Raw genomic sequence first — 72,089 nt, forward strand, 5'->3', positions numbered from 1 at the left:
CCATATTGAATGGAAATTGATTTTCTTTAATTAATGATTTTTTTTTAAATAATCATAAAATGCAGTATTTAGTGCAGTAATGCAGTATTATAAAATTGTAATGTAAACTTAGCTGGTGCATTGTACGCATTAATAATCAGTACAGTAAAAAAAATTAAGACACGCAAAATCAAGTTTAGAATATAACATTAAAAAAGCACCAATGATTAATTTCGTTGTTGTAAGCATATTAAATATGGCTACCATTACATCATTGACTAGACGAAAAATTCTCTAATTTTAGGGGCAAAATTGTTGAAAATATTTAAATTTGTAAAGAATGTAAGAGTTACAACTTATTTTGAAAAAATAAAAAAGTAAAATAACAGATATATTTCCAATTATCTGTAGTTTAAACAAATTGATTTCAATGTTGCCTCTAAAATAGCTGAAAACCATCGAAAAAACCTATAAGAGAATAATATTATAACGTTGTCTTATAAAAGGGGCTTCATCCTTACAGCGAGCCCGGCAGGATTCCAAGCTATATTCATTGTATAAAAATGGCTAAGTACAGCTATTGTTATAAATACGATAAACTTTTTCAATCTATAAGAATATTTTCATTGGAATAACTATTGCTTATGATTTCTTCGGAGGCAATTTAGTTACGATAAACTTATGATCAATACACGAACTATATTGCTAGCAGATTCTATGTACAAATATATGTCATAAACTGATGTATTTATTAATAAATTTATCATATTTTAAACTAAATTATACAGAATGAAGGTTTGATGACATTTTTTCCTCTTTTTTATTGTTTTATTTCAGACACCATTGTAACACACATTATTTTATAAAATTTAGTTTAAAATAATTATATAATTTAAAGAATAAATGTAAAGGTAACATGAAAAACGAAAAAAACCCTAACACATTGTACATAAAGGCACAAATAATTTAAGTACCTAATTTTATTCAAAAACTTACATCTAAACTAAATTAGACAAATGTAACGTTAATCGTATATTAAAATATATGTAAGTTACATTTAAGTAATTGCTCTTATATTTTCACAATGCGTACATTTGAAACAATTCTGAATCGTTTCAATGTCAATTTAAATGAAAATCTTTAATTACATGTATATCTTACAGTACACCGGACCCTTCGAAAGCATGCTAACATTTTTGGCACCCTACAAAATAGCTAAATTCGTCTGAACTATACTAATTCATTTCATATTAAAATCTTAGCTACATTTAATTATGTACATAGGAACGACTGTACTAACATGTGTACTAAGGATATGTACATTTATAAAGTGATTTTTAATGTGTAATTATTGTATTATTACATCAATAAGTAATAACACGTAGGCAGATAAAAAAATTACAAAGTAAATACTTTATATTAGATATAGTTCTGAGGTAACACACACTTTAAAAAAAAACAAAAAAAATACAATCGAGTTGAGAAGGAGGAGGTTCCTTTTTTTGAAATCGTTTGAAAATACTTTTAGTCAAATAATACACCAATAATACTACTAATATTTTATTAGGTTTCGATTTATAACATAATTTTAGTACACTCTGTAATGATAACAGATATACCTTATTACAGATATGACCTTAAAAGATAAAAAAAAAATTCACAGACTGTCGTGATGCTGACGAGATTAAAACTGTGGCCAACTGAAAATCGACTTAATGTTAGCCCTATTGAAACTTCCTTCTAGTGGTGTAATAGAACAAAAACTTAATGTTTTGGTGATAGATAAGAAATCTTTTGTCAAATTAAAGGAAATATAACATTACAAACCAACCATTTTTGGTTTGTTCTGGAATTTCCAGATTCGTCTATGGATAATCACCTAGCTGGGGATTTCCTCACCTATAAACCACAAACATTGAATATTGACAATGATTCTATGTTATCAGACAACGTTAAACATTCCTCTTTGTATACCAGTCTAGGGATCTTCTATACGTACACCACAAAACTTAAATGAATCGACCAACAACGATTCAAAGCATGCAAATGTCATATTCCTTTAACCAAATAATTTAATCTGAGAGCCTTAAAAATTATTTCTCGATGTGACCAAGTTAGGTCTTTTAAGCATTTTGTCCAACATCGAAGACCAATATTGGTTTGGTTTTGGTAACCGATGTGACCATAAAAGCAAAGTTAGGCAGTACAATCAACATTAACATTAAATGCCTTGATTTGACCAAATTAGATATTTTATGCATTGGGTCCAACATCACAGACCAGTGCCGTACGATCAATACTAGCATATTCTTTTCCAGAGCGAGGACGGGTAATGTGACGATCAGAGACGTCGTATGAACTGAAGGATGAGACAGAGAGAGACTCCATGTAGTCCGATGTGTCCGAGGCTCCCGACGACGTGCTCTTGTTGGTTAGTTGGCTGTGACGGGCTGTAGAGTCTGTGTCACCTGGAAAATTAATGTCTGATTATTATATAAAGAGTGTTATAGATTTTTGTGCCTAATTACCACGAAAGTAAAAAGTTCTGTAAAGTAGGCTAAGCTCCTAACCTTCTTCTACTCGAAAAAGGAAGCCTATGTCCAGCAGTGAAATGTTACAAACTGAATTAATCAATCGATCAATCAAGTTAATGTATGGGTAGTTTGATGACTTCTAGTACAAAATGACACCTGTAGGTGTTTTGGTCAATGAGTTGAAGACACTATGATTTTAAGCCATTATGATTGGTAGAGTCTATCTTGATTGATTTTTAGATATGCTTTGGGATTTAATGTAACCGCAAACCCGTAACAACGGTTTAATAAAGTTGACTTAATCTTTTCAGACTACTTTATTTATTTTTAATGGCAATATTATTGAATACAAACCTACAGTATTGATTAATTTCAATGCCACATAAGTACACAGTATATTTAATGGAGAAATCTGCAATATCGATAATGTGGATACGTTTTTTGTAATTCCATAACGTTATCAGCGATAGCGAATTTACGTCCTTGATTTGATAAAATTAATATTTCTAATCGAAAATCTATACTAACATGTAAATCGGAAGTTTTGGTTGAGGACGCTAATCTTAGAAACTATTGACACGTTTTGATTTTTGTTTACTTTTGGATAGCCCGATATATTGAGGAGGGCTATATAAAAATTACGACCATTAGCAACAAAACATCGTTAAAACCGTTAGCATTACAGACATACAAACATAGTATTTAATAAAATGTAACTCACCGATTCTTTTCTTTCTTCTTGTCAGAGTGTCCACTTCGCATGAATTGGACTTTGTCAATGTCGCGACTTCTTCGAATTGGAATGTTAAGTTTTTGAGAGGATCCGAAGAGTTTGACTTCAAAAAGGACGCGTGGACTGGTGTCAACGTATTTCTGAAGGATTTGTTCTTATGCTTCTTACAAGACTTGGAATTTGTGATCGGCAATTCGAATTCATTGAAATCACCCTTGTGATGTTTTAAAGATCCCGTCGAAACACCCGAATCGTTTGAACTTGAAGAATCACGATTCTTGTCCGATTTACTCGGAACGCTTGATGATCTTCTAATTTTGACGGCGTCCCGAAATCTCGCGACTAGAATATTCTCTGTCTTTGGTTCTGGCGATTTGAAAACTTTGTCCTTTTGGTTGCTACGGTCGCTTATCACTGGTACGCCCTCATTTATGCAATCAGTTTTACAAGTTCTTCGAATAACGGTTGGAGTGAAACACAACCGAGCATTTATACTGATGTCATCTTCGTGTCTCTTGGTGAAGTCTGCAGAACTGGAACGTCTCGTACTTATCGTGTTATCCGTGTCTGAATGTTGGGTCGGATCTGATAGGTGACTGATTCTGCTTATATTATCAGATAAGTTTTTACTATTACTAGAACTGCTATTTTCTAGAGGTTCCATATGCATGTAATTTAGGTGGTCGTTGCAACAATCGGTCGAAGGATGAACTGTGTTTGTTGTTGCCGTGGAAATATCGTCTTCGTGTTCTGGTATATCTTCTAGAGCGTCTAATTCTTCTTGACTAAAACCGGCGCTTCTGAGAATCTGTAATGAGCTCTCAAATTCGTCTAACGTCGCTCGGTCTATATTCTCACAGTTCGTTAGTTCTATCGGTTTGATAGACGTGGGCGTAACGTTGACATAATTTGAATGTGATTCGATATTGTTGATAGCGCTATTATCACATGTGTTGTTGTCGTGTGTTTGGTTCTCATCGTTTTTGGTTTCGTTGTGTGCGCAGTCGCACGACTGCATTAGACATTTCAATTTCTTTGGTGTGTCATACAAACTCGCAGCGTCGGATACTACGTCCACTGGATGCTCCTGATAAAAGAAAAAAAAATGATATAAAATAATACGCCTTTCTTCAGAATTCTATCAAAATCGAGATTCAATAATTGTTCCATTACTTCTATCAACAAAAAATACTACTTTAAATATATTATCGTAATTTTTACAGAAACAAACTTTTCGACTTTATCATTTTTTACGTAGTAAGTATCAATGGAGCAAATAATAACCTGTATTAAAGGCATTGGCGTCTTTGGCACGTCATAGTTTTCGTAGGGTCCATTGAAGGTTTTCTTCTTGCAACAGCAAGGCTTCGGTTGTTGCCAGCATTGGCAAGTGTTGCCAGTCTTCACTGGCACGGTTGGCGTACAACAACCGACGGGACTTGATCTCTTGGACTCGAAACTTTTGTCAAGAAGGCAGGCGCTGCGAGGTACTGAGTACTCAGACGCACTGCCGCTTGATCTCGAGTAGATTGACGCTCGGTCGGAGTCAGACCGCTTTTCCATGATATTGTCCATCGTCCACACTGGGGACATGATCGATCCAGGTGTGTTCATTGTCGACGACCTGGAATTATTGTAATACTTATATAAATATACTTAAAAATGAAGTAGCTATGTTGTTAATATAATAAATATTATTATATTATTATTATAATATACTGTATTTAAAAACAGCGGTGTATTAAAGTTGTATTAGGTTAATTTGAAAATTGAACTGTAAATAGATTTTAAGGATTTTTTTAAGAGTGATTTGATGCTGCAGTAAAAATCAATTTAATTAGTTAAGTAGTAATAATTGTGTTTGCTCACAAAGAAAAAAACCGACTTTAATTACATCGTCAAGTAATTAAAAATTATCAAACGCACTAGTCGTCACTACGATTTTCGAGGGTTTCACTCGATTTATCTGGGATTCCATCATCAGATCCTGGTTTCCTTATCATGGTACCACACTTGGGATATTTCCTTTCCAACAAAAAAAGATTTATCAAAATCGGTTCATAAACGGCGAAGTTATCCCCGAACATACATTTTATATATACGGTCGAATTGAGTGACCTCCTCCTTTTTTTGAAGTCGATTAAAAATATAATCAAAAATAATTTATCAAGGATCGTCAACAAGAATCTTTTTTATTGCATCTACGAGTACATAATACGAGTACAATGATTAACATTTTAATTATAAATAAATAATTTCTTTGCTTATTTACTTCTAATTTTTTTTGTACTAACCTTGTCAAATGACTGATCTTTCCGATGCAGCTGGAGCAGCGCGGCAGGGAGGTCGGCCGTCTGAATTTATCTTCATTGCTGTCCAGGCTGGTATCAAGGTCCGACAAGCAGTGCATGGTCTGGCTTCCAGGAGCCGCCCACGAGGGAGATACAGACCGCATCGATTGATTGAAACAGTCGTCCATGCACGAACTAGTATCTGAGTACCGCTTCTCTAAAACTATAAAATCACATTCCTGTAATCTTCAGTAATTATCGCCGCAGATAACGTATTTCATAACAGTTGTATGGGTTGGTACTATTGGTTACTTTTGTTTTGGAAATTTTTTTTGATAAAATTATGTTTATTTAATAGTTGCTACGCTATTATCGAATGGGATCGTTGAGTTTATGAGACAATAAAAATATTTGATTGATGAATCAGACAAAAGGCAATATTACATATATTGAGAGTCGTACATAAAAAAGGGTATCAATTATTTCTAATATATAAAATTCTCGTGTCACAGTTTTCGTTGCCATACTCCTCCGAAACGGCTTGACCGATTTTGATGAAATTTTTTGTGCTTATCCGGTATTCATGAGAATCGGCCAACATCTATTTTTCATCCCCCTAAGTTATAACGGTGGGGGGGGGGGGCTTAAGATGGTTAATAAAATATGAAATTTTGTGTGCATATCGGGTAGGTCTGAGAATCGGTCAACATCTATTTTCATTCCCCTGAGTTATAAGAGGGGGGGGGGGATTGAGAAGGTTTATAAAATATATGGCAAAACAACGTTTGCGGGGTCAACTAGTTAATATATAATAACGAATAATTTCAAATCGATTGCAATGTCATAGATAAAAAAAAAAAATCGTACAAAAATAATTACTTATGTTAAAAAAATATTAAATCAAGTTTCGTTAAATCAACAGATTAATTGTCAAGTATCTGTGTTTGTTTTTTGTTTTTTTTACATTTACTGTATTGTAGAGTATGTCTATTGTAATATACTATAAATACAGGATATATATTATACATGTTAATGCTTCTTAGTCGACCTAAATTTCCTTATTATATTAATTTTGCTCGTGAATTATCATATCAAAAAGAGGACGAACTCACCGGAACCACTCCTCGACACCACACTGAGACGAGAATGGGCCTCGTGGCTGTATATGTTGAGGAGTTCCGTCAGCTCCCTGCCACCCTCTGCCGCAAACACGAACAGCCCTTCGCCCTTCCCGCACCTCGAACCGCCTTCCACGCAGAACCTCTTGTCTACCATACCAAATCTCCTGTTGAAATAAAATGTTTTATTTTAATGTCGATAAAAATAAAGTTCTTTTAAAGTAACACTTCGCGCAAAACGCTTGACTTGGGGAGTAAGCTGGTGAATGCGTGACGAGATCGTTACGAAAAGTGTGATCGGGCGAGGCGAACGGAAGTTGAGAGGGAGATAAGTTAGTGAAGATAGAAAGGGAGAGAGTTACATTTCGTACATTACTGTAGGGGCAACTAAAAAAAGTTTTACTTCAGTCGTGTGATCAAGAGCACACTCGTTTTTTTAAAGATTGCTTTTAGTTTTGTTTCGCGACTTGGTTTAAGTTTTATTTCAAAATTCTAATAATTTATACCATCCTAAGAAATATTTGACGGATGAGTACATCATAATATCATTTTCTAAGAATCAACCTTTCTTATTGCAAATGTAAACTTTAAAATCGATCCACAACCCGTGTTAACATTGTTTTAAATTTTCTTAGTAAATCTTACGTGCCATCAATAATACATTTTATATTTAGTTAGACGTCTCATGCGGTTTCACACGGGTGTTATTGCTAGTAAAATTATATATAGCTTTAATTTGACTCGGTTAATATTCTGAAATAACTTCTAAATGTTCTATTACCGGGCAAAACTTTTTTAAACGAACTGTCATATGGGGCGTTGCGGAACAGGGTCGAATGTAGTCTACGTGATGACTGTTATTATTATTGCAGTTTGCTATTATTATTATATCATTCGATAATTATTATATACTTTTATAAATCATTGTAAACGAAATAAAGGTGTTAAGATAATTTTGTAGAGTAGTTTCTTTGATTTTTATCGATAAAAAAATCATAATAAAAATGTATACGCGAATAATATAATAATCGTTACACCAAAAATAAAAATTGTACGGACTATGATTACAACCGAGACCGATAATTACCTTTTAAAGCACAATAAGGAAATTTACGTACGCTAGAAATAAAATTTCGCATAAATTCAAACATCTTCTTCACTATACAAAAAATTTCATCGAAGTAAACGTATTTAACTAATACTGACATTAATTTAAAGTGTATGAAATGCTTAAATCACAGATAATACTACTAATGGACTAAGACAAAACATAAGGTTTACTGTGTACATGAAAGTAATTCCAAAATTAAGCCCATTAGGAGAATTAAAATTTATTTTCTGAACAGCGTCGACAGCGAGGGCCACCCGTATGACGGTAATTAATTTAGAAACTGCAGTTACATTATTTAAATGTTCGTTTAATGGCGTTGTCTATGACTGATGTTTGTTGATGATAAGGATTTTATTGATGTTTTTTAAAGCTATTTTGTAACTTTGTGTTGAGTGATCTGGTAATGATGCTTTCTCGTATTTAGTATGTAATACGATTGTAACTAGTCAATGTCGCCTTGTAAGAGATTTTTAGAAAATTGTAAAGTTTTGGGGAAATAGAATATTTTTATTAAATTAGAATAATTATTTACACGATTTTGGCGTGTTAGAAATAATATATATAAGTACACACGTCGTCAATCTGTTGGTTTGTTTATATTTAATATTTGTAAAAATTCCGTTAAAATTACTAATAGTATGCAAAACATTAAAATATAAGATCACTAGCTGTGCCCGCGGCTTCGCCCGCGTTGAAATCAGTGTTTCACAAAGTTTTACCAGCAAAATTCCAGTGAAACTTTCATCAAAATCCTCTTAGTCATTCCGTAAACCTTCCTCTTGAAGCACTCTCTCCATTGGTGAAACCGCATGAAAATCCGTTCAGTAGATTTTGAGGGAATCGACCACATACGCTTTTGGGGGCTTTGTTTTATAATACACTAACTGTTGCCCGCGACTACGTCCGCGTGGTTATGAAGATACGCATTACTATTAAGATGTTTAACGCAAACTTTTTTTTATTTCAGTCATTTGAAATGCTTATCACAACGAGTAACATTTTAAAAGGCACAATTTAGTATAATTTAATAGTTACTTTTATAAAACCTCTCTATACACCACATTTTTAGCTTTATTTTCAGGCTGCAGTATAAATAACCTATCAGGCGAACTTATAGCTGCTGTTTACAACTACAACAAACTATAATCCCCAATTAAACCCTCTTAGCGGTGGAATATCGCAAAATCCGTTCTTAGCGGACGTCTACTAACTATAATCTACCTCCCTGCTAAATTTCATCTTTGTCCATCCTGGATGGATTAAAAACCACTGGATGGTCCCAGCGGTTTTTGAGTTCTCGTGATGAATGAGTCAGTGACCTTTCTCTTTTATATATATAGATTACGATACATTATTTGGACACCTCCTCACCATCTATAGAGCATACATTTTAAATTTCAAGTCTCTTACTCAAAAACATAGGACTTTCATATAAACTTCCAACCCCCGTTTTATCCCCTTATGGGTCAAGTTTCGTAAAAGCCGGTCTTAGCAGGTGTCTACGCCCTATAAGGAACCTACCTGCCAAATTTTAAGTTTATAGCTGTTATAAACTGGTCATCAAAAAAATCGGCCCACCTGCGTTTTTACCGATAATCACGTTTTTTTTAAACAAATCACAACAAAACTTTTTAGTACTGAATAATGTTTTATTGAACTTGTTTATTTACAACAATTTAATCACAATTAAAACATCAAAATTTTTTTTTTTTAAGATTTTGATTTAAAAATCAGAATCTTTAATTTTACACGATTTTTTGATTAATTTTTAATACGCTCTAGTTTTTTAGTCTTAAATGGTATGCATACAATTGTTGCAATTTAATATTGCGTATTCCCTCCTCTTGCTCGAATGACGGCCTGCATCCGCCGTTTTAATGACCTTATCAAGATTTTAATGGTCTCTTGAGGGATTCGGTTCCATTCTTCCCTAATGGCGGTTTCCAGGTCTCCTAATGTTGTAGGGACTGGATTACGGGCTCTAACCTTTTGTTTTAGGGTGTCCCACATATGCTCTATAGGATTGAGATCGGGGCTTCTTGCTGGCCAGGACATTACCCGAATGCCAACCTCTTGAAGGTAATCGGTGGTGATGCGCGCTACGTGTGGTCGTGCAATTATCATGCATTAATTCAAAGTTTTCTCCAATATAGCCGGCATAAGGCATCACATGGTCTTCTAAGATCTCTGTGATATAGCGTGCAGCAGTTAAAGCACCTCTTCGTATGAAAATCAGCTCCGTCCGTCCAGTCAAAGATATTCCACCCCAAAACATTACAGAGCCCCCACCATAACTGACAGTTTCCCTTATGCAACACTGGGTATAACGTTCACCTGGCCGTCGCATGACATTACGGCGTCCATCAGAACCGTGTAAAGTCATTCGACTCTCATCACTAAAAAGAACTGACTCCCATTGGCCTATGGTCCAGTTGATATGATTACGTGCGAATTGAAGTCTGGCTTGTCGATGAGCTGTGGTCAATTGTGGTCCTGTTGCTGGCTTATGTGGTCTTAAATTCTGCTCACGAAGTCTCCTTCTTACAGTACTGTCACTTATAGCCACCCCCCGATCTTCGCGTAAGCGTCGCTGGAGATCAACACCAGATAGGTGTCGATTCCGTAGAGCTGATAACACTATAAAGCGGTCATCTCTTTGAGTTGTCACTCTATGTCTTCCAGATCCAGACCTTCTTCGATACTGCCCAGTCTCCAGAAACCTTTGGTAAACTCGCCGAACTGCAGAACGGCTCAGATTTAACCTCTTGGCCACGATACGTTGACTTATGCCTTGCTGCAGCAAAGCCACAACTTGGGCCGCCTCAGCTTCTGTAGTGTTCATTATTTTTAGTCAAAATGAATCAAAATACAGCCACAGTAAATAAACTTAACGTTATTAACAAGTAATCCCTACAAAGGGCTCTTCCGGACTCAAAGAACGATTCGAATTTGTTACGATGTAAAACCATCAAATCAGTACTCAACAGTGTTTCTGTATAAGAAATGGTTAAGTACCTTCAAGTTCAATAAGATTTACGACAAATAAGATGCCAAACATCGTAACCGACCCTCAAAATAAAAAACAAACGTGTGAAACAGCTTATCTGTGAAACAATCGATAAATATTAAACAAAAAGTGGGTGGGTCGATTTTTTTGATGACCTGTGTAGTTTTGGAGATTTCGTGATAAGTAAGTCAACCTACCATCCCCCGTTTTAACCCCGAAAGGGAGTTAATTTCTAAAGATACATTATTCGAACACCTTCTCATCATCTATAGAGCGTACATTTTAAATTTCAAGTCTCTTACTTCAAAAACATAGGACTTTCATACAAACTTCCAACCCCCGTTTTACTCCCTTAGGGATTGAGTTTCGTAAAATCCGTTCTTAGCGGATGTCTATATCCTTTAAGGAGCCTACCTACCAAATTTCAAGTTTGTAGGTGTTATAGTTTTGTAGATTGCGTGATGAGTGACCTTTCGCTTTTATATATATTATAGATTATAAATACAAACGCAGATAAGCAGGTAATAATTATGTAAACATAACGAATAAAACGTAGCAGTAACAAAATTTCGACATCTAGAAGGGGAGAAATACAATGAAATATGTACATATTATTATTTTTTATAAAAAAAACGTTGTATGAAATATACAGCGAAACCGTGCACCACGTAAAACCTGCCGACACCGAATAATTAACTTTATCTGTACGAAATATAGAATAGCCGTAAAAATACAACGGTTCCCGAAACATTTTGTCTCGAAAGATAAATTTAATTTCCTCGACGGCCACGTAAACTCGAAGATAAGGAAAATTGTTTGACCGCGACGGAATTTCATTTCCTGCGATATCACTGAGCGAGAGAATGTCTAGGATGCCTGATGTGCCCTGCGTTCGTCTTGATAGCATTTATACACTGGATGTGCTATGTTAAGATAATTTGAATTATAATAGTCAGCTGTTGTTTAAAATATGTATAACGTAGCACGAACTGTATTAGAATATATGTTATTTATGTAATTATTAACAAAAATCAAAATTCAAAAGATAACTGTTTGATATTTATTGACATTATTGACACACAGTGATTGCAATAAATAATTTTATATTTGTAACTTTTATTCCTATTGTATTCTGTTCTTTTTTTTATGTCACTAGGTCGGCAAACAAGCGTACGGCTCACCTGATGGTAAGCGATTACCGTAGCTTATAGACGCCTGCAACACCAGAAGCCTCGCAAGCGCGTTACCGACCCAATCCCCAATCCCCCCAGGAGCTCTGGTCACCTTACTCACCAACAGGAACACAATACTGCTTGAAAACAGTATTATTTTGCTGTGATCTTCTGTAAGGTCGAGGTACTACCCCAGTCGGGCTGCTCCATATTTTGAGCAGGAAATACCTGCTGTGCCCTACCTCAGTTAAAGTTCGTAATTATATATGTATATATTTATGTACTGTATACTTTTTTATGTTTTGACTGTTTTTAATTAAAAAAATAATCGATATTGCTAGATACATATCTTAATATTATCAAATTTAAGAAATAAAAAATGAACAGTAAAAAAAATAAACATATTGTAAAAGAAAAATTTCGTCAGCGTCGGACTACGTCCTAGCTTTTCTAGGCAGTCACGGGACTGTCGATCTGTAGTTTGAATAATATAAATCGTCTGCAGGGTAAGCGTGATTATAATGCATGGTGCTTAACAAAAGGCAAAAAATAAGAAATGACAACTAGATTTAACAGGACAAGTAGACATAAGAAAATATATAACATTTTAAATAGAAAGTAATAGAAACTTTTCGTACCACATCCAGTAAACCCTATGAGCGGTAGACGCCCTAGACATGATGAATTTACTGAAAGTCGAATCAGACGTTCTTCATTTTGTACTTTCATGTCACAGACAAAAATGTTTGTGAATATGTCGTTCTTATCTAGTATTATTTGATTTACGTACTAACTGTAATGTTTGTGAATATGTCGTTCTTATCTAGTATTATTTGATTTACGTACTAACTGTATTCTGCGGTTTTACCTGCGGTTGTATCTTAAATTGTTGAGTTTTTATTACTTTTGGTTTATAGAGTAAGAACTTATTTCTGGATGATGTATCTTGTTACAATTTATTATAATTAAACCTATGGTTACAACTGTAAAGAGCGCAATTTGAAATTGTAAATATTGCGTGATATAGTAGCAAATATACAGATTATTTATTTATTTATTTAAATATCATATAAAGAAAAGGTATGTTAAGATTCACAATTACAACGCTTCAGCCTGTAATATCCCACTGTTGGGCGTAGGCCTCTTTTCCCATGTAGGAGAAGAATTACCTAATAGAGCCTAATCCACCACGCTGCTCCAATGCGGGTTGGCTATTGGATATATTCTCTACTATGAGTAACGATCGCTATCAGGTGTACGTGATAACAACCGGGACCGACGGCTTAACGTGCTCTCCGAGGCACGGTGGGGAGACCCACAAGGACAGCACAAGCACAAAGACCACGGCAAACATCTGTATGACCAATACAAATGTTTGTCATGTGCGGGGATCGAACCCGCAAACGCCAGCGCAACAGCCACAAACCAGTGCTGTGACCGTTGCGCTAACGCGGCGCACAATTACAAGCAGCAAAATAAATCCACAAATGTTTGTACAATGATACAAAAAAAAAAACTCGTACAGTTTACATTTCAGAAAGGTAAAAAACGTGGTACTCGTAGGTAAAAAAACAATGTCAATAATATTGTTTTCTAATGTTTACGCGAATTTTACTCATTTAATGAAACAACTTTTTTCGGATTTTATCGCGGTTTATTATTATCTTTTGATTCCCGACGTTTCGGATACTTTACAGCAACCATGGTCCCCCCAGTCCCCCCGTGACCATGGTTGCTGTAAAGTATCCGAAACGTCGGGAATCAAAAGATAATAATAAACCGCGATAAAATCCGAAAAAAGTTGTTTCATTAAATGTCAATAATAGTTTAAATTGGTACAACAATCAATATACAACTTATATATTTTGATATTTTTATGGCTTTTATCAATTTCTATTCTACATATGTATATAGAAGTATCTACTCGGAGCAGAATCTAGCCCTCAACCGCCGGAGTTTAATAAGACTAGGCTGTAGTGATGCATTTTTTATCAAAAAACATTGTATCGAAATTAAATTGTCCACATATACGTACATTGTTAACGAATTTTAAAATGTTCCTTTAACATTTGTATTGTTATTCCACAATCGTCAAATGCACATTTCAGTGCAGGCTAATGTTGTTAAAGCGCAATAAAATCTTTTTATAGTTCCGATAGGATCTAAAACGAACGGACAGTTCCGCTCGTAAAACGTATCCGTGTTACGGTATTTCTCCTAAAATGAAAACTTTCAGCTATAATGCCACGATGGTTTTAACATAGTAATACGTTTTTTATATACTCGTATACAAGTTAAGTATTAAATGTCTCTATTGAAGGGGGATTTAATCGCACCAGACGTCTATAATATTAGGTAGGTGATGGAATACCTAAGCCTGGATTTTTTTTTAGTAAAATTCAAAAACCTTAGAAGAAAACTACGAATATTAAGGACTTCTCTGTCTTGTCTTTGTGGTGACATTATAAAGAGCTTGTTTCAAAGGAAGCTGATGAAAGCCTATCAGTGATTTATTGGAATCCGTGATGTAGGCCTATTCTATGTATACGTCAGTTAAGAAACAAGGTTCATTTAATTGAATGTGAAAAATATTATTATTTATGAATGATTGAGTAGATTTACTGACTTATCCCTGTCTTGGGTGTGCACTTAGTAATGACGAAAATAACTTATTAAAAATCCTTAATCATTAAAACAAAGTGGATTTTTCTGGAGAAAACACATCATAACTGGATATTTCCGCTTATAGCCAATTAACCGTGAAACGTTTCGTTGGACCGAACGTAACAATAAAAAATAGGTGAATTGACGATAATTGCTTTTTTTACTTTAACAAAGAGATTTTTGTTTTCCTTTGGTTTTAAGTAATTAGTATTAGGCGCCATTTTAATCGTAATAATTGGTCTTTTGGTGCAGTGGACAGAGAACGTGGTCGCTATTAGGTGTCTATCATAACAAACAGGACTAACAGCTCGACGTGACCCACGAGGACGATCACTACACACACACAGTTTCAAACTAATTCCTAATGGAATTTAAAACCTATGACTCATACTGTTCACTAGTGACAGGACCGGTGCATTTTTTATGCAGAATATCGAACTGCTATTTCATTGGGATATGCTGGGAATATTGTTGCCATCATTCCACAGTCATGATTGTCACTACTATCATTGTTATTAATTTTAAAGTTTCGCATTATAAATACGTAAAATATTGTGGACTAGCTGGTATGCTATTCTTCGTCATGTCGACATGTCAATAAATCAATGACGATATCGAACATAACAACAAAAGATTATCCAAATTGTTGCACTCTTTGTCCAGTTATGCGCGTATATCCTTTCGCGTGATTATTATACAAAAAAAGTGTGTGTCAGTTCCGAGGCACGACTGGAGTTAACTCCTTCAGATCGACTGTCTAAATAGGCACAAAAAAGGCTTACTAGTCTAAGAAAAAGATGAATACCATATCAAATGGTAAATAAATGAATCAAATAACCCAATATGGTTCCGATAGATGGCGTTAACAAAAACGTAACGAGGTCATTCGTTCAGTAGATATTACTCCTCGTGTTTTTTTATACAGGGGGACTAATATGAAAATCCTTTTTTAAGGAGTAAACTAAAGATTAATATATTTTATATCCCAAGTTTAGCGCAGTAGAAATGACTCAACTAGAGATATCTATCACGCATACAAATTGTACGTAAATATATTTTACGAATGTATATCTCGTAAATAACTTGTCAAACGTCTCACGTATTTTATTAAGGGTCCTCTATGAATAAAGGGATTTAATCGCTATTGTATTGGGTCCTTGGATATGTATGTTTTTGTATGACAAATTAATACAAAGAATTTAATTAAGATTGTAAATTGTGTTTTTGCTTGCATTTGACCACTATTTAACCTGATGATAAGTGAAAATGCGGTCTAGGATGGAGCACATTTACCTAGAAGTAACCTATTTAATTTTAGCAATGTTATTCTGCTAGTAAAGGTCTACTACGTCAGAAGCTTTTATGCTGTTGGTTTTACAGATTACAAATAAGAGTATCTCATAGATAATGCATGTTACAGAAGTGATTCAAAAAGTAGTCTTCAGAGGCACTTTTGATTAGTTATCCACAAATTAAGTTTTATAGTTTATGTGAAGCTACAACCGATTTCGAATGTAGATTATGTAGAGAAGTATCAGCAAGAAACTCCGCAAACTCCTTTTAAATTGAGTCATTGTTTACATGAAATAATGCAATTAATTGTAGGAATTACAACATAATTGGGGCCTTGGTAGCTCGACTGGAGTAGTACCTCAACTTTACAGAAGATCACAGCTACATAATACTGCTTTCAAGGAATGTTATGTCCCTGTTGGTGAGTAAGGTGACAAGAGCTCCTGGGGAAATTGGAGGTAGAGTAGGCAACACGCTTACGATGCTACTGGTGCTGCAGACGTCTATAAGCTATGGCAATCGCTTACCATCAGGTGAGTCGTACGCTTGTTTGCCGACCCAGTTATATAAAAAAAGGATTCAAAGATTCGTTCCATAGTGAAGCAGCGTGATGGACAAACTCCAATCGTTCTCTCCATAGAAGAGACCCAGCAGTGGTAATTTAATAGACTGGTACAGAATAACATAATACATTTTATTAATATTATCTTACGAGTATATAATTATAGTTATTATAGAAAGTAACTGCAAAACGTTTACAAAAGTTAAATTACGTAAACCGAGTGAAAATTTACAGTTATATTTTCGGAAAACCAAAATAAATCTCGGTGAGATTCAACTTTAAGATAGAAACTTTCTTCACGCGGCATTAATTTCCCGTATCATAACTTTGAAAACCCGCGAAGGGGATGAAATTAAGAGTCTGGGCGCACTGCGGTGCGGCGGCGATGTAGTTCCGTTTTAAACATTATTAAATACAATTAAAACGAAAATTTTACTACGGAAAAAGAACTGAAAGAATAAAAATTAGCAAGTGCTACGTTCATTAACGGCGTTTAGTTGTGTTTGTTCACCCGTAGGTGTCGCTAGAGGCGACTACGAGATAACACAGTTCCACTTCTATCTTGGAATTAAATAAGCCGACCGATGGCGGGATAACCATCCAACTGCTGGCTTCAAAATACACAGGCCGAAGACGGGCAGCTGTCGATTAAAGTAGGAATCATCAAAATCGGTAAACCCAGTAAAAAGTTATACGGTTTAATACAATGTAGGTCGACGAAAAAATAGTCAATTAAATACGCATTATTAGATATAACTGGAACTTGTCAGATCTCAATTTAATTTAAATAGGACTAAATAACATGCAACATCGTTTGATAAAAAAAAAAAAAAATATCGAATCAGTCCAACAGCTCAAAAGTTCTGAAGTAACATACATGAAAAAAAAATCAGTCGAATTGGTTAAAAATCGAACAGATTTCTACCGCAGTGCTCGTTAGTTTAAAGTTTGTTATGTGCAGTGACGCATACACCTCCCACCTTCACGATAAGCAGTTAATCCGTTGACACATTACCTAAGTTGTAATGACGTAGCATCGCTATCTGCGGGAAAATTAAAAACTGTCACCATGGCAAACAAATTTGTCGCTATTATTAATTTTCAAATAATAGAAATAATATTTCAATAAACGATTTACTTTTTTGATAAATCAAACTTTTATTTAAGCTTTAAGCTATTTAACATGTGTGCTTTTCATTTCTGACTTTTTAACATAGCTGCTCTGTAACTTACGCAAAACCTCAATATATTTTCAATAACGGTCGTCTGTTCCGAGCCTGTTCCTGGTCTTTGTTTTTTAGTAACAGACGACTGATACAGGTACCTATATATATTCATATAATTTTTTAATTATTTATACTTTATTGTACACCACCTACATTTTAAACATTAAACACATTTAAAAACACTTACAGACTGTGTTTTTAAATGGTTAGTACAAGGGGCGGACTTATGGCTATTTAGACATTTCTTCCAGACAACCCAAGATTTTTTTTACAGAAGAAATATATAAATATTACACCTAGTCTCGAGACGAGGATTAAATCCACAACCCTAAGAGTGGAGAGCTGCTACATCGCCATCTGATCAAAAACCAATATATATATATATATATATATATATATATATATATATATATATATATATATATATATATATATATATATAGTTCTTTTATCTACAACTTCTGAATATTCAGAGATATGAGTAGCGTTGTAGCAGTCGTGTCATACACGGGATTCCGAGCCATCCTGCCGTGTGGCTTTTGAATTTTTCATTTTCCGATTTACGGCGCAGTTGTGTACAGGATATACGAAAAATGAAAGCGGGTTTGAAGTTTGATACAAAGTACGGTGTTCATTTTAAAGTTCAATGCTAAAAGGTAACATAAGATGTGAATGTATTTTGTATTTCTGCTGACTCTCTTTCTACCTTCACTAACTTATATCTTACTCTCAACTTCCGTTCACCTCGCCCGATCACACTTTTCGTAACGCTTTCGTCACGCATTCATTGGCTCAACGTCCTTCAGTAGAATTTCTCCTGTGCCGGGAGTACGGAAATACACAGAATAGACGAGCACAAACGCCCAGAGCACGAGCAACATTTAAATGACCTTTATATACGTTTGTAATGAGCGGGGATCGAACGCGTGACTGTGCTTTGATCGCTACGCCAACGCATCGTTGAATGACAATAAAATGTATTGGAAAAAATATAGTAATTACGTAATATTTACGTCGTAAGGTATTGGGTTCAAATATATGTTGGTATCATATTTCAAGCACGAAATATAAGATAGTGTGGATCGTGAACCATGAAGACAATGGTCATGGGAACCGTCACCATAGCAACGGAATGGAAAAATTTATTTAAAATACATATTAAGGTCACTATCGAACATAATTATACTGCTAAAAGAGTAACTTTTAGTAACGATTCTTCTTTGCAGAATCTACGTTCCGATTGGGTGGTAACTTCTTACCAATTTTCTTTGTAAATATGATTTTTACTAAGTTCTTTTTTTAAGTGCAAAAAAGAATATATTATTATAACTTTGTTTTAACTCTAATAAATTCATTAAAAACAACTGTCATTTTTACTTGTGAAACGACGAATCAAGTACTGTTGACGCCTAAATAGAGTGATTTTTGATTTTGATTTTGTCAACGTCTCAAATAATGTTTGACTTAATAAAATAATTTACTAAGATGTTATGTTTAAAAATATATCTCTACTATACATATATATAATATCATAAATGTGAATGTAAGTTTGTTTGTTACGCTTTCACGCGAAAAATACTTCACCGATCATCATGAAACTTTGTACACATATTCTTGGAGGTATTAGAAGTAACATAGACATTAGAGCGAAGCCGCGGGTAAATGCTAATAGGCACCTAAAACGCACCTCAACTTATTTAGTCACGTTTTTGTCAGTTGATTGACATTACCGATTTTGTTTATCTTTTTTTTTAAGTTTTCTAATACTTTGTAGAACGTTCTTACAAATGAAAAATTAAGATGATTACGCTGAAAATTGAAAAATTTCAACAAAAAATTAACGATTCAATACAGAAAAAGTCTGTCAAATTAGCTGGTTAATTACAACAATTTACTATTTTAATGATTATTCTTTAAAAAAACACGATATTAATTAATTTTTAAACCTGTAAATTTTAATTGGTTTTATTGTATTTCTTTCGCAAAAAATTATACGCGGTTTGATTCAATATTCCGAAAAAGTTAAATCGGTAAAACAACATTGAGTAAAAGTCCCAGCGGCGTTCCACTTTCCACTATTTTGAAAAACATTTATGGATTTTTTTTTTTATATTTCAAATTAAATTCATAATTCCTAGTTTTAAAACTAATATCGAAATGGTTTTTTGATTGAACGCTGTTTCAAAGAGTTGACCTGATTCGTTAAAAGTTCCTATTTTATTAAATGGTTATAATCGAAATGTCTTCGATATTTTAAATTTAATTTAGAAATACACAAAAGAGCTATTTAAGAGAATTTTGAAGCAAGAGTGATTTAACATTTGACATTTGTAATTTTTATTAACATTTGTAATTTTTATTTTAAAGTCATATAAGAGACGTAACCACAAAAATCTTAAAACTCAATCACGAATGAACCATCTCATGGCGTCTTTTTATTTTGATTGTGTTTTTACGACAGTGAATGTTGAATGTGCGGCGTTTCTTTTACGACAGCTGTTAGAACGCGGCGTAAAAAATTATATAAATACGTTTGGCAGTATAAATGCAATCAAGTTGACATGTTTTTTAAGTTTTATAGTCAAAACTAGAAGTTTCACGCGGATTTATTCGCAAAGACACTTGATTGGTAGACATAATCATATTTAGATCTTTAGTTGTTGGAAACATAGCTAAGTAATTAACTTTGAACCGGTTATACTAAAAATTATTTTCTAAAAGGCATTATCAGTCACGTTACTTCTTTTGAAGATTGGCGTAGGTTTATAACTCTTAGGATTCCTGCCAAATATTTGCTAACGTATATTGAATAAGTTATACTTAATACTTCTACTTTTTATTTATACGATTATCTTTATGTAAAAAATTCGTTATCTTCATTCAACGCAAAGTTATAAAAAAAATTACTGACAAAGGATTTAACAGCAATATACATTTAAAATTTGAAGTTTAGATATATAATATTTTGTCAATATAATAACCAATGTAATCGATGTCAAGGATAAGTCACGATTCTGCCTGAAACACTGTTGAGCATAGGCCCTTTCCCATGTAGGAGAATAATTGGAGCCTAATCCACCACTGTTCCACTGCGAGCTGACGGATATATTCTCTACTACGAGTAACGATCGCTATCTGGTGTATATAATAACCAACCGGGATCGACAGCTTAACGTGCTCTCCGAGGCACGGTGGGGAGACCCACAAGAACTGACATCAAAACCGGATACAAATATTTGTACAAATAAAAACATCCGTACGGTTGAGTGCTAGCTAGTAAATATGTAAAGTTATTTGAAGTTAGATGCTTAGTAGAGGTAAAACATCAAAAATTCAAAAGGATTTCTTTAAACATTGTTACTGAGTTATGAAAATTTTAAGGATAAAAGGTTAATTGGTGGAAGAGGGAGATTAAAATAAAGCTTCTTAAACAGTTTTCGAAGTTAACAGCGTTCTCGGAATCATCACAAATTAAATTTTCAACTCAAATATTCAACGCGATTCAACATCTTTGAGACTCTTCGATCAGAGATTTCAGTTTTAATTGGCTTTCGTGTTGTTACCTGAATATTTTAGGGTTCGTTAGTGAATTGTAAAATATTCTGGTTTTATATACCTTTTATTATGTAAATACATAAATATCTTTAACATACACAAATAGAAAACGTAAAAAAATATACAGAAACAAGAATGAAATATAATCATATAAGCTAATTACGACCATCCAGCCGTTTACAATAAAAACTAACAAACGTGCAAAAAAGAAAGGGAGTATTATATATATATATATATATATATATATATATATATATATATATATATACATATAATAAATACATATTTTGTATACGTATTAAACATATTGTATATTTATAGCGGCATTCAATCCTAGAACTCCTGGAGCAAAGAGTCACTGGTAACTGACCTGACGGGCAAGTCATTGAAACCCCATCTTGTAAACTATTCGAATGAAATCACAATAATTGCAAACAACAAAAACTTATCAAATAGAACTAAGTAAAAACTTTATAATTAATGATTATCAATTATAACTAAAAATTTTGATATTAAAAAAAAATGTTATATCTACAGAACCGCTGTAAGAACACACCGATTTATTTTTCAGCGCTTTTACTAAAAAGAATTTACAAAGTGATTTTCTGATGAGAGTTACGTTTAAGATATAAATTTTAAATAACTTTCTTTCTCAATGGAAATTCGAGTAAAATTAAATAATTGAAATGATTAACTGTCCATTTTTATTTCCTGGTAATACGAACTTGTATTCATTTCATCTCAACAGTGTGAACGAGTTTTTCTATGGTAAATATTAAAAAATATATATAATAAAAACCGGGACCGACGGCTTAACGTGGTCTCCGAAGCACAGTGGGGAGACCCATCAGGACAGATATATTCAATATATTAGATAATTTAACCGGAAATATATATATATATATTTGTACAAAAACAACAAACAACCGCTCCGGTGTAGTGGTGCGAGTAGTCGCCTAAAACACGAACGGTTTGCGGGTTCGAGGCGCTCGGGATGGATATTTGTATTTAAAAAAATATACATAGTAATTTTAAATACATATCATATTGATACGACTAGCTGAGCGGCCTGACTGGGGTAGTACCTCGTAGTACTGTATAGAGGACAGCTAAATAATACTGTTTTCAAATAGTGTTGTGTTCTATGGTAAGGTGACCAGAGCTCCTGGGCTAGCGATGCTTCTGGTGTTGCGGACGTCTATAAGCTACGGTAATCGCTTGCCACCAGGTGGAGCCGCACTCTTGTTTGCCGACCTAGATTTATAAAAAAAAATTTAGAAGGTAAAAGTGTTGACACTTAGCCTATCTTAGAGATGATAAAATAATACGAATATAAATTCATACATCACGTTAATCATAGTTTCAACGTGATACACGCATAAAAAAGATATACTTCTATCATTAAAAAAATTATTAAAATATTTTACTATGAGAATCGTAATAAAAATACAAGATAAACTTTCCAATTATCATTTCTTAGGGCTACTACTAAACCACGTAACAGTGAAATGTACTTCAATAAATTAAAATATTTAAACCACTACTGCATACAGCAGGTTCAAAATACATACATACCATTAAAACAATGACACGTAAAAATAAATAACTAAATAAACAATTAACATCTCATTCATAGCTAAACGATACAAACCGGCGGGACGTACTTCCGGTGTTTTATGATGTTTTAATATCAAACGCGTAAGGAATACTTATTGAACAAGAATTCAAAAACCAATTTTTTTTTTACGGGGGTATAGACAAAATTTGCATAAATATGGTAATAAAAAAATTATAATTGAATCATTTTCGCATCAAAAAAGAGCCTTTTAATCGTGGAATATTACATACCTACAGATTTTAAACATCGACTTAGCATGACAATTAATTTTCTCTTTAAAAACAATTGTATATAACATCACTTCAGCCTAATACAGTCCACTGCTGGACATAGGTCTCCACAAGTTCGCACCAAAAATGGAGTGAAATCATGTGTTTTGCCCATAGGCACCACGCTGCCGCTGGTCAGGCGAGTTGGTGACCGCAGGGCTGACTTTGTCGCACCGTAGACGCTGCTGCCCGTCTTCGGCCTGTGTATTTCAAAACCAGAAGTTTGATGACTATCCCGCCATCGGTCGGTTTTTAAAGTTTCAAGGTAGTAATGGAACTGTGTTATCCATTAGTCGCCTCTTACGACACCCACGGGAAGAGAGGGAGTGGCTATATTCTTACTGCCGTAACAACACAGCAAGTCGTATATATAACAAAACTATATTTTAAATATTACAATAAAAATTACATAAACAATTCAAATGTGATCTAGACGCATAGTACTAGAATATGTTTTCACATAGCTTGTTTGATACCCTACTTGATTTTATTTTACAAAAAAATGTCTAATGGTATCGAGTATCGAATATTATGAAACGCGTCGAAAAACTGAAAATTTTCGCACTATTACAATAAAGCGAATAAATACTAAAGTACATTAATCGCACCCAGTCGTGTTCCCCTCTCGTTAAACCGTGCTTTATTTGCCGTGACATCAGGAAAAAACCCGTAACCACCCGCCCGTAACTACTCACCCGTAACTCATCCATCACGCCCGTCACTTTTTTAATTGCAGTTAATTTCACCAACACCTATGAGGGCTTTTATAATAAATACATTATTTCACTTGACTGGTCTAATTGATTGATAAGCCGGAGTAAATAAAACAAAGTTGTGCGTTGTATTTACAAATTTGCTTATTTGACTGACGTAATGTTTGGAATAATTTTCTTCATAATTTGGGTGAACAAAGTTCTTACTTTGACTATTTGTCGAATTTACATAAATCGTTTCGTTACTAGACACGAGGCCATTTATTAATTATGTTCAATAAATTAATAAGTACTGTCGGTTTATTAATATTTTATGTGCGGAGAACAAATGGTTTACTATAGTACTCGAAGACGAAGTGCTCGAAGACGTATTATTTGCCAATTAAAAAACAGATACTTTAAATTTATTGTTGCCCTTTTGTCTTTTTTACTATTTAACAGAATTGCTTAAAAGAAACATCTGTCATCATAATTTAAACCAATGATTTGATTGCTCACAAACGATGTCAAAGTATGAAAGCTATTATCTGATCTGACGTAGACGAGAATAAGAACGCGTTCAGTTCAATGAAGACATAGCAAAAAGTACAAAGCAATTAAACAATTGTTACTTCAATAACAATTTGTTTTCACTAATTAATCAGAGCCAGTGAACTATGTAATAAACAGTTGGTTTTCTTCTTTGTTATCGATAGACTTAAATATAATTACATTTTATTCTATTAACTGTTAAGAAAAAAAAAATGATGAAAATTAATATAAGTTTACGTATTTCTTTTGAACCCCTTGACGTTAAATAGATCAAAGGCGAAATATCAATCAAGCTGATTAGCGTTACCGAGATATTGCTGGGGAGTGAAACAAATATGCGGTTTAGATTTGAAGCTCGTGTTTACTTGTTTACTTGTGACAAATATTTGTTATGTAATATGTGGAACTTGTTAAGCTTGTATGAATATTTGTGTATGTTATACGGAGGAGCAATGGTAGTGTAAATAAAGTTTCAATAAATATTTAATTTCTGTTAGAAACGTGCCGTCTCATTATGATCGTTTAACGCACTTGAAATAAAATATACCTAAATAGACTTTGTTAATGTAAATTACGAGAAAAAAATTACGTTTCAAACTATGATGTATGAACCTCTTTATTTACTTTATGTTCACTGTATTATTTTACTTTTTTTGATTTACACTAACATAAAAAAAATTGCGGTAATATAATAGTTTTTGCTCGCAAATAGAAAAAAACCAACTTCAAGTAATACAATGTAAGTAGCGAAAAAATTGTCAAGTAAATACGCGTTATCAAAGGTTACTCAAAACTAGCAGTCAGATCACGATCAAACTTAAATGGGCCATAAGAATCATCAAAATCGGTATTCATAGTGAAAAGTTATGCGGTATAATACAAGGTAGTTCGACAAAAAAGGCCAAAAAATACGCATTATTAGATATAACACGAAAAGTACATGTCAGGTATCAATTAAATTTTAATGGTCCCACATGACACGCACCACCTTTCAAAAACCGAATTTAAAACCTCCTTTTATAGAAGCCAGTTAAAAATAAATAAAAATAAAAAGAGTTTAAGCATTCAGTTGTTAACCTATAAGTATAGTCAATTTGGCTAAAAAGGTTTCACTTAATATTCTATAATATTAAAAGCAATACCTTTGCTTCTTTTATTTTAAAAAGCTAACGATGTTAATATTCTACAGGGAGTTACTTCATCAACCCAATGAAGAAATTCTTGCTATAATGTACAATGTCCAGCAATTGACCTACTGCTGAAAGACCTATTTTTCAACTAATAGAATTTAATTTTTTTTTAAAATTAGTTTGCTGTAGTGATTTTTGTTAATATAATAATAATATTGTATTATTCTAGTTCAAATTTATGATTTTTTTCTTTTGATAATGTATAAATTTATTAGTAACTAAGTAGATTTCCTATCATTAATAATAATAATAATAATAATTTATTATTAATGATAAAAGAATATATTATATAGCTTCCAATTAAAATATATATGTAAACAATTTATTCAATTGAATATGACACAATGATCGAAGAGCGCAACTTCCTGCCTAGATATAATGATTCACTTTGCACTAGTGCAAGCGGCGGCAAGTGATTTGTCATTGCTATACAGCTACTTGGCTTTGACAGCTACAACCATTAGCTCGAGACGACGTCATTATATTAGTAATCCTATTAGTACTATACACGCATAAAAATCAGAAAGTGAAGCGACCTTATTAGCAAAAATTAAGCTATTTGCGATGACCTCGCAATAATGGCGCGATAGATTGCTACATGTCAATTACAAATAAAAACTAAAATAAGAATTCATTACTATGGTGTTTAGCATTTAATATTCAAATATAGGAAGGTCCTGAAAAAATGCGAAATTCTATAATAATGTTATAATGAACGTAGCAGACGCCCTGAAATGATCCATCAAGCTGATGTGACAGGTCGTTATTGACAATCTGATGGCGTATGACGAAAAATTGCTTCTTCTGCGCAACACGGGCATGATTGATGTTGTATTAAGAGCTAATTGGAGCAGTTAATTTTAATTATTGTGATTATTATTATTTATTTATTACTTTATAAATTTTAATGTCAAGTATTCCATTGGGTAGTAAAGATCTATAAAGCTTTTGAAGTTTGACAACAGTCAGAGATAGTGTTGCGAGTAGTCGCTGTAAGACTGGCGGTGGCGGGTTTGATTTCAGCTTAGGACAAATTTTGGATCTAATATAATCATTTATTTCAGACTTGGGTTTGTTTTAGGTTTTGGTCTTATGTAAGGTTGAGGTACTTTCCCAGACTGACTATTCCAGAATTTGAACAAGATATTTCCTTAGAGCATACCCTATCCCAAATAGAAGTACTCATTCTCTTATCAGATCTTCTTAGCGATAACAGCCTGCTCATTTACACTTTAAGGACGGCAAACAAGCGTACAGTCCACCTGATAGTAGGCGGTTACCGTAACTTATGTACGCCTGCAAAACCAAAAGCGTCGGAAACACTTTGTCGAACTTATCCCTGACCTTCCCCAGGAGATTCGAGCATTTGTTGTCATAAGATTCTCCATGGTATGAAGATTAGTTACACAGGAAATATTGAGAGGCAGAGCAGGTTTTTGTAAAGGCGGTCTAGATCGTAGTGTTAAAAGATAAATAGCGTAGCGGTGGCTCCGCGGCATCCATTATCGGCTATCGAAGAACTTCATCGCCGTTAGTGCTCTATAAATTGTGTCGGAAAAATTGTTGCGAGCGAAATTTTGTCTGCGTATTTATCGCGAAAGAAGTTAAAATTTCAAAGATTTTTATTATTAACAAAATTTTATAATAAGTTGTACTAGTGCGAGCAATTCCTTAATGCCAGCAGTCCAGGTTGCGATTTCCATTAAGGACATTGGTTGTGTATAAATCAATATTTTTATATTATACAAAAAGCTATATCTATGATAATATATATAATATCACCCAAAAAAAAAGGTTACCAAAAGACCAACAGTACTTGACGTTATTGACGGCAGGGTGCGCCGGCAAACACCGACCGACATGATTTATAGACAGGCTCTTGAAATCGACGACAAATTGTCGGCAAGAGCGGTCTGTAGGGCAGTAGCCCCGTCGAAAGGTACCCGTTTGATGCTAAATTATACCCTTGTCCCTTTTATTGTAACGGATGAAAATGTAGAAAATTTGAAAAACCTATGTCGCATTTATTTATTTTGAATTAAGTAAATGAGCAAATAATTTTATTCTTTGCATTACCTAAAGATTTGTCTTGAATTCTTATTAAAAAAGAATGCTTTGAAACCGTAAGGATATCCCATAGAAGATACTTCCCTTATTTTCCTACTATTGTTTTTATTGATAAGGATTTTAATGTACCAACCGTTAATATAGTTATTATCAATTTAAAAAAGACCAACTTCAAATTGATATCCTCAGAAAAAAACTGGCTAACAATGTTAACTAACAAACTTTTATACGAAATTATGTTTAAAAGAAATCTAAAATTCTTTACAAAGGAATTTCTTTCTTTCGTTTGATATAAGAATTTATAGTCCCTTAGAGATATTATGCAAAAAAGTTGGAATAATTTGACCCTTATTCAACCGCGGACAGATTTGTTTCCTTTCTGGAGTCTCTTTAAATTATTTGAATTATCTTCAAAACTTTCTGGAATACTCGAAGACAGCGTCTAAATCTTTCCAAGCTTATTATAACGCCATTCCATTTATGTTTGTTTTCGGATATTTCACGATGAAATTGTAAAGTTTTAGATCGTTTTATGCAAATTAACTTTGTCACTCGTAATGATTTAACTTCAATTTTGTACAAAAATTAATAATTCATTGGAAACCCAACTTTAAATCGCTACTGTCCGGAAGCTAAATATACAGTTATGGTTAAATTATTAAAGTTTTAATTCGCTATATTTCAGAATGATAACAAAGAAAAGAAACAACCAAACGAACAAATAATACAACGTCGTTTAACGAAGAGAACCCGAGGGCTGACGAAGTTACAATACTAGGGAAAATCGGATAGAAGGCTAATGGGAACTACGGTGGAAATTTACCGAAAAGTATTCGTTAAAAGGTGGAAGTTACGCCGGAAAACGGTTCTTTCGGCTGCGAATTTTCAACCGTTGAGGTAAAAGGCTTTGAGCAAAAACTCAATGTAACTAATTAAAAGTTTTCGACGAATTTCGGTCGCTGAATTAATGTAACACAGCTTTAAGCTAATAGTTAAGTTAGTTTACCGCTGAAATTTGAATATTATTTCACAAATTCGAATAAACTTTATTCAAATCAAACTCTTTTATTATGTGTTAAACTTAAACACATAGAAAGCTAGATATTTTCTTTACATTACTAGTAAATTCTGGTTTTTAGATAATAATCGGCAAAAATTACACTAAATAATACTCAGTTTTGTAGATCTGAAGTGATATTCTTAATTTAAAAAAGAAAACAAAACTAGGTTGAAGCGAAAAGTGGGTCAGTTTGGTGGAAACGAATAAATGGTTCCGGAACAAAATATTGATGGCCTTAGGAAGTCGATTTAGAAGATTAGAGGTCTACGATAGTGGTTATTCGAATCTGCTTTGTCCTGATTCGCTAGATTGAAAGGTTGACTACTTGATAGATATTGTTTTTTATCGCTCGATTTTGAGGGTAGCTTTAAGGATTGTCTTGCATACCTACATTTAAGTTTATATGCAATGATGTATCTTCCGCCTTTTCAAATAGCTATTTCATGGATTACATACATAATATGTATTATTTCATATATAAACTCGAAAATCACTAAATATATTTTGCATTTTTCCCTTAATCTACATTATGTTCAAGAGTAATAAATAATAATAGATAAAATAGCAAATTCTTAAGTAGCTATACGCAATACACAAAATACAAACCACAATGAAATCAGATAAATTTTCAGAGAAGCCTTAGATTTTCTTCCATAAAATCTAAAATGTAAATTCTTACCTTAGCAGTTTAATATCCCAGAGCGTCAGTACTTCTGGAGGACGGGAGGCACAGAGGGCGAGTCTGGGTCCGCAGGCGTGCAATCTTACTGGGCCTGCCTTGATCCCTGTGGAGCTCGGAGCCGATATGATGACAGCAGCGAATTCTTTACTGCTGCCTAGATTGTGTTGTACCTGAAAAAAAAATTACTTATCTGTATCTAATTAACTACGTATTTTGTACTAAATGCGTTTCGCGGTTTGGCTAGTCTTTAGATTAAGAGCCGTCTTTTGAAGTTAGACAGGTTAGGATTAATTTTGTGTGCATATCGGGTAAGTCATGTGGGTAGGGAATCGGCAAACATCTATTTTTCATACCCCTAAGTTATAAGGGGGGGATATTAAGCGAGTTAATAACGTATATGGCAAAACAACGTTTGCTGGGTCAGCTAATAATTTTATAAAAAACAACTTAATACGGTCGACTACTAATTCGGTCGAACTTGTTAGTCATAAAACTGACTATGTGTTGAACCTCATTTCGTCTCCCGCTTTGTCTTATATTACAATAAATTAAAGCTTAATAATGTCTTAGTGTCTATGAATGATGAATGAGCCGCCGGTGACCCAAATAAATAAACCGACACTTGATTGACAACTGCTGAGAGTTCATTACTTAGCGGAGGATGTAGTTTTATTGCGAATCTGACACTTGAATGGTAATCAGATGGTTTTCACCAAACGCCTCAAAAGCTCCATCAAACATAGCAGACGTCAATAACCTTTACAGGTGGATACAAGCGAGATAAATTAAATTGAACCACGTATACTACGAACTATTTCCAAACTATACTTAGATAAAAATAGTCAAGTAGTAGTTGTTTAGGTACTAGATAGATTTATATGGTTTTACGTAAATAAAGCACGTCATAGAAACAGATATATCTACGGCAAAGTAGCAACCTTTTCTTAAAAGTGACTTGAGAAAGGGCTGGTAAGAGATTTCTATCATGAAACTATTAGCAATGGTCCCAATATCATATTTAAAAGTTAAAAAAAAAAACAGTGTGTTTGGTATATTTTTTGTATGTAGGCTATGGCATCTGCATTAGTGACAAAATGTCGAAAACTCGAAACATTTTATTTTTCGTTTCTTGACCTATAAATCATATCGTTGGTGACCTTGAGAGTTTTAAGCTTTACAATATTATATTTTTTGTATTAAACTTAACACGACAAATTTTAAGGAACTTAAAATTTTATTCATTTTCATCCTTCTAAAATTCTAATACACATGGTAATCTCACCTTAACCCTCCATTGTATAAGTATTTCCCTGGTATCAAACGCCAGTACTGGGACCACGTCCTCACATAGTATGGCGAGGGTGTTTGACTCCTTATCGAGGGTGAAGCCTGACTCAAAGCCTAGGTACTGCTGCAGTGACAGCGATGCCTTCGTTTGCCCGTTCTTCTGTCTCTCCTTTAGGTCCTTGTATAGCTGGAGATGGACGCAATCTGTAAATAAAAATAAGATTGTATTATGTACTAGCTGTACCCTGCGCGCGTTTTATTTTTTGGTCGTACCAACTTAGAAACCTTTGTGGACTCATGCACAACACTTTGCTGAAGATCATGGACATGATCAAATGCTTAGTTTACGATTTTATAAAGGAGTTCATTTTTATATTGTGATAGGTTAGAATTTCAAACGTCATGTTTTTCTAATTTCCATTCTCAATGTATTTATTTTAAATAAAATCTGAACGAAAATATAATTTTTCCGATATCCGAATTTATTTAGAAACTTCTGTGCCACACTAATCGTTTAACGTGATGATTCCTAAGACTAAAACCTTCAACTTCATATATATTATAGAGATATAATTTACTTTTACAGTAATTAAACTTGTTTCTCTAATAAAAGGTAACACAGGCATTATTATCACGCTAATGAACAAAGTCGGAACACTGAACACACGTCTTGTGCTATTTCATTGGCTCTAGAAAATGCCGGCTTCTAATGGAGCCTTTGAAACTCGATCCACGGTTTAATGGGGCCGTAATGATCGGCGTTCGACTCTCGGTAAGCTTATATCTGTTTTGTCGAAATATCCAGAACATACCAATGGATGGTTAAGTAATTACTGGCTTGCCAGAAGTTTAATACTGAATAAAATTATGATTATGTGGGTAGTTGCAAACTGTTTATGAGGGCAAATTATTATATGAATCGAACATCTTAATATCGAATCCAGGTTGACACTAATGAGTTTTTAAGTACTAACTTTTATTTATAAATCATCTCGTAAGACCAACACCATGTAAAAATATATGCTTAACAAAATCAAAATCAAAAACAGCTTTAAAAATCATTTATTATATTTGTAGAAGTTACCACAGATTCGGAATGTAGATTCTGCAGAGAAGATTTTTGATTATTTTTGTCTGATTGATTTTTGATTGTTTGTTGTTTGTGATTTATTTAGTTGTGTTGAAGATTTTGAATATTTTTGTCTACTATTAAAGCCTTTCTTCTTTATAGAAAAGTAAGCATTTACTAGGGGAAATATAAATTGCTGCAGTATCTTACAGTAAAACAGTACAATGGATTAGATTTCCTCTTATAAAAAAATTCTATATATTACCAAAATAAGTCCCATTGTGAAGATGTCTTCACATAAAACCATATTCCAAATTCAAATAATCCAAACTATCCTAACAAGCGGGAATCACAAAGCGGCAAATAGAAAATTAAGCACGCTCAAACAAGACGATTAGATGCCGAACACGGACTCGCGTCACCAATTAGAAAACGGTTCAGAATTAATTTGAAAATGGAACACTCGATTTTGATGTAGTGGATGTCATGTGTCCCTTGTTAACGAATACATTTAAAAAATAAACTTTGTTTCTTACTTCTTAGAGTTCAAATTTGTCTGTCAAAATATATTTAAAAGCAAGATAATAGATAGAAAACAGAACTTCGCTAGTTTGTAGTTCGAATGTTTGTCTTTTGTTTAGGCCTTAAAGTTGAATTTCGAATGATAGTAAAGCGTTGTAATTAGTAAGAGTGTCCTACAAGGATATTTTTTAGATGTACATATTTACGAAGAATAGGTAATTTTATTTATCTATCTTAATTTTATTAAAATCGGCCTGTTTTATTTTCTTTGAGAATACCGGGAACGATGAAATGTCTTTGTTTAATAATAATTATAACATTCGAATTTTAAATTTATTACGTTAGGCATTACTCTTGTTGAAAGAGGTTTTAGGCTATAAAACAACAAGTTGTGACTTCTACGAGACGGGTAATGACTTTAACTACCATAAAAATGTACTCATTACACAGAAACATACAAGCATCCTGTTCTATTTGATGGCATGTATAGATTTATAGTAGTCCAGTTAGTATCGGGGTCACGATACAGCGTGTTCTGACTTTATCTGATTGTCTGTCCATTACGGTATAACTAAGGAATTTATGAGTAGATACATTTATGTTGAATGTTTATGTGACATCTTTTATGTCTTTTCTCGATGGGACGATATTGGTTATTGATCCTGTATATATAAATGTAAACTAGACTCTCCCAGGTTTGGGTCTCGCTCATATTTATTCAAATATTTGTTTCTGGAGTTATTACAGAAACTTATATATATATATTTGTCCCTCTTTAATACAGACAGGAACTCTTCACCAAGAAGTAATACGTCTACAGACAAGTTTAATTTCAAATCAATTCAATAAAAAGCAATGCATATTTCATACAAACTTTACTTCAAAGAATTGTATCCGTTATTGTACATAACTCAAATAAAAACGGAATCAGAGAACAAGTTACTCGTATATGAATGTTTTATGACGTCACAAACAGTTGTCAATCTCCAATAAAATCCACCCTGTCGGTCCGAATACCGGAGCTGCTGATTTTTCACCTATTCACATATTTGTAAAATATACGGTCGAGCGTTTGGTAGTAAACGCATTTAAAAACTGTTTTAATTTATCATCTTTATGTGGTATATGAAGATATTTGGAAGGTAGTTGGAATTTTTTTGTGATATAGTGTAAACGATAATAAAGACATAATGTTATGCTTTTACTTTACTTTGGTTGTTACTTGGTACTAGTAACTAGCTGACTATAGAGTATAGAACTAGATGTCACTTGAGTCCATACTATGAGCCAAGAAGTATTCTAGTAAGTATCCAGTAGGAAACTTTTGAAATGCACAGCACACACACCACGATAGTGCCGTTAACAAAAAGGTACAGCACATCTTTTATTAATATTTCATCATCATCGTCATCATCTGCTGTGTGGCTATGGCACCAAAGAATATAGCCACCTCCTCTCTTCCCGTGGGTGTCGTAAGAGGCGACTAAGGGATAACAAGATTCCACTACCACCTTGGAACTTAAGAAGCCGACCGATGGCGGGATAACCATCTAACCGCTGGCTTTGAAACACACAGGCCGAAGACGGGCAGCAGCGTCTTAGGTGCGACAAAGCCAGCCCTGCGGTCACCAACCCGCCTGTCCAGCGTGGTGACTATGGGCAACACACATGAGTTCACGCATTTTTGGCGCGAACTTGTGGAGGCCTATGTCCAGCAGTGGACTGTAAAAGACTGGAATGATGATGATGAAGAAATGTTTTTTATTAAGTATAAGTAAATATGAAATAAATTAACGCTCAACATTCAATGGCATTCTGTAGGATTAATTTTTCGTTGGGGTCTAAAAACACACTCACTTTAATAACATTTTTATTTTACTAACGTCAACACGAAATTAAATCGTATCGCTGCGTTTAAAACGAAATAGTTTCTCGTATATTATCACAAATCCTTCAAGGAAACATACAGAACATATTCCGCGGGGATCGTTAGGCGAGTGAATAAGTAATAAGGTTCGGAAGGCGTCGAGCGACGGTAGAGCAATATTCTAACTACCCGCGAGATCGAGACTTATTACTTCCATCTCTATTGTGAAGACTTGATATATATTTCATTTATCCCGTTATAACAACAATCACATCCATAACATTTTTTTGTGCAAAACTAAAACAAACGCGAAAGTATTAGTTTGATTTTTTTTGTACCAAATTTAAAAACGACCATTATTTTAATTTTCAGTTTTTTATACGATATTATCAAATATAAATAAAAAAGGTTTTATGTATTATTTTATGTGGCATTAAATATTATTTAATTTAGTTTTTATTTCATTAAGCTAGGTCAAGCACTTTTGAAGATATTGAAGACTTTTCTAACCGACCCTTTTTCTTTGCGGTCCAGTCATTATAGTATATTCGTGATAAAAAATAGTTATCTAATGTCACTTAGGTAACCCTTTACCAATTAAATCGTAATAAATTAGAATCTAGTGTTCAAATTGACCAGTTGAATTAAGCCTTTCAAACAAACGTTCTAATTTACTATAAAAACATATTACAATAATAAAAGGATTGTGTGACTGTTTCCGTTGGCCTGCCCTTACTTTGACCTCCGTGTATTGTTTGATACATGTATTATTTATACGTTTATTTGTTAAAATATATTTATATATGTAATCAATGAAAGTAAAATACTTAAAAAAATACTTATATAACAACAAAAAAAGCATTACAGTTATCAAACGCCAATAATTTCTTGCAAAGTAAAATCTGATCAATAAATCCGACCGCAAATGACAGTAAATTGAAACGAGAAGGGAATTGCAAATTTTTAAACCGTGCATTTAGAAGTGTCGTCGCTTATCCAAGAAATATCGGCTCTAATTTGTCCGTTTTCAAGGCCCCCGCAGCGCTGGCTCACGTACGTCATACGTGACAGTTTTGTGAATTGTTACTAAATTACCAAACGCCGCACCGAGGATAGCGCTAACACTCGGTTATATAAGATTCATACTTATTTTTCGGTAAAATTATTTCTAAAAGCATACAAGGCAGTAAGTAGTTTTGTGCCTACATAAGACATTTACATAAGTCTGCTGCATACCTTACAATTTTTTTCGAAATTATAATCTTTGTCTTTATCACCTAAACCGCGGAAATAATTGAGTATTACTTTTTTCCCTGTTTTTTTTTTTTGTTGCAAACAGAACCATAAATTTTTTGTCACTTTTGAAGCTAATTTTTTTTAAATATAATTTGGTCGGCAAACAAGTTTACGGCTGACCTGATGGTGTACGGTTACCGTCGCTTATATACGTCTGCAACACCAGAAGCATCGCAAGCGCGTTACCGACTTTATACAAAATTCCCCCCAGGAGCTCTGGTAATAAAGGATTTTAACAGAATTCCTTTGCTTGTAAATTTTTCCTTCAGTGAATCAGAATTGAAATTCCACGGGGAAATGCTGCTATTAGAAGTATTAAGATAACGTAATGTTAACGAATATAATGTGTTCGTATTTTTGTCTTTTTTAATTGCAAATAATTTCGTTAGTATTTAATAATTTAAGGAAAGTATGAACCAATATGACAAAAAAAAAACTCTCATAATTTTAACACCCCATTCAAATGGAATTTTACCACAAATTCCACAAATATAATATTAAAAATTTGAAGGTAAGGTTGTTTTTTACGCTTTTATGTGTAAACTACTTAACCGATCATCATGAAGTTTTGTACACATATTCTTGGAGGTATTAGAAGTAATACATGATACTTTTTATTTAAAAAAAATGTTATAGTAAAAAATACGAAATAGTATAATATAATAATGTATATAGTGTAGTATACAAAAAAATATAAAAATAACTTATCAAGTTTTAGTCAAATTTTACCTTAGTTCGAATCAATTTCAATTTCCTCGCGATTTAAAGGAGTGTGTATAGAAATTACAAGTCTAGAATTGAAAACAGTTTACACAAATGATCGCGTGGGAATTCTCCTTAAACATACGTGGTACAACGTCTTGAAGGAATCGCGCCGGGCGACCAGTGACCATTGATTTAATCTGAGCGGTGTCAAGCGCGCGGTATCCATATTAACGATAAGCTAACTACAGAAGTAATTTAAACACTGATTAAAACACCGACTACAATGTACATCGGCAAGTACAATACATTATTCAGGATAGCGCAAAAACGATCAAATTTAAATGGGACACACTACAATTACCAGCTTTCCAAAAAGAATATAAGTTTTATGTATGTGTCTTTAGGATCGTAGAAGAAAACGAATCTGTTTTGATCTATTTTTACCTATAATATAACCTGATGATAAGTAATAGTGTTGTAACCAGTCTATATTAAAAACTAGCTGTGCCCGCGACTTCGTCCGCGTGGAATTTTACAAAATAATGATTGTTTAATTCGCAGAGTAATAAAAAAAACCTAAAATAAAAGTAGCCTAAGTTACTCCTTATTACACCAGCTATTTGCCAGTGAAAGTCCCGTCAAAATTGGTCCAGCCGTTTCAGAGATTAGCCGGAACAAAAAGACAGACAAAAATTATAAAAAATGTTATTTTGGTATATGTAGCGTGTATACATACATACGAACGTAGTTAATAGCGGTTATTTTAATATTACAAATAGACACTTCAATTTTATTTATTTGTATAGATGTATTATAAAACGAGTATGCTTTAGACTGGAGTAAAACCTTCACTAACTTACATCTCCCTCTCTACTTCCGTCCGCCTCGCCCGATCACATTTTTCGTAACTCTCTTGTCATGCATTCACCAGCTTACTCCCCAAGTCAAGCGTACGTAATGAAGTTTTACTTCAATAGTTAGTTGACTATTAACGTGTACTGTGGAAGTGAACACGCTATAAACATCATACACTCATGAGACTCATGAGAGCAGGATTCCCACTTTTAAATAAGAATATTTATAATATCGATGGCTCCTAAGTATACTGAGTCAACTAACAACTTTTGACTATTTCATTTTTTTAACATATTAATAACATTTACTTCATTTCCTATCTACCTATGTAACAAAAAAATAAAGTTATTAGGAGTAGAGTTGACTCAGTATACTTAGGAGCCATCGATATGACGTACTCTTACTTTTTTATTGTTACAGTTATGTACTCGTAAAACAAAGGAAATAGGTATTTTGTTAAACATTGAGTTAATCTTGACTGAATAATTTTTACTCGTATTCAAAATATAATAACATTATCGTATATATATATTTTTTTACAATATTATACCAAAACATCCCAAAAAGGTCCAACAGAAAGAGTTTTATATTCAAAGAAAAACTAAGTATTTGTAAATAAACTATGAGAATACCTCTTAAAGGTGTACGCGTCTTAACAGAGCCTAAATTATATAACTGAATTTTGAACTCTATTTCAAATGAACAAGATGTATATTTGTTTGAAGGTAATAAAGGTAAGAAACTACCTACCCCCGGGGACACATTTCCTAAGGTCCGTAAAATGTTTGAATCATATCCATTGTACATTTGTAAATAGTTACAAATACGAAGGTCCTTTTTAAGCGTACACCCAATTTACTATTTTCCTGCGCTTTGACTAATAATGTGTTTTTGGCATTTTATATACTTATAACAAGTTTAAGGGCCGGGTCTATTCATTCTCGAAAATTGAAGAATATTACACATTAAGGTACTTTAGTATCTGTTATATAATTGATTAATCTATACGTCTAATTATTTTCGATACAAAGTTTCATATGTCCTGCATGGGAGCTTTTAGCAAGCTTTCTTATAATGAACTTATTTAATCATACACAGCTTTCACTTCACTTGCGTCATGAAAGCTTCGGGCTGTGCGCGACCTTTGTCTTGTCACGAGAAATCCCTACAAGCTTCTCTTTAAGACATATGTATGTAATATAGCCCTTATGGTATATGCGGTAAAGTATTATATTGTTTGTTAAAAATATAATTTGTTTTACCGTTACATCATATATATTTGATTATTACGTAAAATAATTTCAATATAAAGTTATCTATTAAATAATAATTGTGTTTGCAGGCAAACGAAAAAAAAAACCGACCAATTATATCGACAAGTAATACAACGTAGGTAGACGAAAATAAATACGTATTATCAAAGATTACTCAAAAAGTTGTAATCAGATCTCGATGAAATTTAAATGTGACCACATGATAAACATCGGCTTCCGATTAAATTAAAAATCATCAAAATCGGTACACCCAGTAAAAAGTTATGCGGATTTTCGAGTTTCCCTCGATTTCTCTGAGACCCCATCATCAGATCCTGGTTTCCTTATCACGGTACCACACCAGGGATATCTCCTTTCCAACAAAAAAGGAATTATCGAAATCGGTTCATAAACGACGAAGTTATCCCCGAACATACATAAATATATATATACACAGTCGAATTGAGTAACTCCTCTTTTTTTGAAATCGTTTAAAAAACGAATCACCGAAATTACCTACGTGCATAACTTTCAAATGACTGAAGTAAATTGAATAATTCTACGTTTGTGGTCGTTATTATACAAGGTTTGTATAAAAAATAAATAAAAAACGGTATATTAACAAATAGTTAGCAAATATTATAGGGACAAAACGTTCCGTCGGGTCTGTTTTTCTTTTTAGATGTAGTCAACACACAATTTTATGGAAATTTTGTTAGATTGAAGCGATTTTGGGTATAAAGGGTAACTAACTCAATTTTAATTCTCAAACTTTCGATTTTTTAAATCTGAGCTTAGTCATTTTGCGCGTTTAAACAAACATGCAAATAGATAGACAGATAGACAAACTTTTCTGAATGGATAGAAGGCTACAAAAAGAAAAAGAAAAATGTGAAATATACAATTTTATTACATGTATGTGTTTGGTTAAAGAGCAAAGTAATAAACGTAAAAACACGCCATATTAAAGTAATTTTGATTAAAACGGGCAGAGCATATTTAAGTTTACGACGCCGTAAGTTGGACTTAAAGTCTAAGGCGAGGAGATGGCAAGTAATTAATGTATGTTACAAATACCGCACCTTTATGAAGGTCTAACTTATATTTTTAATGGCTATACTATCTTTACTGTCAGCGTCTAGACAAACAATTATAAAACGAACAAAACCGCGCGGATTATCTAGTTATTTTATATAGATGGGTATGTACGTATATGTGGATGTATATATGTTTGTATGTAATAATAATACTCTTCATTGTACACCATTAAAAGAAACAACAAAAAAAATAATAACAAAATGAAAGATGTACAAAGGCGGTCTTTTCGCCGAAAGAGCGATCTCTTCCAGACAACCTTTGGGTCTAGGACACGAAAACCAAACTGCAGTTAGGAAGTGAACAAATAATTGGTGTGCGAATTAGAATATTTTAATAAAGTACATATAGATAATATATAATTATAAACATACATAATACTTACATATTTTATTAATATTGTTATATACTACTATATTTTGTATTACTTTGTTGATGCCACTTCATTTTTTTTAAATGTTTGGCATAAAGATTTACCTTGGCATTTACTTCTGAAATTTGGGAATAGATTAACTACCTTAAATAAATATAGATAAATTACTAATAAGTATAACACATTAAAAACGATTTAAAGTAATGCCAAATTCTGAGAAACATTAAAGAGATACAGACAATTTAAATTTTAAACCATATATAGAAATTAAATTAGTAGTTAATAAGAATCAATGAATAATAAATATGAATAAAATTTAATCGGGCACAAAAAAACTAGATCACGTAATTATTTGAGACAAAAAATTAAATTATTCATTGACCGAGACATGTTATCGGAACGATAAATCAGTCGGCGATAAGTGAGCGATCAGTCGACAAGTTTTTGCGCAAGAGTTCACACGGTATTCGCACGCGCAGGCAGCGATGTGGACAGCCATGACATTATTTAACGGACATTTGTATTCTAATATTATAAATAAATACAGCTTTAGGTTGTAATTAACACCTGTAATGTTTTTGCGAAGGATTTTATAATGTGTTTTTAATATTTTTTTTTACGACGAATTAAAACAAAGAAGATCTCAATTCAATTTTTTTTTGTGGTAAAGGATACCTCAAAAGATTTTCACGGGTATACCGATTTTGATGATTTTTTTTTTGTGTATGAAGCCAGCCGGTGCTGGCCATGTCTTTCAATTTAAATTTAGATGAAATCTGAGGTGTAGTTTTTTGAGTTACCAAAACAAACACGATTATATTGTATTTATTATCTTTCACAACAATATCCTTTTTTAGGGCAATTAAACACTAATTCACACGGTTATCAACCCGCCTGCCCAGCGTGGTGACTATGGACAAAACACATGAGTTCACTTCATTTTTGTGCGAACTTGTGGAGGCCTATGTCCAGCAGTGCACTATATTAGGCTAAACTGAAACACTAGCACTTGTTTATAACTACCCTCTAAAAAACTTGTTTAGTACGCTTCAAATAAGCTTCAGACAGCTTTTAGCTACTACGCTTTGTATTTACAGTCTACTGTTTTCCTATCATAAGCAAGCTATCAGGCATCTATGATAACAACCGGAAAACTACATGGCTACGTGTCTGCCTGTAACATCCTACTGCTGGGCATAGGTCTCTTTCCCCATGTAGGAGAAGGATCAGAGCTTAATCCACAACGCTGCTCTAATGCGGGTCAGCGGATTTATTCCCTACTATGAGTAACGATCGCTGTCAGGTGTACATGATAACAACCGGGACCGACGTGACGTGCTCTCCGAGGCACGGTGGGGAGACCCACAAGGACTACACAAACACCCAGACCAAGGCAAACACCTGTATGGCCAATGTTTGTCATGTGCGGGGATCGAACACGCAACGCCAGCGCAACAGGTACAATACATGGCTGTGACCGTTGCGCCAACGCGGCGTCTAAAGGACATATATCCAGAAAAAATATTTATATTTATAAATGTACATCGTGATAGGAAAACGAGAACACAACAAATGTTGCTCTATGCAACAAACATTACAAAAATTAGCAACACCTGCCATCTATCGCGAAACAGTCTTTCGCAATCAAAACTTTACCTGCGACAAAAGAAATAAACAAATCAAAAAAAAACAAAACGAACAACAAAACTCGTAATAGCAAACGGAGTCGACTCGCGGCGGGAATTTTCACACAAAGAATTTTCTAAAACTGTATATTCGGTGGGTTAACTCGTAAATTGGTGTTTAACGAGGAAAAAATATCAAATCCCCGGGCGCAGGGTTGCCAAATGTGCTCATATTTTCACGGTTAATAAATCATGGTTTCTTTTTTCTAATAAGCGAAGGTTAGTTTTAGCGGTTTTTTTTTTAATGTTTGTGTTCTAGTTGTAAAACATTGTTATTTTGGGTATAAGTGTGATTTTTTTAATAAGTGTAAGTTTATTGTAATTAGTGTGAAGATAAGTTTAAATACTGTCTTAGTTCAATATGGAAGTAATCTTTTGATGGAAACTTTTTGGAATGAAACTTCTTTAGAATCGTTATTTGAAAATCGATGAAACGAAAATGCGTCGGAATGAGTGATGCAGGAGAATGAGATAGAATACACTACTGTTCAATACGCGTAAGTGACGCGTTTTGCATAGCACTTACGACCTTTTTCACGAGTAGAGGAGGCCTTACGACTTTTCAGAATTTTCACTTCTGTTGTGTGTAAATTGCACACAGACACATTTTTTATTTTATTTTTTTATTTGTATTCTACTTATGTGAAGGTCTTATAGACTAAAATGTTGTATAAAAATATGATTTTTGTTATTTTTTTTTTGTATACAAATTTTAAATTTGAGAGATGAAGCTATATAATACTTGTAATATAATACTATTGTTTATATATTATTATTACATAATTTATATGTTATTATAATAAATTATTATAGCACTATTGTTTACTTGTTTTAATGTTCTAGTTTGTTACAGTTTTTAAATATAAAACAATGCAATATTAAAACTTTGGAGATTGAACTGGGTTAATCTTTTTTTAGTATAGTTTTTTTGTTTAGTATAATCTTTATAAGATTATTTTTATTTTTAACTGATCGTAAATAAGAGGAGATTCTCAATTCGACTGTATTTTTATGTGTGTGTTACCTCAGACGTTTTGACTGGGTGGACCGATTTTGATGATTTTTTTTTTAAATCGAAAGGTGCGGCCTGTCATGTGATTCCATTTTAATTTGTTTGAGATTTAACAAGTACTTTTTGATCTTCAATAATGCGTATTAACTTGAACATTTATTCGTGTGCCTACGTTGTATTACTTGTCGACGTAATTGAAGTAGGTTTTCTTTCCGTTTGCGAGCAAACACAATTATTATTAAAAAAATTGTTGAATATTTCGGCCAACCTTACTCGAAAATTGTATTAAGTCAAACCGTTGACAATGTAAATTGGAAATAAGGAAAAACACGCAGATTAGTACAACTTCACTGTATAATACGCGCGCGTTTACAAGTTTATAAATTGTGTTTTTCTTTTTTATTTTAAAAGGAAATTGTAATAAAATTGATAGAAATACGTGTTTTGTTTTTATTTTTTATATTTATGTTTGTCACGGTCAAATAAATACATTACGTCATTACAAGATAAAAAATGGTTCCTTTAATTTTGAGTAGTTTGTTTGGTTAGGGTTACCATTTACCTTGTCATAAATATTTCGTTAAAACCTTAAAAAAGTTTACCAATTAAATTTTATAATTATAATATAATTATAGCAAACAAAAGATGACTATTTTTATAACGTATATATGTTGACAAGCGTTAATTCCGAAAAAAAAGTATTAGCAAAAATATTCAGTAACTGAAAACATATATCAAAAAACGTATTGTGACGGGTTAATTTATTTTATTATATAACATAATAATCTTTGTCAGCCACAAAAAGTACATTTAATAATATGTAGTTTAATAAGAGAGTTAGACACTAAAATGATATATAAAGCCTCTGTAACTAGAAAGTCTGTGTTTCAACTTACAGAAGTTACGTCTGTTTAAAGCTGTAATACTTTGCTTATATAGTGAACAACGCAGGCGAAGTTGCGGTTATTAGTGTTTTAAATAGTAAACATATAAGCAATAAATTACTTCAAAGCGAATCCAGGTTATTAGAACATTACGTAATACACATTTTTCTAATCAGATAGTATGTCACGTTGTTCTGCACTGATGTTAAGCAAATGTCACGTCGGCCATTACTGTCATGTAACGTCGAACATACGTGAAAAATAATGTTCGTTTATTTCTACACGTGTTTTCAATGTATCGGACATTTTATCACTTGTTTTGATTTGAAAGGAAATCACAAGGAATTACATTTTGATTCTTATTGTTTTGTTTTTATTGCTTAAATATTTTACATACGTTTTTTTTAATAACGCCTATATTGATTTTGTGTCTAGATAAGTCTGTTTTAGCACGTTAAAAATAATTTTTGATAAGTAATTTATTAAGACTAGTAGTCGCCCAGAGGTCGAAATTTGACTATAATTAAAAATTTAAATTAAAGAAAACCAAAAATATTGAACCTTTTTTTAAATTTTTCAATTTGACTACAGACTTTGACAATTAACAAAAAAGTATAATAAGCGCGTGCGTGTGTGTATGTGTGTGTGTCAAATACATGGTAGTGTGTGTTATGTTTTTTTTATTAATATAATGTACTTTTTATGCACAATTAAAAAAAAAATAGTATTCTGCACTCCTTATCTATATAAACTATAAGTGTGCGAAATTAAATGCTCCTCCGTCCGCGTAATTTTCGTAAAAAGGGGTGCAAAGTTTTTTCTTTACGTATAATATATAGATTATACGAAAGAGTACTGACTTTTGACGTCAACAGTAAATGTCAAATAGCTTGAAATGGCTTTGATTTGCAGGAAAATACTAAATAATTTATTAAATGGTTAACTGTGTAACATACCAAAGAAATAAAGTTATTGACATAAAACTTTTTTACATAGACTGACTTGGAGAGTAAGCTGGTTAATGCATGACGAGAGAATAACGCAAAAGAAGAACGGAAGGTGAGAGGAAGATATAAGTTAGATAGACCTAAAGAAGTTGTACTTCAGTCGTGTGCTCTAAAGCACACTCGTTTCTACACTACTGCCTCAATCATCAATTTCTTCTACATAACATTCTTGATTTCAGCTAGATGTCTGAGTAGTTTTGTGGTTTCATATTGAAATAACGCCACAAGTTGTTATCCAGTTTTAATGAAGCACATTTATAACAAAAATAGACTCGAAATCATTACGATTTGTCAAATAAATTGACATACACAAATCGATTTGCAGACACAAATTGCTATTGACGTCATCTCTTGTCACACTGCGACGTATTTGTAAGAAAGGTCAATGTTTTGTACACTCGAACGTCTCGAACATTTCTCTTGGACTCTTATTAAAATGTAACCAGCAGACTATTAATGTTAAATCAAAATCAAAACTAAAAATTAATTTATTCAAGAAGGCCTTTTTTCGTTTCTGCTTTTTACCTAAGCACGGTGGTATAGTCAAATATCAAATTTTACTTTTTATTTTTTTTTATAGGCTCCGAAAGTACTTTTAATATCATTTTACACATTAAAACTACAGTACTTACTCTGAAGTTACTGTTTTAAATAACAGTTCATAATGTTGGTATGTAAAAACTGCTCTGGTATAGAGGTGTCATTGTTTTAGGCGACTGCTCAGTCACCTAAAACAATGACGATTAGCGGGTTGGATTCCAGCTCGGGACGGGTATTTGTCTTTGTACAAATATTTCTTTCCGCTTTGGATGTCTATCCTTGTGGGTCTCCCCACCGTGCCTCGGAGCAATTTTCGGTCCCGGGTGTTATCATAAATATCTGAGAGCGATCGTTACTCATAGAACATATCCGCCAACCCGCAGTGGAACAGTGTGGTGGATTAGGCTCCAATCCTTTTCCTACTTGGAGAGAGAGGCATATGCCCAGCAATAGAATGTTATAGGCTGAATGCGGAAAAAATGTTAGTATGTTTACTCAAAAATTGAAATAAAATAAAAATATATAAATTCGCTCAGTTTAAAGTATATATTAATTCATCATATCGTTGAGCATTGTTCTGTTTTGTAATCCAGAGCACTGAACCCAAAAACCTTGACCTCCATAGTCGCGCCATTTACATACAATGCAGCGGAAATGACGTTTGATTCCACTGTCTAACTCTAGTCTAATGAAATCAACAAGCTGTTAATAGCTTTAAAAAGTTACTACTGTAACAAATAAAACTTTCTTTAATTGTTAAAATACAGTAGTTTTAACCGACTTCAAAAAAAAAAATGAGGTTCTCAATTCAACTATATATTTTTATGTATGTTACCTCAGAACTTTTTACTGCGTGGACTGATTTCGACGATTATTATTTATTAAAATCGAAAGGTGGTACGTGTCATGTGGTCCCATTTAAATTTAATCTAAAATAATGCGTACTTGAGTAGTTTACTGGGTGGATTGATTTCGATAATTCTTTTTTTACTGAAAGCTATTGCACATGGTCATCATGGTGACTTAATGGTTTTAATTTGTTTGAGATCTGACGAGTACTTTTTGAGTTACCTTTAATACTCTGTATTTACTTGACTATTTTTTCATCTATCTACATTGAATTACTGGCCTATGTCATTGAAGTCGGATTTTTTTTTAATTATGTAAGCATTACTATAACAGTTAGTTTGAAAGAATACCAAAAACCCATTCGTAGACAAATCTACAATAAGATTAACTATCTATAAAGAAGTCTCAAGCTCAAATTAATATCTCTCACACACAAACTTCCATGCATTATTAATGCATCGTTAGATAAAGAGCTCAGAATCGTCCAATAAGGTCCGTGACTCGCTTATTCTTATATTACGAAGCGATTTTTCCCAATATAAGTCACTTATATCGTATATCCATTATAATACGTGGCTTGTATGAGATAAAGTTATGAGAGTTATTAAGGTTAATGAATTTCGTTAATAGATATTTTTATTCTTCTTAATATCTTCTAATGATTGTCGATTTAATATTTTTTTTTTACGTTCCACTGAGGTAGGGTAGGTACAGCAGCAATTTCCTGCTCAAATTATGAAGCAGCCCGACTGGGGTAGTACCTCGACCTTACAGAAGATCACAGCAAAATAATACTGTTTTCAAGCAGTATTGTGTTCCTGTTGGTGAGTAAGGTGACCAGAGCTCCTGGGGGGATTGGGGATTGGGTCGGCAACGCGCTTGCGATGCTTCTGGTGTTGCAGGTGTAGACCTAGTGACATAAAAAAAAAGTTTCTTTCAAACCAGCAAAGGCAAACAAGCGTACAGCTCACGTGATGGTAAGCGATTACAGTAGCTTATTATAGACGTATGCAACACCAGAAGCTAACATCCCCAATTCCCTCAGCTCTGGTCACCTTATTAACCAACAGGAACACAAAACTGCTTCAAAGCAGTATTATTTAGCTGTGATCGTCTGTAAGTTCGAGGTACTTCCCCAGTCTGGCTGCTCCATATTTTGAGCAGGAAATTTCCGTCTATGCCTACCTCAGTTATTTTGTCTGCATAGCTTCGAATAGATATATTTATTTGGTTATTTTATTTATTTAAATGTTTTATTTTGGAACATTAATTAAAATATATAAGAACATAGGGTGAGCAGTGGACATCACGTTCTTAGTAATCAAATAAATAAATAAAAATTGTACACCATACCTATATAATCTTTTCTGTACACCACAGTACTTATAGAAAAACAGTAATTATGCAATGAAAGATGTACAAAGGCTATCTTAGCTAATCGCTCCGATTTCTTCCACGTGTGAGTCTGCTATATTACGTTTAAATCTGTATATTTTTAATTAAAAAACACACATAACTACCCGAGGTTTTAAGGTATAAAAATAACTAGTGAGTAGTCTTATTAAGAAAACTTTTCGTTAATATTAATAATGTTTTCAAAACAAACGTAACGTTAGGGAGGATACGTTAGCAATGCTAATATCGCCTGTTCAATTCTCGACTGTGACAACGTGAATTAATCAGTCTGTTTACTTGCCCCTGCTGTTCGTGGCACCAATCAAATCAAAATGTCAATTGTGTTCTATTATGAACTTTAATTCTTTTTCCTAAGATTGGGTTTTGAACGAGTTTTGTTTTGAAGGATAAATCCTTTATGAAGTAGTTTATGGTATTTTTTGTAAAACGAAGTAATTTATAGTCTTGTAGTCGATGTGTAAACTATCTTCTGTATAGTTAAAAGCTGATTCAGTAAGATACGAAATTTAACACACGTGGTTCCGTTTCATAGTATTTTTATTATGATTTTAAAATCACGCTAGTGAGTTGAAAATTCATTTATTATATGATAGAAAACACAATCAACGAACTTTCAGTAGGATAATAATTCTGTTTCTGGTGTCTGAATAACTAATAAAACAAATAGAATTATGTAAATATCTCTTGTATCTTTGTGTTATGATAATGTCAAAACACATTATGAGTACGATATTATGTGCACTGTAGTGTTTTGTTACACATTGCAATATGCATGTACGGCCACTCGGTCGGTGACCCGACACGTGGCAGGTGTCGCGCATGTTCCGTGATCGTGACTCATGCGCATTTTTTATTACTTTTTGGTTATTATTTTTACGTGTCTATTGTATAATAATTGTGTCATGATGTAATAAGGTGTTGTTAATATTTTTTTTGTTTGAACGGTTTAATTATAACCTATCAACTATACACCCATCAACCTAAAATAGCTATAAAATATCCTATCGCAGCACAAGGAAACTGCTACATTTATACACTTACACATAATAATAATAAATAAATATTAATAATATGTTACTTAAGAATTTGATTCAAACATTGGTTCTAAAGTAACTTATAAAAACTTTAATATTTTTATGTACTAGAAATACACACATCCATACACTAGTCGCGCTCCGCGGTTATATACGTCAACGTTAATTTGAGATTGAGAATTGTTAATTTACCTGCCTCGGTAAATGCACTATCCGTTACAAAAATATTTTTTACAAATCGAAACCTAATTCTTAAGATTAGCGCGGCCGAATAAATAAACCCTACAGTTTTATATTAATATCAATAATAATATTCTCTCAATCTCCTCTCGTTGGCAATAACTAACCAACCTACTTAGTAAAGCACTTTTTTATGTAACCAGATCGGTAATCAAGCGGCTCACCTGATGGTAAGTAACCGTAGCTTATAGACGCCTGAAACACCACAAGCATCACAAGCGCGTTGCCGACCCTATCCCCAATCCCCCCAGGAGCTCTGGTCACCTTACTCACCAACAGGAACACAACACTGCTTGAAAGCAGCATTATTTATCTTACGCTTTATTCGCGAATTCACACGCACGTAATGTATCAAGTTTATCAAAGTCTCAACCACAATTTAAAAACTTTTGAAATAATAAAAACTTTTTTTAGCTATGCGAGTGAAACCGTATAAGACGTCTAGTACATAAAATATCATAATAATAAAGCGTACAATATGTCCAATGATATAAATCATAATATAAATAGACGCGGTGGCCATAAAAATGATGTATTACACCATCATTAGTCTCTAGATTAATTAATTATAGCCGTTGTTATTGGCGGCGACCGGCTTGTTAATGGCGTGGTAAAAATTATGGAACAAGAAACGAAGTAGAACTACACATACTTATATTTTTTAACCGACTTCCAAAAAAGGAGGATGTTCTCAATTCGACTGTATTTTTTTATGTATGTTGTTACATCAGAACTTTTGAGCGGGTAGACCGATTTCGACAAATTTTGTTTTAATCGAAAGTTGGTGTGTGCCAATTGGTCCCATTTAAATTTATTTAAGATCTAACAACTACGTTTTGAGTTATATATAATAATGCGTTTTTACTTGACGCTTTTTTTTGTTTGCTCGTTTTCGTCGACCTACGTTGTATTATACCGCATAACTTTCTACTGGATGTACCGATTTTGATAATTCTTTTTTTGTTGGAAAGAGTATATCCCTAGTTTGATACCATGATAAGAAAACCAGGATCTAATGATGGGATCCCAGAGAAATCGAGGGAAACTCTCCAAAATCCGCAATAACTTTTTACTGGGTGTACTGATTTTGATAATTTTTAATTTATTCGTTTTACCTTTTTTTTAATTCCTTTTAAAAATTTATTAATAGAAAAAACTTGCTACTAATTTAAAACCAAAAGTTTAGATCAACGTTTTTTTAGAGGTACAGCTTCTTTAAGCACGCTTGGGGAATATGCTGGTGAATGCGTGACGAGAGCGCTACGAATTGTGTTATCAGGCGAGCCGAACGGAGCAAAGCAGTGTGAGCACACTTTTTCTTTCATTCTCTCCTAGCCTATAGTTACGTTTCGTATATCTGAGACACAGTGCAGGCCTATTGCTAAAGAAGTTTTACTACAGTTGTGTGGTCTAAAGCACTCGTTTTTTTTTTTTCTAAATTAATTACGTTAGAAGAGATGAACGGAATTGCATGACAATTTCTAAATAAAAAAATAAATTAAGTAATCCATACCTTATAAAACTGCAACAAAATATGTTGTAACGCAACAGTGGCACAAACGTTATTGATAGTAAGAGAGGAACTGAGTAATGTCAGGATTCAGAGCCCTTTGATAGCACTTGATAAAAAACTACAACTATTGGAACATTAGGTCTCACTCGGAAGTAACACTAATTATGTTTAGAAAACGTTGTTTAATTAGTGTAACACAATTTTTATTGCGTAAAATTCACCCTGTCGGTCAATGACAACGTACTCATTTACTTGCTAAAAGAATTTTTAAAATCGACCCAGTATTTTTTCCTAGTTAGCTAGTTTAGCAACTTTTAACTAGTGTTCGAATTCGAAGAAATGAATGAAAGGATCATATAAAATTTTAAGTGCTATAATATTATTGTAAAAAGATTCTGTTATATAAGAAAAATGTGAAAATTATTACAACAGATGCAAAGTAATACAATAAACACATATCACTACATAATGTAAAACAGTCGCTTCCCGCTGTCCGTATGCTTAGATCTTTAAAACTACGCAACTGATTTTGATGCGGTTTAGTAAATAGAGTAATTCTAGAGAAAGGTTTATATGTATAATACACAATATATATGTATGCCGTATGGTGTCGGCCGAGTAGTATAGCACCACTCCATTTCTTCCCGTGGGGGTCGTAAAAGGCGACCGAGGGATAAACCTGGCTCAAAATCATCAGGGTCCTGGAGAAGGAAAACTTCATTTGAAACCCGGAACGGGGTCTCCGTCAAGCATTCGTGGAATAGCTCTAAAATGCGAAATACTCCTGCAGCAAAACTGGCTCCACACGTATCGGTCGAGAGGGTGACGCAGAACTTAGGCAACTCTGCGTTTTCCTGAAGAGTGTCGTAGGCGACACAGTGTCTGTCTGATACTGTCTAAATCGTCTGCAATAGACGGACTAAGGCCAATGATGATATATATGTATAATAAGCAATGCTTTTTGCGCATGTAATTTATATTATATTTATTATATATTTTATATTTAGTATCAGCATTGCACTTGTGCAAAGCCGGGGAGGGTCGCTAGTAAACAATGAAACAAACGTTACCTTGAAACCGAATCAGTATGTTTATTCATAACACTTCAACCAATTAGGAGATATCATCGAACAGATGGACTTGCATCATTTAATAAACTCATATTGGCTGCCCACTTGTACGCTAATTGATAATAATTAATATGCGATCCTGTTTCCAGTTGTTAATTAATAAAATCGTTCGTAACAATGGTGAACTAGTTATAGTCAGAATTAACTGGTATTAACCTGTGTGAATTAGATTTGACCGGATTATATTGTATTTTTTAATTTCCGTAGCCAAGAGATGAGAACAACTTTCGAGAGAGTAAAAGCATCGATATTGTATCAAAGTTTCTGATAAAGTTAAATAAGTTACATGATGAAATAAAAATATGCTTAAGTAGAAAACAGTAAATTAGTGAAAATAAGTTATGGTTGAAATTCCTTCATTAAAGATATTACTAATTTTGTTCTAAAACACACTTTATATATTATTTTTAAAAGAGTAACTACGGAGTTTGTTGCCGATTCTTTTCTGATGAATCTACATTCCGAATCGGTAGTAGCTTCATTTTTAAAAATAATAGTCTATCCTCTAAAGAATTAAAAATAGTTAAAAATAATCACTGTTAAAATTTTAATTTGTAAAATTACGATTCGATAGTGTTTTTGAAACCTATTTGGATAAAGTTATTTTTGATTTTGCCTTCAATCTATTTTAATAGGCCTACCTTTTGTGCCAAAATAAATATACATACCTATACACATATAACATAATTTGAGTAAATTGAAAATATTCTCGCGAATGAAATATGTGTATATACAAAATATATTTAAAATTTTCTTTTAATATCTAAAGTGCTAAGAGGAACTTTTGCAAGGATTAGAACCACACAAGCTTCCAGTTTTCGGTTTGCGAATAAAACTAGGGAATCATGTTACAGTAGTTCGGTTCGATGGACCGACGTCTGCGGTTGTGGTCACCGCTTTACCTAGCCGAGAGTAGCTTAAGATCAACTCGCACTGCGTTGTGGTGAATTGAGTGTCCTTATGACAAGAAAAGGTATATAGGATTATAGCTTTATATATATTATGAAATATTAGATTCATGGTGTCACTGGTGCCCATATCTTTACTTTGTTTCTTTATTATTAGTTTGTTACCATATTATTTTACTTTACAGAGAGCTCGTATTTATATCTAGACTTAGTGTCTTTTTTAAACAACAAGATCGGCAAACAAGCGTACGGCTGACCTCATGGTAAGCAATTACCATAGCCTATAGACGCCTGCAACACTAGAAGCATCGTAACCGCGTTGCCAACCCTATTCTCAATCCCCCCAGGAGCTCTGGTTACCTTACTTGATAACAGTATTATTTAATGACCCTCTGACCCTGTGACCCTCTCTCATGGGGTTTATCATTAAGGGTCTACCGCGCTGTCCATATGCAGGAGAGCAATAATCAGCAGCAAAATATGCTTACTTAGTAGAGCAGTATGGCAGATTAAGGTACAACTTTTGCCCTATGTGGGCTCCCCTTAGGCCAGCAGTGGGAATTCTACAGGCGATTACTGTTCAGTTCAGCCCTTTTTAATCGAAATCAATAATAATTACATTTCCATTTACTTCATACAAGAGAACTAGTTTTAAATATTCATTCTTCGAATGTTTGTTACACTGTGTATGCAAATTGCAGTAACCATCGCTTTTTCACATCGCTACGGATGAACGTCGTAAAACTGCACCACAGTGTCCGAAGGGAATATTCAGTAGACAGGCCATCGGTGTAAAAATTAGATCGATACAGAAAAAAAACGTTAAACCGGAACGCATGCTGAGCAAACAGAAGAAATGACAAGGCATTTCCAGTTTTTCAGTTTCCTTGAGTATGATAATAACAGGCGTGTAAGAGCATACAGTGGAAATCAAGGAAAATAAAAAAAAGTGTGTGTCAGCTCGCACGACTGGAGTTAACTCCTTCAGATCGACTGTCTAAATAGGCACAAAAGGGCTTACTAGTCTAAGAAAAAGATTAATACCATATCGAATGGAAAACGAATCAAATAACGCCGTCTAATGGCATACAAACACGTAACGAGGTCATCCGTTCAGTACATTATACTCCTCATACCATTTTCCTACTGGGGGCCTTATATGAAAATTGATTCTTAAGGAGTAAATTCCAAAAATATTCTGTGCTTCAGTTTAAAATCATCATTCATCATCATTCCAGCCTATCGCAGTCCACTGCTGGACATAGGCCTCCACAAGTTCGCGCGAAAAATGCGCGAACTCATGTGTTTTGCCCATAGTCACCACGCTGGGCAGGCGGGTTGGTGACCGCAGGGCTGACTTTCTCGCCTGTGTGTTTGAAAGCCAGCAGTTGGATGGTTATCCCGCCATCGGTCGGCTTCTTAAGTTCCAAGGTGGTAGTGGAACCTTCTTATCCCTTAGTTGCCTCTTACGACACCCACGGGAAGAGAGGGGGTGGCTATATTCTTAGGTGCCGTAGCCACACAGCACGCAGTTTAAAATATGATAACTGAAACAGGAAAGTTAGTCCAATTATAAAAAGATTAAAACCGAAGAATACCAGACTTATGTTTGTTATCTTATGATAGACAAGTTTATTACTATACACAGCTCCATTCCAACGTGGTAGCACTGTGTTGCACTGCACTGTGGGGATAAATCACGTTTTATTTTAATTTATAAAAACAAAACTAACAACAAGCTACCACATATTGATTTTTTTTTATGTCACTAGGTCGGCAAACAAGTGTACGGCTCACCTGATGGTAAGCGGTTACCGTAGCTTATAGACGCCTGCAACATCAGAAGCATCGCAAGCGCGTTGCCGACCCAATCCCCAATCCCCCCAGGAGCTCAGGTCACCTTACTCACCAACAGGAACACAATACTGCTTGAAAACAGTATTATTTAGCTGTGATCTTCTGTAAGGTCGAGGTACTACCCCAGTCGGGCTGCTCCATATTTTGAGCAGGAAAATCCTGCTGTGCCCTACCTCAGTTAATTGATTCATTACATTTTTCCCGGTTTGGATGTCTGTCCTTGTGGGTCTCCCCATCGTGCCTTGGAGATCACGTTAAGCTGTCGGTCTTGGTTGTTATCATAAATACGTAATAGCGATCTTTTCTCATAGTAGGAAACATATCCGCCGACCTGCAGTGGAGCAGCGTGGTGTATTAAGCTCCAATCCTTAGCTCCTGCATGGAGAAAGAGGCCAGTGCCCAGCAGTGGGATGTTACAGGCTGAATGTGTACATATTACAACGTTTCGTTTTCGCATACATTTGGCCTGAGATCGTATACATCGCGCTCACTACTATTTGCATATATCGTTTTTTTTTTTTTTATGGACAAGACGAGTTACTGTTTTAGCATATTGTTTGTCTTCGACTACAAGTTTGTGCAAAATGTAGCATATAACTATCGCCATCTCGCGTCGTACGCATAAATTTCAGACCGACTTTTATGTGTATGTTCATAGTTTTTTTTTAATAAAAGTTTTATACTTATGTACATTTAAAATGACAGACAAAATACATAAGTGCAGATTCAAATAGTAGTAATCCGCGACAAAAAGATGGTATACCATCATTGGAGTTTCTCTAACAAAGCTTAATTGACTTCTTCCCGATGTATTAGCTGAGGGGTGAGAGTTCAAATCCCGTTTGTCGTCATTTAGTTAGATCTATCAATTTTTGTGGACCTTAAATTACATATTAATGAAAAACCATGAAATACCCCTTTACAGAAAAGGGTTACATGCTACTTACGAAATAAAATAAATGCAACGCAGGTAAAACCACAGGGGACGCCTAGTAAATATTAATAAGGCGGTAAATGTATGACGACCGCTACTATGTCGTTAGTACGAGTATTCAATTAGCGTTAACGATCGCGGGGCGTCGGTTATTTTTCTTTTTATACAAAAATTGTGTGTCATTTGGGTGTCCTTGCGGATCCCCCCTCCCGTGCCTCGAAGAACAGTTACAGTGAAAAGTTATCATCAAAACACCTTACGATAATCACAACTCTTGGCAGGGATAGTTCGTTGAGCATTCAGCCACCCCTATTAAAATATTTACAGGTTGTAATATTGTGAGTTTAATTGAAGTGTATGAAACATACAGCGCCGCCAATCACACAGAACACTCATAAATTAATTGTACAGTAAAGTTGGACTGTCTCCATTCACATGATACCACATGTTTATTGATGTCCACTTTGACGTTACTGGGAGGATGTTATGCAGGAAGACTTAAGTATGTCAACGAAATATTCAAATAGGTACAGCACAATATTATGAATTATCTTTGTATACCATGGGCAAGATTGTTATATTATGTCATAATTTAATAATAGTTACGGTGGGAAAATCATAATAAAGACAATATAACGCAATTAAATTCTAGTAATTTAATATACCAAATTTGTCAAAAAAATATTTTATTCGATATTGCATAAATAAATTAATTGAATTTATACAAATAAAGTATAAAACGAATTGATCGCTATGACGAGACTCCAAGGGGATTATTTAAAAAAAAAAAAATATAGAAAGCGTAATTAAGATTTAAAATTTAATAGATATATTAATTACAATTTACAAGAGCATTGTCATTTCGGATTTTATTTTCGACTCCAAATTTCATAGTCAATATTGCTTTTCAATCGATACTAAAAAGAGTTAAAAGTCGATAATGCTCGTATTAGCATACCACCATCCATCTAGTCACTTACAGGCCAATTGAATTTAATGGCGTCGCTACGTGCGAACTAAACGTACGGTCTATCACTAAACTAAACATTTCATAGCACTCTCATCTTTAATTAAATGAAATAAGTTATAGTTTCGAGTAACAACATAGCGTTATTAAGCAATTTTGTTTATACTGTTGCGTGTAAAGTTTGTATACGTTTATTTTGGTCAATAAAACCGTGTATCGCAAATTGATTTGATTAGTTTATTTACAATGCATAGTTTTACATTGACCTACTACTGTTATTAGTAATAGTTTAATAATATATTAACTTAGATGTTTCTCGCGTTTTATTTTATAGTTTTATGAGGTTTAATAATAATTTATGAGGTTTAATATAAATGCTGTGTGGTTACGGCATCAAAGAATTTAGCTACCCCCTCTCTTCCCGTGGGTGTCGTAAGAGGCGCGACTAAGGGATTACACAGTTCCATTAATACATTGGAACTTAAAAAGCCGACCGATGGTGGGATAACCATCCAACTGCTAGCTTTGAAATACACAGGTCGAAGACGGGCAGCAGCGTCTTCGGTGCAACAAAGCCAGCCCTGCGGTCACCAACCCGCCTGCCCAGCGTGGTGACTATGGGCAAAACACATGAGTTCACGCCATTTTTGGCATGAACTTGTGGAGGCCATGTCCATTAGTGGACTGCGAAAGGCTGCTGTGATGACGATGATGTGAATAATTGTATTCTTACATAGAAAGGTTTTTAACGTTTAACGTAAGACATTATTCTAATTAACTCTCAAAAATCAAGAAACATTACACTTTATAAATGTTAAATAGTTTGTTAGATGATGTATTTCGCGACATTTTATGTGATATCAAGTATCGAACACCGATTACCATTTTAAATAAGAAAAAAAATCGTAACAAATCACCTTTTCATCGAACTTTCTACGATAAACTTGAAGAAGATACGTGAAGCACACTTTTAAATACCAAATTTTTATGATTAAGGATTTGTATTTAACTTCTCAAGCATATTTTATAAATGTTTTTTTGAATATAACATAAACATTCTAACAGTCTGTATAAAGCTAACGGCTGCCCAATTTCAAAACACAGTAAGGGACAAATTTTTCGAAATAGATTTTTTAGCAATGTTCGTTCCAATGGAGTCGTGTGAACATAATTATATATAAATATATCAAAAAAAGAATAATTTTTGTCCCTTGCTGTATTTTGAAATCGGGCAGCCGCTAATCTCTTCTATAAATAAGTGTTAGTACTGGAACTAACCCACCACAACCCCACTATGTGTAATTTTTAAACAAATTAATTATCAAAATAATATTAACGACCACAAATAACACAGTACACTGTTAGAGTTGGTCTTATTTTAACAACAGATAAAAATTCAACCATTAAAACATGTACCGAGGCGATAAAATAACACTTAAATATCTCTAAATCACTTTTAATTCGTTCGCGTTAAGACCCACAATGCCTTGGCAGTCGTAAAAAATAACCCTCAGCTGCCAAGCCCACAATTATGTCCCAATATATCAATTTTAATAACTTTAGCCCGTGCGTGCTGTAATATTTCTATCTAAAGCTATTTATATAACTATATTTTGTATGTGGGTGACATATTTTTATTAGAACATCGCTCATCCCGGTTCAAATATGTCCCGGGACAAAAAAGGGTACACAATGATGGAGTAAATGCTGTTTTAAATAAATTGTTATGACATTGTATGTTTATGGAAGTCTGAGATTGTGAATTGAAAATGATTTGTCAATTGAGCATTTAAAAATGGTTTATATTGATATCGAAAAGGTTTGAGAAGAGATTTGTTTGTTCGTTTTCGATTAATTCCGGTGTTTTCTTCTTGCTTGTATTACCTCTTCCAAACCACATTTCTAAAGTAATACATTGTGTTAACGTTATACGTTTTCTAATTAAGAGATTATTATGTTTTATTTTTGCGTTCAATAATGTAAAAAACATTTTGTCTTTAGTTTGTTTTAGTGAATCTGTAATTTTACATGTACGCATACGAAATAAGAATTTATATCACATACTAGCTGAGCCCGCAAACGTTGTTTTGGCATATATGTTATTAACCCTCCTTATAACTTAGGGTTATGAAAAATAGATATTGGCCGATTCTCAGACCTACCCGATATGCATACAAAATTTCATAAAAATCGGTCGAGCTGCTTTGGAGGAGTATGGTAACTAACATTGTGACATGAGAATTTTATACATAAGATTAAGTAAATTTTTTAACCGACTTCCAAAAAAGGAGGAGGTTCTCGATTCGACTGTATTTTTTTCATGTATGTTACATCAGAACTTTTGACCGGATGGACCGATTTCGACAAAAATTTTTTTAATCGAAAGGTGGTGTGTTAATTGGTCCCATTTAAATTTATTTGAGATCTAACAACTACTTTTCGAGTTATATCTAATAATGCGTTTTTACTTGACGCTTTTTTATAAATATATATATTACGTATAAATATATTTATACGCATATAAATTTTATCGAGATCTGATAAATACTTTTTGAGTAATCTTTGATAATGCGTAGTTACTGGACTATTTTTTCGTCGATCTGCGTTGTATTACTTGTCGATGTAATTGAAGTCGGTTTTTTCCTTTGTCTGCAAACACAATTATAATTATTCAGATATTTAATAAATTTTATTAAAATTTTACATCAAACAATACTAAACAGCGCTAAGTACTCTGTACTTCATATTTACTATTATTATATACTTCTTAATAGAAATTCTAACAGATAATTAGAATATTTCTAAAAAAAAATTCTGTTGGCATGTGGTTACTTAATTTGTCCCGTACTGTACGGATCTTTTATCTTCTAAAGCCTAATTAGTTCAAAAATATTAAACGAACGCTGCGTGTGAATGCAACTGTCAAAGATTAATCATTTTAAGATGTTTGATACTAATTTGAATAATTATAAGTCTCATTTCGGTTCCCCGCGTTATGTTTCATATCTCTGAACCAATTATACTAGGAATGTGAATAATGCTTTGTATGTATGTTCTAGTTATAATTAGAATGTATAAATATGTAATTTAATATTAGAAGCACAAGCACACATTATACAATCAAGTAAATCAAGATCTTATTAGGTTTTTGTTTAAATATCAGGGTTTTCATCATGATATGAGATGTCTAGTGAATGGAGATGGTTGCGGTGTGGATTCTCAGCTGGGACATTTTTTTAAAGTTCGTTACAAAACATTATTTCAAGCATGACTCCAAAGAAAAACATTCTGAAAGAAACACATTATCGATTCAATTACAAAGGTAGTAACTATTATTTTAATTACAACTACGTAATTTTTTAATTCATACTATCACATAGCATATACTCGTAATATGCATTTTATTGTAAACTTTAACGGTGTATGTCGCGACCATTTATCTATACAAATAAATAAAATTAGAGTGTCTGTTTGTAATATTAAAATAACCGCTTACTAAATGCATATGGATGTATACACGGTACATATACCATTTTTTACAAGTTTTGTCTGTCTGTCTCTTTGTTTGTTCCGGCTAATCTCTGAAACGGCTGAACCGATTTTGACAGGACGTTCGCTGGAAGATAGCTGATGTAATAAGGAGTAACTTAGGCTACTTTTATTCTAGAAATTTATTTACTTTGAACAATATATTTTTTTTAATCCCACGAGGACGAAGTTGCGGGCACCGCTAGTTTATTTATAAAATGGCTGTTCTTGGTGATAAAATATTGTTAAGTTAATGAAAATGAAAAGTTATAGATGGCGATCAAGATATTAAGTCGTATCATCGATAACCCACGGGTGGGGATATATGTGGGATCCCGAAACGGATGGCCTGCGGGCGGACGTCGACGTTAGCGGCAATCTAGCGTTATATTGATTTATTACGCCCTGGGAGGATTTTCGAATGCACAAGGGCTGGCGATGACGTGTCCCGGTTTTTCGGGATGTGGAAGTACTTGTCCCGCTTTTTTTGTAATACTTATCTTGAACGATTATCAGATGTAGAGATCTAATAAATAATTTACTTTTAATGTATATGTGATGTTTTATTATTATTTTGTTAGTTACATCATATTCGACGTAATAATGCACACTTTTTTATACAAAAATAAACCAATAAAGCACGCTATCTGTTGTTTATGTATAATACTTATATGGTAGATAAGGACAGTGAAATTTAATTTTTTAGAGAGACATACATTTGTACTCATTCTTATTGTCATAACACTGCACAAAGTTAAACATATTTCATTATTTTACATATTTATTTCAAACTTTAACAATAAAAATATAGCAATGGCACGAGGTATTAAAAAATATGGAGTATTTACATAGAAATATTTTTTTTATAGTTATGCTTTTTAAGTACAAAAAGTGCAGTTCAGCAGCCCTAGATCGGACTTATAGACTACAGTCGCTCAGTTTGGACGTTTTTATTGATTTTTTTGCGGCGAATTTATCAATGTTGCCATTTTTTATTAAAGCTCGCTCAAAGTTATACCATGTGGATTTTTTTCTCCTCTTTCTCCAATATAGGTTTTTTACTTTTAAAAGAAATTTTCTTAACGTTTCTTTTAAATATTCTTTCGAAAGTTTAATATTAGTATAGTTAAATGTAGTTGATTATTTTATTATTAGGCCTGCGTCGTACATCGTGTGCTATTTAGCGGTTGAAGTAATGATAACATCTTCGCTATCTCCACCGACTCTTTGTTAAAAAATGATAATAATAATTATTATATGAAACAATGTTCACATAGCAAATATACAATATAATTGCGAAACAACGTGCACGGAGTAAAATATAAAATAGAATTATTAAATAGTAAAACATAAATTATAAAGAATTCGAAATACAAATTCTTGACATCTATCAAAATTATTTTTACAAAAAAAAAAAAATACAAGAAATGAGGTTTCATTATTATTTCCATATAAAAATTTAATATATGTGGATACGACACAGTAGCATTATTTACTAAACATCGAAATACGGGGAGTAAAAAAATACTTGTCACTTCAAAGTCCTTAATTGAAAACTTTTTTTATTCAATTAGGTCCTCAAACAAGCGTACAGCCCTCAAGCTTATAGACGTCTGCAACACCAGAAGCATCGCAAGCGCGTTGCAATCCTACCAGGAGCTCTGGTCACCTTACTCACCATAGGAACACAACACTCCTTGAAAGCAGTATTATTTAACTGTGACCTTCTGTAAGGTTAAGGTACTTCTGGGAAAGTAGTCGGGCTGCTCCAGATGTTGAGCACGATATTTAACGAAATTAAACGAAAATCCAAACTTTAAATGCTTTCCTTCGATGCATTACAAAAAAAAACCTAATCTTTCTTTCTTAATCTCAAAGGCAAAGAGATTTTTTCAAAAAACGAACAAGTGGGAGTAAGTACTCGCACCCGGACTTCTGTACCAGCAGTGGTACGGTACCATCGACAAATTCTTACGCTACCATTTACAATACTATTTTCTTGTTATAGAGTCAAAAAGACGAATAAATATGTTTGCTATGAAGCCTCTTTCAATAATTAACTTAATTTAAATTAATTTATCGTTAGCAGTTAACGTTACACACGTTAGTTATGTTAAATATTCGAAGTTTTTCTAATTAGAAGATACATTTTTAATTAAAAATGTATGTCACTCGGCAGTTATCTCCGACATAGGCATTAAGTTACCTTACGAACAAGCGACCGTGTGTGTTAAACACATTTATATTTAACTATTAGGTACTTATACAAGTAAAATGATAGTCAGTTGTTCGTTTAAGCCTTTAATTTTAACCGACTTCCAAAAAAGAGGGCGTTCTCAATTCGATTGTATTTTTTTTTAAATGTACGTTACCTCAGAACTTTTTACTGGGTGCTAATGCTTGTCATGTGGTCACATTTAATTTAATTTTGATTGAGATCTCGTGATTAGTTTTTGAGTAATCTTTGTTAACGCGTATTTACTTGACTATTTTTTCGTCGACTAACGTTGTATTATACCACATAACTTTTCACCCGGTGGACCGATTTTAATGATTTTGTTGAAAGCTGACGCTTGTTTTGTGGTGCTATTTAAATTTGATCGAGATCTGTTACGTTTTGAGTAATCTTTGATAACGCGTTACCTTACTATTTTTTCTGCTACCTTGTATTACTTGTCGATGTAATTGGAGACGGCTTTTTAGTTTGCGAGCAAACAGAATTATATATTTTGTACACGAGTACATACATCGATTTTTTTTTACAAATCTTGTCGTGATAATGATGATAAAAAAAAACTAATTGCTACAGTCGTTTAAAATATACACGCGTTCATACATTTTTACATTTCATTATTATTTATAAGATTGTTATAGTAGAATCGTTGAAGACGTTGCTCAATATCAGACGATCAAGGCGCGCTTCGTTCAATTGATCAATAACTCAATCTACGCGCTCATAACTTTACATCGTAATTACTGTTTTAATTTTGATGATGCCTTTTATATTTGATGATCGAATGTTATACAACCGGTTTCACACGTATTTCGATAATTTAGTAAGTAACACTTGATAACTTAACGTTATTCTAATTTTTATTAACATGACGGCACCGGTTTCATAATTAATTTTGTTAATTTAATATAGATTAAACTTCTTAAAAAAGTTGGCTACGGTCCATCCGTGATTTGAAACGCAGATTAAAATTTATCAAACGTGATTGTTTTTAGCCGACTTCCAAAAAAGGAGGAGGTTCTCAATTCGACTGTATTTTTTTTTATGCATGTTACCTGAGAACTTTTGACCGGGTGGACCGATTTCGACAATTTTTTTTTAATCGAAAAGTGGTGTGTGTCAATTGGTCCCATTTAAATTTATTTGAGATCTAACAACTACTTTTTGAGTTATATCTAATAATGCATTTTTACTTGACGCTTTTTTCGTCGACCTACGTTGTATTATACCGCATAACTTTCTACTGGATGTACCGATTTTGATAATTCTTTTTTGTTAAAAAGAGGATATCCCTAGTTTGGTATCATGATAAGGAGACCAGGATCTGATGATGGGATCCCAGAGAAATCGAGGGAAACTCTCGAAAATCCGCAATAACTTTTTACTGGGTGTACCGATTTTGATAATTTTTAATTTAATCGAAAGCTGATGTTTATCATGTGGTCACATATAAATTTTATCGAGATCTGATAACTGCTTTTAGAGTAATCTTTGATAACGCGTAGTTACTTGACTATTTTTTCGTCGATCTACGTTGTATTACTCGTCGATGTAATTGAAGTCGGTTATTTTTTCGTTTGCGAGCAAACACAATTATTTATTTATATTACATAGACTATTTCATTTATATTACATAGCATTGGTACCTAGAATAAGGCGTTGAAGTCAAGTACATCTCTTTTTAAAAATATTAATTATTTTTCTGCTGACTTCTTGATAACATACATTCAATCCTTATTACATTTTTATACATACATATTGTTAATAAGAAAGTTTGTGATGAGTTTATTCTTTACGACACCGGTCTAATTTATTTATTTTTTTTAATTTTTATTATCTTATTATTAAATAAAATAAAGGCTACAAGGCATAAAGGTTACTGTTCATAAATAACATTAAACCCATCTGTCATCACTCTTGTCTACATTACAAAATAAGTATTAACATAATCGGTATTACCGTTTAATATCCAATGTTTGTTCAAATCGTTGGGCAAACATTTTATCCAGCACTTGATAGTGAGTTCAATAACCTTAGCAAATATATCATATGACCTGATTCAACTCCTCAACAATCCCGATGTTTGTTTTTAATATACCTGAAGCTGTTCTATTATCGGAAATGTTGGTTTGATATGATGTACTCAGTTGGTATTAGGGTATGTAAGTGATTTTGGACAAAATATTTCGTGTGTGTTAATTTTCATGTGTATTTATTTAATTTTTTTTATTTGTTTTGATTGTATCTTTATTTCAAAGACGTTAAATGACAGATTAACGCGGAAAAAATCAATAAATAATGTATTCAATTATTATTATTATAAAAATTTGTAAAAAGAGCATCTGCTGAGGAATCATATTAGCAGCATATTACTTTATCAAAGTCTTAAATGATTATTAGTAAAAAAAAAAAAAAAAAAAAAAACGGGCGTGCTTTAGACCACACGAATAAAGTAAAGCTTACGAAACGACACTCTCTTTCTGTATCTTCACTAACTTCGCTTTTCTATGCGCTGTCCTATAACCAAAGGTCGTCTGGAAGAAATCGCTCTTTTAGCGATAAGACCGTCTTTGTACATCTTCCTCTAATTATAATACTTTTGTTTGTATCTTTTAATGGTATGCAATAAAGAATATTACTATTTTTATTATTATTAACTTATATCTCCCTCTCAACTTCCGTTCGCCTCGCCCAATCGCACTTTTCGTAATGCTTCCTTCACACATTCACCAGCTTCCTCCCCAAGTCAAGCGTGCGTAAAAAAGTTTTACTTCAAAAATATATTTACTAGTGCTTAATAAGCCTACGTGAAAGAAATTTTTGATTTTATTTAAATTTTTGACAACTTATCTTTCAGTAATTGTATAAAAAATAAAATACTTGATATAACACAAATATAAGGTTTCCGAAAATAAATTTTCTTATATTATCAAACACAAACTTTTCCGTGACGTCACGGGCACAGATAAAATAAGCAGTAAGATTCGAAAGCTTCCTGATCGCCGGTAATGTGCCGATCGCTGTTACGAGGCGCTGGGGACGACGGATTTCCACTGGGGGCTCGCCCTCGCACTCGTTTAACGTGCACTCCTTGTTTATAACATGAAGCGGATTATGCAAAGAATTCATAATAATATTATTTGTGAGTGGTTATGAAAATTATTGGTCAATCTGTAATGGAGTAGCTTGGGTGATTAAAATCGAATTTGAGAGGAATTCGATTGTTCGACGATTCAAAAAAAAAAAAAAGTTTTGTCAACCCTGATAATATTATTTTAATATTATCAGAATTGTTTGTCTGAACACATTTTTTTTTGTAATTTATGAATTGTACATGGAGATTATATCCTATGCTTCACACTACAAGAAAAGCACTAAATATATGTAAGAACTTTGTAAGAAAATGTATGTATACTAGTTCTTATTAAAATGTAACGCATATAGGCAAACCGTACAATGTCTAGTAGGCGATAAAATAACAATATGATAAAAATTTAGGATAACCCATTAAACATGAAGCGTACCTGAGAAGCAGACATTTTAACTTTAATACGCGTGTTAAAGAAAAAGATCATTAAACTTAATAAATAAATTAAAATAATAAATTAAAAGATCATTAAATTAAACATCGTGTAAAATTCTTTTACAAATTCGGAAGCTATAAATTCACATTATAAATAAAACACTCTTAAGAATATAAAAATGTTAGTTTAATAATTACGCTTCAGTTCATCAAGTGAACCACACGTGCATCCACTTCGAAATAAAATGTTTCGACCATTAAACTTGAAAATTCGTGCACACCTGTCTAGGGTAGCTCCGGTCCGGACTCCGGAGCCGGGCAAACACACGTGCCATAATAATATTACGATATTTATACATATAATAATACCATTTGCGTACTCTGTATTTTATATACAGTGGTTAAATTATTTATTTTCGTTTACATAATTCGAGGATTTAAGTCTGTTGTTTATACGTGTATTTATGTCCTGTTATAAATTACAGAAGATCACAGCTACATAATACTGGTTGTGAATGTTGTGTTCCTGTGGCGAGTAAGGTGACCAGAGATCCTGGGGATTGCCCGTAAGGTCGGCAACGCGCTTGCGATGCTTCTGGCGATGCAGGTGTCTGAGCTACGATAATCGCTTACCATCAGCAGGCTTACTCTTGAAACTCAATCCTATTTGAAATTTAGGATTGGGATCGAGAACTTGTCAATCGGTACTCTTGAATACTACACTAGCGCACGATTTGACTCAATTACAGTGGAATTTTATGTAACTAATAGAAATTGGGATTTCTCGATCTTAAGCATTTTTTGCACTCTTGACAATATTTTGACGTTGACTATCGACTTGGAAATCGTGTTTGGGATCGAATTTACTCGTTTCAATAAAGTTAACTTTTTAGTGTTCGATTGTGTATCTTAAAGTTTTTATTTATTAAGATAATGGCGCGACTGGCGCTTATTTATGTATATTTTTATATTATCAACAATATCACAATCACAGTATTTTGTTAAAATAGAACTAAATACTTAACAATTAGCTTTTTATCCTCTTTTAACCTAAGGTAGCAATTTTTAAATATAAATCACAGTATTTATGTTTCTAATATTTAAATAAAAATCACAGTATTTAAGTCTCCAATATCTTTTGTTTTAACAATATTAATAAACTTTTGTATTCACTAATTTAAGCTTAGCACTGGTAAAATTGCAGAAATTATTACAGAAGTAAATAAGTTAATTATAAATATAAATTAAGAAAATACGTAATCGAGATAATTTGGAATTTAGAAGTCTCAAAATGGCGCCAGTCGTGAGCTTTTTTTTAACAACAACACACATTATGCCAGAATGTATAACATATCTTGCGTTTTTATGCTTAAAAAAATCAGTTTTAGGTTTAATTTAACGAATTACAATATAATAGATAATAATTTATTATTGGAGACAAATTATAATTTAAAAACATAAAATTTTATGAGTTAAATTTTATTTTCTTATTATTTTTTATTATAATGGCTACATCGGAAACCGATCGTCAATTCGATTCCAATTTCAATTCAATTGAAAGCTCGATTTGGTCAAGAGTACCAAAATATTACAGATTAGAACTGGAACTGTATTGAATTCGTGTTTTTGTGAGATTGGGATTGAAGTCAAGAGTAAGCCTACAGGTGAGCCGTACGCTTGTTTATTGACCTAGTCATATATAAAAAACGGATCTTTATAATTTTTCAATTTGAAGAATAGTTTTACGATATTGCGCTATGTACCCTTGTGCTAGAGTTGGTTGATCACTTTGCCAAATTTCATACAGACCCGTTCACCGCTCGTGAAGATACATTTTAGAACCATTAGATATAGAAACAAATACTTAGTGTATGCAAAGGCGGCCTTATCGCTTATAGCGATCTCTTTTAAGCAACCTTTAATAAAAGTAGTTTGGGAAAAATATGTGGGTAATAGTGCGCAATCAACAACGCAAGTTTAGTACACATAATTAAATCAATTTATAATACTAAACATATACATACATAATACGTTGATACATACAAAATATATTTACATAAATATACAAATAAAAACAATATACCAATAAAAAATAAATTAATATATATGTCGAAATATAAACACAAACGTGCTGAGTCAGTACAGAATACTAATATTGCAAAGCAAATAGTAAAATCGGTTTGTTAGACTAGACTTATCATACTTATTAATTATAACTTAAAAACGTTATTAAAACTTTTATTAATAAAAGATGTGTAAACGCATCACAATAATAGCCGTGATTATTATTTTCACGGAGGGAGGGATGTGTCTAAGATGTAAGTACCCTCGGAGAAAATTGAGCGATTAATTGCGTTTGGTCTTTATGCGGGGGTTGGTACTTAATTAATATCTTATTTAAAGGGTTGAGCAACCCTTATCTTCATTTGAAGAACGAAATATGATTTTGTCTTTATAATCATTTTGTGTGTACACAAGGCAAGGAAAGATATTTGTAACTTATTTATATGATAAATAAATAAGTTTAACATACAAATATGGTTTTATGTGTGTTTTAGTAAATAACCGTTATAATAAATAATAGCGATACATTTATAATATACATACAGATCGCTAGTGACTATTAACATCGTCGGAACTGCAAAATCGCATTTTTTGTTTATTTCATAAAACGTTCCCAAATAACCAAGTCTATCATCAGCTGAAGAGAATTTTTTTATTTTATGCATATATTATTTAGTTGTGATCCTGCTTAAAATAAGTAAAAGGATACACGCAATTTACACTTTGAATCGCTCTCCTGTAAATTTGCCGTTTTTCACATCCGACGTTTTTAATAGTCATGGGTGAGATATAAACACATATATAATATATCTAAATAAGCATATATTACATCCACAAAGCGGAAACCGAATCTTCAATTCTGAAGCTGAAACCAGGGTCACTCACACGCAGCACGGAAGGTCCAGTCCATTTATTAAAAGGTCTAATTTCATTTAAATGATTTAAATTCTTTATGAATGTGTGGAACCTTTTAAAACATTTAAAACTGGTTCAAATATAAATGCTTTTAATATTAAAGTTGTTTCATATTAATAAAGTAATTAATATCGTGACAATGAGCTAAAACTCGATATTTATTTTAATATTATTCAAAATAAAATGTTATATAGATATAATTTTTTTTTAATGTTTTTATAAGTTATAAAATTGATAATGTTAATGGATAATTATTATTTTTTTCAATCTTGACTGTTACAAGCCTTTGAATGTGGATATAAAGCAATTCTATTAACATTTCCTTTGATATGGATATGAATTTATAGAGAAAAAAAATGTTTTGCGGCGATTTCAAATTTTTCTATGTATACTGTTACATTATAGCTAATATATTTAATATGTATCTGAGTAAACGAAGAGTTGATATTTCTTCTCGTTATTTTGTTACAAACAATCATTTAATAAATAGAGTCTCAAAAAGAAAAAAAATGCGTAAAAGTATTCAAGGACATATAAGTATCGCTTTAATTGAAAGAAATGTTAGAAAACGGGACAAAATAGATATCTTTAGAAGATAAAATTATTTACTATATCATTCAAAATTGACAAAAACGATTATATAAAAAAATAAATTCGCTTTTATGACCCTACCCCATATTGTAGGTTATCTTTTTAAGAGCAGTAAATTTTTAATTAATATTATTTTACATAATAAAAATGTACGAGTATTAATAAACTGAATGTAATTTAAATGTATATTGTATAAATGTATCAATTACAAAAACCGACCGACCTCAGTTGATTTTAAATAGTTTTAAATATAATATTTTTGTTATGCCGTATTTTTACATATAATGAAATATAGCTTATATTCAGATTTTTTTTTTTGTAGAAACGTGCTAAATGTTAGGTCGGTAATAAATATGAATTATTTTAAAAAAGTAGATATATTGACATTGACAGATAGGAAGAATAATGAGTTTAAGGCTTGAATAAATTATCTAAAATTATTATCGAGTAATTGGTATTATTTTCCACGATACATTACACTAAAGATAGTCGAAAATTATAAGTTAGAAAAGAAATACCTGTATTGTAGCAGAGTGTTTATTTGGGAGGTTAATACTACGACTCATATATCTTAATCAGAAAGCATCAATGTTGATCTGAACTTTATAATACGATGTCTTATACTTTATAATATGATGATTTATTACCTGAAACAAAAATAAAAGATTAGTTAATTAAAGATATATTTTACTTTATATTAACTTTATACATAGATCTATTAATTACAAATAAATAGTTTTGTAACCAAATCAATTTATATTTTTTATGGTAGGCTTAAAATACATTCAAACAAACACGTCGAATACATTAACGCGCTTTATAAAAATCATCGTTACAATGTATAACTGACAAGCGATCATTTAAAACGGAATAAATAATGTTAGCGCCACTCCCGGTGACAAACGATTCTTTACCGCTAAGCCACCCTTCGAACGTTACCGGGACGTCGGAGCGTTACCGAGGCGTCAGAGAGACGTTTCCGAAACGTCAATCAGGACTTCCATCCCATCGCTCAACGACGGGCCGAGGAAAGTGGGATCTTTTTAAAAGAGTGTCATGTAAATTAAGGAGTGGGTTAGGTGGCGAGTTTGGTTTAAAGGGTTTTGTTAAGGCTAGGACGTATTAGTAACAGTGCTTAGTAATAAAATACCTATATATATAGAATTTACATGAATTGATTGTTTTTATATTGTCATAGCTGAGAATTAGCTGTTTTAGATTTACCTACGTAAAAGAAGATTTTTTTTTGTTTTTTGTTATGTATTAATTTAATGAAGAATAAAAGTTTGGTTAATCCGTTTCGGCACAACATTTGATTCATAATTACATTCCATTGAACTTATGATTATGTCAGTAAACCGACATCATCTTATATGTTACATAATTGTAATAATAATACTAATAATTTCTACAACATGACTGATGAAATAAAAATTGCACGAATGGAATTTCTCACCGAGTACTGTCATAATTGTGGCTACATTCCTATGTACCGGTAATCACAATTTTCCTAACATAGTATCAGGTCTATTACATAATAGTAACACTGTAAAAATGACTATACGATATAAAAATATTAGAATTAAAGTATTAATATTTATTAATTTGTATGCTTATTAAAAAAATGTAATATCACAGGGTAACCAAAAGCATATTAAATTTATAATTTTAATAAGCGCAAATTCCGTCGCTTAGCTGCAAAATTGTCTGGTCTAAAATAAATAATTTATTTATACTGTTTCCGCAAAATACCTTTCATGATGCTTAACTCATTTTACCAATCTAAATAATATTATATAATATTAGCATTAAAAGTTTTTTTTTTTTCAATTTGTTTACAATGGAAAGTCGTGAAAACAAATAAATTGCAAGAGACATTTAATATCTATTAATAAACAATTTTAATTTTCCTTTTAACATTTATCGTGTTTTGTGTGTTAACTTTTAGAATGCAACACGCAAATTATCATATTTCAATATTATGGTGCGGTTAAACATTGTGCGACGACGCGAACCAAGATTTTATTAAAGTAAACTATGCGACCCCACCACCGTCCCACACTCCTTATTTAGTCCTCTGCCCAAAGGTTGCCTGGGAGAGATCGCTGTATCAGCGATAAGGCGGACTGACGCAAATTCCATTTTTATATAATTATCATTTTTATACTGTTAAAAACCTTGTATTGGTGTGCGAAAGGTTAAATAAATAAATACCTCTAATCAACTATTGGTTTAACCATAATACTAATGGAAAAGTACCGAGTGTAATATCTGGCTATTAAAAAGATATGTTACTACTAAAAATATGTATGAAATTAGTAATTGCAAATCGTAATATGTAAGAACCAATCGGACGGTCGCTTTTACAACTACACTTCATAATGATGGGTTTCGTGTTTTGATATTCTTGTAAATAAATTACTAACCGCTATCGGACACAGCATTCTGTTGATTCATTAGAAGTACAAAGCGAAAAAGTTAGTCTTTCCAAGGATTGTGGAGATTTTGAACCTTGAATGTGAGGAGATTCTAATAAAAATGTTCGCCCGAGCACGTACTTCAACCGCACCTTCACATTTTAGTTTATTTAAAAGAATGAAATAGAAAACGTACAACGTAAGTGCACGTGGGGCTCTGACAGGTCGCGTTTACACCGATATTACTTTATCGACAAATATTTAACGATTCGTTTTACACGCGAGGGTGAAAAATGAACGTCATTTCATTATCTAACATACACTGACATGTACATTTTATAAAATTCGATACATGCGATAAAAGCGTCAATGTGTAACACGCATTTCTATTTTATTTCACGTTTGTGGTTAAAAAAGATTTACGATGTTGATACTCTAGATTAATTTCTATAAATATACGGTTCTAAAAACAAATTCAAACATTTTTTTTATACTAAATTGTGAATAATCTTATTTTGTTTTTATCAAATAATATTTAAAAGTAACCTAAATTTTAAAATTTTGATATGTTATTCCTTTTATGAAAATGACAATGTCTCTAAGCATCCTACAAGTTGGCCACAATTCCAAACGCCTTTCACTATATTCTGTGTATACGTTTATCAAAAAAGATTTTATTTTAAAAATCCGTTAACGGAAATACGATCGTGAGGTATTCGAAACGTGCCAATCGGTGCATGGCGAGATCAAAGGAACGCACCAATTATATAGATGCGTACGCGCAACTGTACGGTCCAGTTGTAGTGTTATACAGGCTCCTAAGTGACAAGTTAACTTTTAACATCGTTTTTATATAATATTATTATTAAAAAAATCAAAACTACAACTAAATATATATATATTTCAAAACAAAAAATTTATATATATTTCATAAATATTTATATAATGTTCACTATTATTATTATCATTATTATATATGATATATTTCCTTCCATATAGAGTTAATTGCTTTTAAATTATCCTTCCCAGGTGTATTTATAGGTTTAATATAAAAACAAGTTTGTTTTTTTTTGTGTTTTTCCTTTTATTTTATTTTTTCACGTTTGTTAATTTAAATTTTAAACGGATGGATAATCGTAATTGGC

The 72,089-nt window shown here is 32.8% G+C and overlaps 2 protein-coding genes and 1 long non-coding RNA gene across 3 annotated transcripts; 1 reads left to right on the forward strand and 2 right to left on the reverse strand.

Annotated features, from left to right (window-relative positions):
- Window positions 1–1,526: 1,526 nt before the first annotated feature.
- On the reverse strand, window positions 1,527–3,929 carry LOC123660522. The gene is made up of 2 exons (XM_045595582.1): window positions 3,235–3,929; window positions 1,527–2,447 (listed from the first exon to the last, which is right to left on the reverse strand). The coding sequence occupies exons 1-2, from the start codon at window positions 3,914–3,916 to the stop codon at window positions 2,233–2,235; spliced, it is 897 nt and encodes a 298-aa protein (XP_045451538.1). The 5' UTR covers window positions 3,917–3,929; the 3' UTR covers window positions 1,527–2,232.
- Window positions 3,922–29,503, reverse strand: LOC123660198. The gene is made up of 6 exons (XM_045595298.1): window positions 29,373–29,503; window positions 6,650–6,822; window positions 5,541–5,760; window positions 4,531–4,870; window positions 4,043–4,333; window positions 3,922–3,957 (listed from the first exon to the last, which is right to left on the reverse strand). Exons 2-6 carry the CDS (start codon window positions 6,810–6,812, stop codon window positions 3,922–3,924), a joined length of 1,050 nt encoding a protein of 349 aa, XP_045451254.1. The 5' UTR covers window positions 6,813–6,822; window positions 29,373–29,503.
- On the forward strand, window positions 9,479–10,499 carry LOC123660524. Its single transcript, XR_006744218.1, has 2 exons — window positions 9,479–9,845; window positions 9,920–10,499. It is a non-coding gene; the product is annotated as an uncharacterized LOC123660524 (long non-coding RNA).
- Window positions 29,504–72,089: the final 42,586 nt, after the last annotated feature.

Source organism: Melitaea cinxia, chromosome 15, assembly GCF_905220565.1.
Source record: "Melitaea cinxia chromosome 15, ilMelCinx1.1, whole genome shotgun sequence".
In the NCBI taxonomy this organism is placed as follows: Eukaryota; Metazoa; Arthropoda; class Insecta; order Lepidoptera; family Nymphalidae; genus Melitaea; species Melitaea cinxia.

Bases quoted from the DNA above. Each gene is read 5' to 3' on its own strand.
- LOC123660522 (XM_045595582.1), bottom strand. From the start codon at position 3,916: ATGCATATGGAACCTCTAGAAAATAGCAGTTCTAGTAATAGTAAAAAC. The intron at 2,448-3,234 runs GTGAGTTACATT...TTAATTTTCCAG, and splicing joins AAGAAGAAAGAAAAGAATCG to GTGACACAGACTCTACAGCC.
- LOC123660198 (XM_045595298.1), bottom strand. From the start codon at position 6,812: ATGGTAGACAAGAGGTTCTGCGTGGAAGGCGGTTCGAGGTGCGGGAAG. The intron at 4,871-5,540 runs GTTAGTACAAAA...CAATAATTCCAG, and splicing joins AAGATCAGTCATTTGACAAG to GTCGTCGACAATGAACACAC. The intron at 4,334-4,530 runs GTTATTATTTGC...TTCTTTTATCAG, and splicing joins CGCCAATGCCTTTAATACAG to GAGCATCCAGTGGACGTAGT.